Here is a 56,831-nt window from a genome sequence, read left to right as displayed (position 1 = left end):
GTCATCTTGGAGTGGGGGGAGGGTAGAAACGGGGAGAAAATTTGTAATTCAAACTCTTGTGAAAATCAATGCTGAAAACTAAATATGTTAAATAAATTTAAGAATGTCCAAAAAATAATAAATAAATGATAAAATGGTCAGGGAAAGCTTTGAAGCAAAGATGGGACTTGACCTTACCCCCTGAACGATGGATGGGATTTAGAACGGCAGAGTGAAGAGTTAGGGAGAAGAGAAAACTTGCCAAGTCTTGGACGCTTTTGAGGAGGATGAAATATGGGGTAAAGAGATAGGCTGGCAGCATCTTGCCTGTTTCCAGAAGGCCCAGAGAAGAGATATGTCTGACTTAAGGTCACACAATAAGTTGATAGCTAAAGCAGAATCAGACTTATGCCTCTTATACACTCTAGACCAGGGCTTCTTAAATTTTTTCCACTCGAGACGCCTTTTCTTTCCATTAAGGCTGTGTTAGTTGGCTGTTGTGTGATCTGAGGGCAGGTGCAGTACAAAGTGCTCATGCTTTGTGGTCAGAACCAAGGCTGCAGTGAACACAGGCAAGTGGGCAGGTACTGCCAGAAACACCTCAAATTCATTATGCATTTGACTTTAAATTAATTTTTGGTTGTTGTGCATTTAGAAACCTTTTACTGTTCCCAAATTTTTCATGACCCCATACGGAGTCATGACCCACAGTTTCAGAAGTGTTCATCTAGACCATGTAGGTGTAGTGTGGAAGCTGTACCAGGATATAGCCAGGGAACAGAGAATGGGGCTTCAGTGCCCTAGGGAACTACTATGGGCCATCCCATCTCCCTTCCTCCTTAGAAATAGGGGACTCCAATTTTCCCTTTTTCCCATAGTGAAAAGTCTTCCCTCTACTCCAGTTTCTTTTCCATAATACTCAAAACACCAAAATCAGAATTTGAGCAAGGAGGAAAACGGTCATGTTAATAACCTGCAACTAACTCCCCTCCCCCACCCATGTCCCCATTCTTGACATTTTCTAGGCAAGGTACACTGCCACGTGGCACCCACACCCATTCTGCCAAATTCTGGTTCTGAGCAGAAAAGTATTTCCTCTTTCTAGAGATTTCATGTGCCCACATAACTCGTGTCTTCCTAGGCTCCATGCCCCACATTCCTGGACCCCCTTTCCAACACGTGCTCCCAGAACTGGGCAAAGACCAGAAACCGCATGATCCATGGCACATCCCTACCTCTAAGAAGCAATGTTTGGCCCAGGGAAAAAAGTTTCAACAATAAACTTTTCTCAAATACCTACTATTCGCAAGGCATTGGGCATACAGATATGAGAACAGCAAAGTTCCTGCCCTAAAGGTGCTTATAATCTAATAGAGAGGAGAAGAGACATACACAATTAGGTAAAATATATTAGATACAAAAGGAAAAGCTAGATAATGTGCTATAGGAAAATCTAAGCCAAGTGATATTAAGACTAGGGAATGATGAATAACTTGCCCTCTTGCCTGCAGGCAGAAACCAGCTATCATAGAGCTACAGGAAATGTCAATATTGTTCCGATCAGGATACTTTCCTAGAGACTAAAAATGTGCATATGCTACATGTTCCTGAAATCCCAGGGCCCTGCTCTCCTGGATCCCTTTGCTTCACACATACCCTGAATAGTGAGACAGCCAAGGCACATTGGAAAAAATAACCTTGATGTCCAACACCTGTGTTCGATTTCCAGCTTGGCCACAGTGTCTGTAGGCATAAGTTTTCTCATCTGTAAAATGATGGAGTTAGACTAGATGACCTCTGAGGTCACTTCCAGCTTTTGACAATTTAGGGGTAGTACAAGACAGTCTTTAAGGGCTTAGCTACATGATTCAGACTTTCAATTCTTTAGGAAAGTGTGTGTGAGGGTGCGTCGATAGAGGAGTTTCAATGAAGGCTAAAATGATCAGAGAAGGCACCAGAGAGGAGACTTACTTATGCCCCTTGAAAGATGGGTTGGATTTGGAACGATGGAGAGTGTGTCAGGAAAGTCGGGGAGAGGGGGACCTGATGAGTCTTGGATGCTTCAAGATGTGTGACCATGGGAAAGTCACTTGGTCACTCTAAGTCTTGGTTTCTTCATCGGTAAAATGGGGAATAATAATATTAGCCCTATCTTGTTCATAAGATTGTTGGAAGGAAAGTGTTTTTTCCATATGATTATAGTGGTGTTTGTTGTGATTCTTCCCGACCTGGACACTCTCCTGGACTTCCTAATCTCCAGAAACTCATTGTTCTGCAAGATGAAGTCATCTCTGAAACTCTCATCTCCTCTGATCATTTACCTCCCTGGCTGCAAGACTTCATCTTGGTACCCTCCTCCCTTTTCAGCTTCATTTTATGCTTTGTTTTCCCTCATTAGAGGGCAAGGATTGTCTTTTGCCTTTCTTTGTATCTCCAGCACTTAGCACAGCTCCTGCCACATAGTAAATGCCAAATGAATGATATTCGATTCTAATTCTGATTAGTAACTGAGCAAAAGAGAGAAACCTCCTGGCAACCAAGTTTACTCCTGAGAAGTAGTGTTTTCTCTGCTTAAAGTATAATCCAACAACAAGCATTTATTAAGTGCTCACTCTGAATTTACTTCTATTCCACTGTATGCACGTATGTATGTGTATGTATGTATGTGTGTATGTATGTACATAATTGTTTGCATGTTGTCTCCCCGTTAGAATGCGAACTCCTTGAAGACAAGAACCATGTTCTTGCCTTTCTTTTTGTCTTTGGTGCTTAGCAGTGTCTGGCACATAGGAAGGGCTTAATAAGTTCTTACTGTCTACTGACTTATATGCATTAGGGATCCTTATGACTGGTGGCAAGCCCTTATTTGTTTTAGTATTTTGTCCCAATGCAAAATATGTTGCAATATCTCCTTTTGGACAACTGTCTTTTCTAATGCCCCCACTGCATAGCATCACAGTGCCAGGGTGTAGACAGAAAAAAAGTTGGACCCATAACAGATTCCATCCTATGCCCTCTAATAGGGGATAGCTTCCTTGTGCCTTCAGGCATAGTGAGAGCTAAAGGAGCCAACTCCTACAGTTGGCACTGCCTTACCCACTCTGATCTGCCTCTCCCCAGACTGGCACAGAAAGCCCACAGCTGGGGCCCCAACTGCCTGAGTCTCATGGTGGATAGGGAGTTTGCCTGAGTTAGCTACTGCAGTTGGCTCCTCAATAACAGGTCATTCAGCCAGACTCCTATGTCCTCCTGAAACCCACACCCCAGGGCCAGATTGTATTCTGTTGCCACAGGGCAGAGTGGCAGAGGCCACATTGTCTTCAGCCTGGGGGTGTTTGCCCAAGTCACCAGGCTGCTTAGTCTGAGACATGATATCTGCCCATGCCCACACCCTTGGCATGGGCCCCAGACAAAGGCACATGCAGGAAGCAAACAGGTAATGGTCAAGCCAGAAGGCCCCAGGGGAGCCAGACAAGTGGCAAGGTTAATCATCTTAGTGATATGTACCTTAGTTTTTTCAACTCTCTGCTTCGATTTCCCTATTGGTACTCAGTCTGTGAGCAGAAATGTGTCAGCCGGTTATCTAGAAATGACATGACTTCATCTCTGTAATCTGCAAAATCCTGAAACACATGGTCAGGATTGGCAAGAGGGTTTTGGGGGAGCATTAGACATTAGGGGCTTCAGAGATCAACCAGCTAGATCATTTTACATATGAAGAAACCCAGGCCATCTAACAACAACTGAAATTTATAGAGCCTTCAAAGTTTGCAAAGCATTAGAGACACATTATCTCATTTGATCCTAGAAACAACCCTGTGAGGTAGAGGCTGTGGGTTTTATTATCCTGATTTTACAGATGAAGAAACTGAGGCTCAGAGAAGGTATGTAACTTATCTATGGTTACACAAGCTAATAAGAAGCAGGGCTGAGATCTGAACCTCAGTCCTCTCACTCCAGATCCACCCACCACTTTTCCGTTATACCAAGCTGGAACTCTAAGCACAGTGAGTTCCTAAGTCCCCCTTTCACTTCTCTATATAGTCCTTTCCAAGTCTTTTGATGGTTGTCATATTCTCTGCAGATTTGTTTGGTGCAATAGAAAGAATGCTGGCTTTGGAGCCTGAGGACCTACATTCAAATCCCAGCTCTGTGTTTTATTTAAGACCTGTGTGATCTTGGGTAAGTCACTTACTTCACCTCCCTGACTCAGTTTCCCTCATTTGTAAAGCAGAGTTTTGATTAAATGATCTTCAAGGTCCCTTCCAGCCCTCAGTCTATAAACCTGTGATCCTGTGACTTCTAAGGTCCTTTTCTGACTCTATGGCTAGCTGGGCTACTCCCCACCCCATCCTCTTTAAAGGTGCTGTGAGGAATAAGCTTCATTACTTTTCCAAACTGATGTGAATTAACACTTTGGCTCCGATGCTCACTGTGATAAGCAGAGACAGTCTGTTTTGTGGACAGTCACTCTGCACTGTGACCACAAGGATCTCAGCTCAAATCCGAGTCATGGCAAGTCAGCTCTTCATTTTAGGAGGCAGTAAGGCATGGGGAGAAGGCTGTGTTTGGGATCTGAGGACCCGGCCTCTAGTCCCAGTTCCATTTCCTGACTGCATGACTTTGAGGGAAGTCTACCTGTTCGTCCCTTCATCTATAAAATGAGAGGCTTGGATTAGATCAGAGGTTTTAAATACTGGGCCAGTAGGCTGCGTAAAGCCCTCAACGTGAGTATGATTGGGAAATATTTAACAAGATAAATAAAAATACAATAAAACACAAATATTAATATGTGGTTTTCTAAGTCAACGTGTAGCCATCAGGGATCCTTATCTATGGTGCAGTAACTCCACCCCTTTTCTATTTGAGTTGGACACCATCAGACTGGATGACACCTTGAGTTCCTTCCACCTCTAAATCCGTAATCTTATAGATCCCTGTGGAGCATCTGAAACCACTGCTCTAAAGTCTGTCTCTACAAGTGTATAGTCACCCACCTCCCAAATGGAGTGAAGGGCATATGGCTGGATAGGTGGCAGAGAGTAATGAGAGATAAGAAAAAATCCAGAATGTAAAAGGAGCCCAGAGAAATCCTAGGAAGAGCCTAAACAGGGAAACCACCTGGAGTAATTCTGGAGGGTTAGATAGAAGCTTCGGGGGTTTATGGCTTGGAGCACACACTAGCCTTCCAGGCCCTTTTCTGACCTTGGGAGAAGGGAGATTACCAAAACAGGAACTTATCATGGCATGAGGCAGGGAAGGAGAACGCTGTCTGTTTCTTTGCCTGTGTGTGTGTCTGTGTCTGTGTGTGTCTGTGTGTGTGCATGTATGTATCACTCTGTCTCTGTCTCTGGTTGGCTGGCTGTCTCTGTATCTCTGTCTGTCTCTGTCTGTCTATCTCTGGGCAGATAATAATAATAATTAATAATAATAGCTGGCAATTAAACAACCCTTTATTTTTAGACCAAGGTCAGAACTACTGACATCATCGTCTCCATTTTGCTGATGATGAAACTGAGGCTGACTTAAGTTAAATGACTTGCCCATGGTCACCTAGGAAGTAAATAAATGTCTGAATCAGGATTGGACCCTCAGTCTTTAGGCTTTTAAGTTCAGAACTCTCTGGCATCTTTTTGGCCTGGACTGATAGTGAAAAATGAAGGATAAATCAGTTCTTTCATCCTATCTCTACTGAGCACCCACCATGCATGAGGAAACATGCTAATCTGAAGGGGGTACAAAGAAGTAAGAAAGCCCCTACCCTTGGAGATGGATGGCTATGTGGCACAGTGAATAGAGTGCCAGACCTGGAATCTGAAGGGATACAAAGAAAAGGAAGAAAGCTCCTACCCTCAGAGATGGGCGGCTAGGTGACACAGTGAATAGAGTGCCAGACCTGGAGTCAGGAAGACTCATCTTCCCAAGTTCAAATCTGGCTTCAGACACTTACTAGCTGTGTGACTCTGGGCAAGTCACTTAACCCTATTTGCCTCAGTTTCTCCATCTGTAAAATGAGCTGGAGAAGGAAATGGCAAACCACTCCGGTATCTTTGCCAAGAAAACCCAAATGGGTCATGAAGAGTCAGATGCGACTGAAACGACTGAACAAGAGTATTGCACTCAACGAGCTTTATCGTTCAGTAAAGGGGATAAGATACACACATAGAACCAAAAAAATGACTACAATTAAAAATTAAAGGGTGATAAGCTATAAGAAAGGAGCAAAGTGCTAGAACAGAGAGTCAGAGGCCTGAGGTTCAGACCTCCCCTCTGATGCTTACTGCCTGTATGACCTTGAGCAAGCCGCTTAACCTCCCCTTCCTCTACAATACAAGGGGGTTGAACTGGAGGGCTTCCATGGCCCCTTCCATGATCCTGTGAACCTAATGTGAGGATTGAGGTGTGGAGTTCAACATGACCAGGGTGTTTTCCCCATGGTTTCCATGACACAGCAGTCCCTTCCTTTTACTCTCCCTCATTCTCCTCCTCCCCCCACGCTGAATGGAGATTTTCTCTATCCTTGACCATCTTTTCTTTTCCTTCTAAAACCTGTCCTTTGGTGATCTAATTCATGCTCCATGGCTTTAAACATCAATTACACAGCCGTTGTCGTTCAGTCATTTCAGCCGTGTCTGACTTCATGACCCCATTTGGGGTTTTCTTGGCAGAGATACTGGAGTGGTTTGCCATTTCCTGCTCCAGCTCATTTTACACATGAGGAAACTAAGGTAAACAGGGTGAAGTGACTTGCTCACAGCTAGACTGTGTCTGAAGCCAAATTTGAACTCACGAAGATGTCTTTCTGACTCCCGGTGTGGCACTCTATCCACTGCGCCACCTAGCTGCCCCTCTATACATGGCGCCCAAATTGTTATTTTAAACTCTACTCACACCCCAGTCCCACATATTCAGCTCCTTGCTGGACAGGATTGGATGTCCCATCTGAATGTCCTGCCAAACTCAACATATTCTAAACCAATTATCTTCCCTTCAAAAAAAACCAAAGCAAAACCTTCCCCTCCTAACTTACCTGTGTATGTTCATGACCTTGTCATTCTCTCAGACACTCAGGTTAAGAAACTCTGACCTCTCCAATGCACCCAATCAAATTCTAATTAATTATTTGTATACATGTTTCTTCTCCCACCTACAGATTGTAAGTTCCTTGAGAGCAGTAAATGCATTCTTTTTTTCATCTTTGTATTTTCAGTGTCTAATTTATTGTTAGTCATTTCCAGTCATGCCTGACTTCATGACCCTTTTTGGGGTTTTCTTGGGAAAAATACAGGAGTGGTTTCCCATTTCCTTCTCCAGCTCATTTTACAATGAGGAAACTAAGGCAAAGAGGGTGAAGTGACTTGCCCAGGGTCACACAGCTAGTAAGTGTCTGAGGCCAGATTTGAACTCAGGAAAATAAGTCTTCCAGCCTCCAGGCTTGGAACTCTATCCACTGCACACCACCTAGCTGCCCCAGTGTGTAAGCCACAATGCTTAATAAATGTGTACTGAAACCAATTGAATTGAATAGGACCAAGGACAGAGCCCTTCAGACTCCCACCAAGTACCTCCTTCCAGATCCCTTGCTTTGAAGATTGTGTCATTCAAACCATTTAACACCTATCTAGTCTTGTTTTATTTACAAAGTTAGTAGCAATCAATAAGCAAGATTTATTAAGCATTTAATATGATTCAGGCTCTCAGCTTGTCTCTGGAAACAAAAAATACAAAACTGAAACCATCTTTGCCTTCAGGGAGTTTACATTCTACTGGGAGAAGACAACATGATCACAGATAAGTAAAAGACAAAGTGATTTCAAGGGATGAAGTACTAACAACTGGAATATTAGAGAAGGCCTCTGGGAAAAGATGGCACTTAAACTGGGTTCTGAAGGTGTTCTAAGAAGCAGAAGAAAGAAGATAGAGCCTTCTAGGCATGGGAGGCAATCTGTGGAAAGAAACTGAGATGGGAGGTGGAGAATTATATACCAGAAGAAGCAAGTTGATCTGTTTGGCTGGAAAGGTGAGTTCATGAAAGGGAGTAATGTATTATGAACCTGGGAAAGGTAGGCTGGAGTCAGATTGTGAAGCATTTTAAAGGCCAAATAAAAGATTTTTCACTTGATCCTAGATGTATCAGGGAGCCACCAGAGTTTATTGCATTGGTAGTGCAATGGCAGGACCTGGGCTTATTTCACTTTGACAGCTGCGTAGAGGATGTGCTAGAGAAGAGATAAGTTGGATCAGAGAGACTCTGTCAAGTGCCTTGTTGAATACAGATAGTCTACATCTTTTGGCATCTTCTTTATATTCCTGTTAAAAAAAAGAAAAAGAGAAAATCAGGTTAAGCCTGAGGTGTCTTTATCCACATCTATTTCTAGTGAATTTCCTCTCCCTCTTCAGTTTTTCCCCTCTACCACTCCCATTACCTGAATTTAGATTCCTACTGTAACTTTGTAGGAAGCAAACTCTATGCTGGGATCTTCCCAGGTGTCTGTTCTCCATCTACATCTCTTCAGTAATCAGACAGTGGGGTGAGGTCTAGAGGGTCCTCTGGTGTTCCATGATATCCATCAAGATTCTTACCCCTCCCATCAACAGCCCATCTACTTGTAAAAACAAGGTGGAACAAGAAAAGCACCTTGATCCTTCTGACAGGACAGGAGATGTGACTTGGGTCTGAGTGTCAATCTATGTGTCTCTCACCTAAGAAGCAGAGATGGTATCACCTGTACCCTCTCCTCCTCCCCCGACCTGAGCCCCTCAGTATATATGCCTTCCTCTAGTCTTCTAACACTTCGAATTAGGGATTTAATACTAATAATGATAACTCACAACTTGGTGGTATAATGGATAGGATACTGAATGGGGAAGCAGGAAGGTCTGAATTCAAATCCTCCCTCAATCCCTTACCAGGTATGTTATTCTGGGCAAATCAATTAATCTCTCTAGGCCTCAATTTTTGCATCTATAACATGAGGGGTCAGACTCAAAGGCTTCTGGGGTCCCTTCTAGAACTAAATCTATGATTCTATGTAGCATAGAGTAAGTTTACACAAAGCTTTCCTCGCAACTCTCTAAGCTAAGAAATGATAGGCAACTCTAGCTATGGTAGGGAAAATATTTCAAGGGAAGAATACATTCCCTGGCTAATATTGTGGCTCAGAGGGGCATTAATTCCTAACCCCCTTACAGGAACAGCAGAGTCCCCAGGCACCACTTTAGAAGGTTAGCTTACCTCGGGAACGTTCTATATATGATAATTGGCATTGCTTTAAATCTTCATATCCCAATTCCTTTCTCACTATAATTTCCATTTGAACTCTTCTGGAAAAATCAAGAGGGACAAGGATAATTCTATCCATTGTACCAATAGAAAAATTAAGAGCCAGATAATTTAAGAGACTAGAACCCAGGTCCCCAAACTCTTCAGCCCCGAGTTCTCAGCTTAGCTCCAAAGTCTCCCCAGGGCTCTCTTGGGGCCTCCTAGGGTTTTTTCTTTCCTTTTCTTCTTGATACTGGCAAACCCAGAGCAAACTCCCTTCCTCTCGGCTCCCCCATCTTCAAAGCAGACCAGCGGAGGGACCCCCCCTCCCTTACACACACGTACACCCGCTGGCCTCAATGGGCCCCATTGTCCAAGAGGCCCTTCTGGCCTGGTGACCCCAGCCCCAGGGCAGGAGGAGGGGGGCGCTCTCCAAGGAGCCTGCCTCAGTCACCCTCCCTCTCTTAGGCCCGCCGCCCTGGGGGAGCCTCCGGGGCGGGCCCCCCAGCTGAATGTGACCTATTGTCTCGGGGTGGATTTAGGAAGTGCCAGGCTCCCATCAAACAGGCCTTCTCTCCAGGTGAAACAACAACAGGGTTGTTCACTTGGGACCTTCTCTGCTTATCTCGTTTTCCTATCTCCTGGGGCTGAGCTGTGGTATTCTGTTCGTAACCACTTTCCCTCAGAGCCAATCAGGTGTTGAGGTTGGCCCTCCAGGCCGGGGGCGAGGTTATTTATAAATCGCCTCCCTGGAATATTTGAGCAGAGTCCTTTCACACACCTCCTGGAACACCTCTCTGCTGCCTGGAGCCCTGCCCCACTCTGCTCCCTCACTGGTAAGCTGCCCTCATCCCAACCCACCCCTCTTTGATGGGGGGAGGGGGCATCCTCCAAGGGCCAGTACAAAGGCCACTAGGGATGGGAGGGGGACAGGACACCAAAAATGGGGAGGGCAGGGGGCTGGGCTGGCAGACCTTGCCAACTTGAGCTCAGGTGGGAAAGATAGCAGTGGTTTGTAGTCACTGTCCCAGAGTCAGCTTCCCTATCCCCTCTCACCATTCTCAGGGGGTGCTGTGCCTTCCTCTGGCACTGCCCTCTATTATAATCAGCGCTAGGGTCACTCAGCATAGGCTGGCAAACGTATTTCATTGCTCTGGGCCAAGGACCCCTCTAGCTGGTGCTATGTCTCTGTTTATATTAGGTTATAGCCATTTGGGTAAAAGGGGGTAAGTCTCCTATGAATGAAGACAGTGAGTAGTAGACAGTAGGTGGTTAATAAATGCCTGTTGACTGAAGAGATTGGTTGATAAAAAGGATAATGGAAAGAACATCTGAGGAGGAACCAGGGTTTAGCTCTACCACCAACTAATTGAGTGATGCTGAATGAGGCATTTCCCTTCTGAGGGGAGAAGTTTCCTTTCTCAGTTTCCTTCCCTGTAAAATCATAGGATCACAGCTATATAGAACTGGAAAGGGCTTTAGAGGTCATCCAGTCCAACTCTTTCATTTTCCAGATAAAGGAACTGAAGACCAGACACAAAGTGACTCGCCCAAGGTCACACAGATAGTAAAGGGCAGAGCCAGGAAGCAAACACAGGTCCTGTGATTCTCAGGCTCAGTGTTCCAAGTTCCAATGATCTTCCACTACACCGTACTACAGGAGAATGGGCTGGATGACTTCTATGATTTCTTTCCAGTCCTGATACTCTATGAGTCTATGGTTCTAAGTGGGAAAGGAGGTGATGATTAAGGTAGAAGTGTGGGAGAGGCTTCACCCTCCAGGGAGAAAGGAACTTCCAGCTTACTTTCTGTGAGCTTCTTGGAGAGAAGGGAAAGGGAAGGGCAAAACTATGGGGTCGTTCTCAGGGATTTCTGCCTTGAGCCTAGACTTCATTTCTTCCCTTTTTCTTGGGAGCATTGGACTCAGAATCAGAAGATCCAAGTTCAAATCCAGCTGTAGACACTTACTAGCTGTATGGCCCTGAATGGGGATGATAATAGCCTCCACCTCTCAGGGTTGTTGTTAGGTATAAAATGAGACAATATTAGTCGTGTGGCTTGTGAGCCTCAAAGTGCTATGTAAATGCTAGCTAATATTATTATTATTAACCTCTGGCCAGCTGAAATGATCCCAGCATCTTTCCTCTCCAACCTCCTCCCCACCCCCAAAACCTTTCTCATTACAAGCAGATGTCCTCTACCTCATGCAGATGATTTCTGAGAAGTCAAGACAGACAAGGAAATACCAGGGGTCAAGACATCGGCCAATAGCCTACACAGTCAGGAGTAGAAGCCAAGGGTTCCGAATTCCAGTTGGGGGCCTCAGTAAGGCAGGATCTTCGGGAGGAACGATGGCTTGAGGGCTTCCAAGAGCCAGTGAAGCTTGTGTGGTAGAGAGCAGACGTAGGTAATTGTACTAGAGAAGACAACTGTCCTTTCTAGATTTTTGAACAGAGGTTGGCAGAGTAACTACTGTACTGGGCTGCTCTCAGCTGTTCCAGTGACCCGTTGATTAGAAGCTAGAGAGGCAAGCCCTTTGAGGTCAGGGGTTAACAGCCAGGAGCTTGCTAGAGTCAAACCTTTGAAGAATGGCATATCCAAATAAGCAAGGCTTTCTCCCTCCTGTGGACGCTTCCTTCGCTAAAGCCCTGGGCCCTGCTCCCCAAACCTATCCCTGAATTATACTGCTACCCCAATGGCATGGTCAGGAGTAGGGCTTCAGTGTTCCCTAAAATCAGGACTGGTGCTATTTGTTCCCATCCAATTCCTATTCCTCTTTTTTGAGATAAAGAGATCTCCAGCATCCAGTCCACATCCCAGGGAATGGGCAGTCTTTGTCCTTTGGCCTTTTGGTTTAGTTTTCTTGGCCTGGAAACTAATTCTGAGGTCATTCATACCTCTGACTTCAGGTATGAATAGCTTTAAACCATCAAAGACAGTTAAGACCCCTATTCACAAAATTCTTCAGAGAACAAGATACAGAGTGAGATATATTTTTTGGATGAGGTCAATGCAGAAATTTGTTTTCCTTGACTATTGAAATTTGTTACAAGGGGTTTTTTATCCTTTCTTTTTGACGGGAGGAGGGAGGGAATAGAAAGGAGAAAAAATTAGAGTTCTCTTCATGGAAAAAATTAATTTTAAGAGAAAGTCTTCAGGAAAAGATATTCTAATAGCATCTCCTTTGATCTCAGGTTGGAGAAGCTGGGGTGAGGTAGGGGTGAGAGAAAGATGGGAAAGAAGGAATAAATCTTAGAATTCCATAGGTATAAAGAATCAATCTCTAAAAGCTCAACAAGGGACAAAAGTCAGAAAGCCATGATGAGGACACAAAAGAAGGCAGGAGAAATCATTAGTAAAATTCTATGGGCAACCAGTTACCTCCGCTATCCCACTCACCTAGTAGTATGAGAACTTTATCTCAAACCAGCCCCTCACCCTAAATCTTATCCCTGATTAGCTGGATCTCCCACATCCCTCAGACTGTAGAGGAGTCCTCCAACAGCCAGGGCCAAGGGGAAACCTCTAAGTGACTTTTCCTCCTCCCAGAACATAGCGACTACCAGAGGAAGGGACCAGTGACAAAGGACAAAGATTGATAAAGAGAAACCCACCTGACTGGGTTATGGGGTGGGGAGGCTGTAGGGGCCCAGATTCCACAGTGAGTCTCAGATTTGGCCTCCATACCTGATTCTATATACTTCATAAGGGTGCCTGGTTCATTTCCCATTCTGCCTGCTTGCCTTATTACCTATTTCCTAAGCAGATCACATTCTTCCCTCACTTGTCCTGAGAAATTGGGGGAGAGGCTTGGATGAAATAAGGGGAGGTGGACAGCTTTTTCCAAGTTACACATAAGGTGGAAGGAGGGGAGGGGAGGGAGGTTGGGTAGCTTATCCAAGGTCACACAACAGTCAGAGAAGGAGCCAAGAAGAGAACCTGGGAGTCCTACCCCAGGTTCATACGCTACCCTGAACCCCAGAGCAAACCAGATAAGCCCATGGCTGCCTGAAGCTGCTAATGAAATTGACAGGCCGCTAAAAGGTTCATAACAAGAACAAGAAGCCAAGTAGGTTTTCTCTTCCACTAAAAACAACTCAGTATTTTTTTTAGTCCAGACATGACTTCATGGATGTAAGGAACTCCCAGTGCAAAAAGTCCCTCCACTGATAGAGATGACCAATTTACCTGTAATTTATAATCTTAGAGAGTTGCCCAGGGCACTATCTGGCTAAGTGATTTTCCCATGATCAAACTATAGTCTTGCCTCATTCCTACCAAACTGTGGTTTATAGAGGTTAAGTGACATGACCGTTGTCACACAGCTTATTAGTGTCAGGCTTCTTGCTTCTAAGAATGGCTTCCTATCCATGGTTACTTCTCCACAATGACCTTGGTTTCACAACCTCTCTGGATCTCAGTTTCCTTATCTGCAAGAGGTAGTGTTTGGACTAAATATACTCAAAGGACACTTGTAGTTCTAAACCAATGGTCCTATGAATGCTCTGGTTTGATCACCAGGGAAGTCAGAAGTCCAGGTGAGAAATCTGGGACTTTAAATAGTTAAAGGGGAGTCAATGAAGAGATATTTAGTGAGAAGAGGAGTAGATTCCACAGCCTCCCTCCACTCAGTAGTAGCATTTTCCCATTTACCTTTCTCCCTATACCCAACCCTCCACCTGGTATCCTAAAGAACCTGGAACAGTCTTGTCCCAATCCTAGGCTCCTTCCCCTACCAAGTTTTGCAAGACCATTCTGACGTCCTCTCCCTCCGAGTGAAGGAGGGGCTGAGGGTGTGGAGGACTCATGTTCCCAGAGGTTCCCACTTCCCTATCCATTGCTGCAAGTCCTTCTCCCTCCACTCTCCCAGCTGAATTCTCCCCCACATCCTTTGTCCTTTAACTCCCACAGCCCTTGGGGAGCTTTAGTTTCATTCCCCAGGGCATGGGTGGGTGAGGGGATCTCCCCTTTGTTCCTGGCAGTGTCACATGGCACCTGCTATTCACTCCTGGGTGCTGGGGGACCTTATAGGGACCTGAGACTGTTTGATCTGAGCCAGGATATACACCAATTATAATAGAGCACTTGACTTTTTTTCAGAGATCCTGACATCAGCCTTCCAGGCTGCATGTTTGTTTAACTAAGGATTGAGTCCTCACGTTCCCTACAGCTCTCTACCTCCCTTATTTCCTCCCTCCCAAGGTTCCCTGCCCACTTTTTAGGGACTGTATCCCAGAGGTCCATGCAGCAACCCAGCACCCACCCTGAAAGGACCCTTTCTGGGACCCATATCCCCCAAGAAACAATGCCTTTCCCTCCTATTGTAGCCTGAAATATCCTCCCCTCCTAAGCCCTGCCCCATTTCAAACACTGCTCTTGTGATTAGGAGGTATGACAGGCTCTCCCTCCACTCAATTCTTGGGGCAGGTCCCAGAACTGGGGGTTTGGGACTTTGTCAGTTATAGATCCAGAGAGCCATGATTGGAGCAATGGGGACAGAATCCATGCCCATGCTCACCCAGGACTAGCTCCAGAAGCCAGATCCAGGAAGTCTAACTCTTGTGCTGAGATAAAGGTATCACATGGTTCCTATGAAGCATAGAAATTCCTTCAGTCAGTCAAAAACAATTATTAAGCGCCTACGATGTGCCTTCCTACGAAGGCCACGCTGGACCTCTGTTTGCCAGCAGGAAGGATCATAGCATCATAGATCTGGAGTGGGAAAGGACCTTTTTTACTGTAGAATACAACCCCTTCACTTTGTAAATGAGAAAATGAAAGCCAAAGGGAGAGCAAGGAAGAAAGGAAGGAAACAAGTGTCTATTAAGCACCTACTATGTGCTAGGTACTATGCTAAATGCTTTAGAATGTTATCTCACTTGATCCTCACAATTCTGAGACACAAATGCCCCATTTTATACTTGAGAAAACTGAGGCAGAAAGAGGTTAAGTGACTTGCCCAGGGTCACACAGCCAGTAAGTGTCTGAGGTCAGATTTGAAGTCAGGTCTTCCTGACTCCAGGCCCAGCACTCCATACACTACACCACTAGCTGCCTCTAATTGTTAAATATTTTGCCCAAGATTATATGGCTAAGAAACACCAAAGCTGGGATTTGAACCCAGGTCTTGTGACCACCAATTAAGCATATTTTCCACCTTACCACACCATTCTCCACATCATCTTCCTACCACATCATCTTCTTTCACTTCCTGTTGTAAATTGGGTGTTATAAAAGGGCTCAGATCCTTCCCTCCTACACCAACCTGATTAAAGGGGCAGAATTCAGGCAAATTATATGCGGCAAGGCATGGAAGCATGTTTTCCAGTCCCTGTAAAGCTAGAAAAAACCCACCACTATTGCCCTTTGGGCATACACTTCCCCTGTGTCATGCCATCCATCCTCAAAGAGGCCCCATAGAAGGAGAATTCAACAGTGAGTCATACTTTTTTTAAATAGATTTATTTATTTTTAACATTCTTTTTTTATTTTGAATTCTGAATTCTCTGTCTCCCTCTTGCTCCACCCTCACCCACTGAGAAGGCAAGCAATATGATATAAATGATACACATAAAACTATGCACAACATATTTCCATATCTGCAATGTTACCCAAAAAAAAGTGAAAAAAATTTCTACTTCAATCTGTACTCAGAGTTCATCAGTTTTCTCTCCGGAGGTAGATAGCATTTTTCATCCTGGGTCCTTTGGAATTGTCTTAGATTATTACGTTAATCAGAGTAGCTGTCATTCACAGCTGACAATCATTACAATGTTGCTGTTATTGTGTACAATCTTCTCCTGGTCCTGCATCAGTTCATATGAGTCTTCCCACATTTTTCTGAAATCATCCTGCATCATTTCTTATAGCACAATGGCATTCCATCACAATCATATACCGCAACTTGAGTGAGTCATTCCACTGTTGCTCTCTTGAAGGTTTTTCCATCGCGACTCTCCTCACCCTTCGCTGTCCTCCTTTCCACATCCCTAAAACCCACCCAGGAACCAGAGTGGTAATCAGAGAAGGCCAAGGCCAAGGCAGCAACAGCCCAGGTTGGAACATGATCCTGAGAAGCCTAATGGCTGAGGAATGGGGCAGAGCTTTGTCTGATTCACCAAACTGAGCTAATAACACTAATATCAACAGCTAGCATTTATATTGCAAGACAATTTCTTCAGGTCAACCCCAGTGAACTTAGAAATACAGCTGTTGTCCCCATTTTACAGATGAGAGGGACTGAGATCATAGACTTTTGAGCTGGAAAGAACTTTAGAGACCAGTTCCACCACTTTACATGAGGAAACTGAGGCCCAGAAATGACTTTCCTGGGGACACACAAGTGGTAAGTGGTAGAACCAGGCCTCGAACCCAAGTGCTTCTGACTCTCAAGTCTAGTGTTCATGCCTCTATTACCATCCTGCCTCTGGACTGAAACCAAGCTGTTTACCCATGGGGAAAACAGCCAAAGGAACAGCTAATTGCTCAATCAACAAGTACATATTAAGCATCTTCTTAGGGAAGCAGGATGGTATTGGGGAAAGAGTTCTAGATTAGAATCCAAGCTCTGCTACTTATTACCAATGTGACATTAGGACAGTCCTTTACAACCATATTAGGTAGGCAGGATGGTATTGGGGAGAGAGTTCTAGATTAGAATCCGAGCTCTGCTACTTTTACCAATGTGACATTAGGACAGTCCTTTATAATCTCTGAGCCTCAGTTTATGCATCTGTAAAGTGAGGGGTTTGGAGATGGCCTCTAGGTTCCCTTTCAGCTCTAAATCTTATGATTCTTTGTGCAGGGTAGTGGGAATTGAGGTGTCAAATGATTATATGGATTTAGAATTGGAAGGCACCACAAGGGTCATCTGGTCCAACCCCCTACTTTACAGATGAGGAAAATGACTTTCCCAGGGCCATACATCAAGGAAGAACTTGAACTCAGGTCTTCATGATGCCAAGTCTAGTACTCTCACTGCCTTTCGATATAAAGTATAGTGCAATCTCTACATTTAAGGAACTTAAAGTCTAGTCAGGGAGATGAGATATGTACAGATAAAAAGAAAACAATGCAACCTAACATAAGTTAAAAACCAAATGAATGATACAGGCAGAAAGGCCTCTATATGTCACTGCAGAAGAAAGGAGATCACTACAGTCTGGGGAAGTCAGAGGAGGCTTCAAAGAAGAGGCTGAATCTGAGCTGGGCTTTGAAAGAAGGGCAAGGCCCAAATAGGTAGAGAAGAAGAAGAGGATGACCACTCCATGAGTGAGAGTTGGGAGGAAGGAATGCATTTACAAGCTATTTGAGGGCAATATTGAGTGTGGTTGGACTGGAAAGCTCCAGATAGGGAACAGATAAGGCTGAGAAGGTGGGCTGGCACTAGACCACAGAGGATTTTGCCAAACTAAAGAGTCCAGACTTGATCCTGTAGGCAATAAGAAGGCAATGAGGATATTTTGAGGGGGTGAGTTATGTGTACAAAGTGGTATTTTATGATTGATCTGGCAGCAATGAGATGAACCCAGAGAGACTGCAGGCAGACAGGTCGGTTAAGAGGAGATTGTAGTAATCTAGGTGAGAGGTGATGAGGTCCCGGATGAGGGTGGTAGTGCTTATGGAAAGGAAGGGACAGATGCATGAAAGGTATTACGAAGGAACTATTGACAGGTCTTGGTGATTGTTTGGATGTGGGGGTGAGGACAGGGTGGGGTCAGTGATGACTCTGAGGTTTCGAGGCTGAATGACAGGGAGGATGATGGTGTCGTCATTGGAATAAATAGGAACTCTGGTGGAGGAGTTTGATTGGGGAGGAGGATGAGGTTAATTTTAATGATGACTAGAACTTCTAGTTTTTAAATAAAGGCTAGTTTTTATTGCAAGGAAAGAAAACCCAGTTTTCTTGTCTTTCAATAAAGACTAGGAAGGTTTCTTCCAAGAGATAGCCACCTGCTGTGTGTCACTGAAGCAGGTAAATCCAAACTCTTCTTAATTTTTATATAGCAGTTTAAAGTTGATAAAGATACCCTGTCTTGGATGAACTTCACAGCAACCCTGTGAGCTAGGGGCTACAGGGACAACTGCCCCTGCCCCCATTTAATAGAAAACAGCCACAGAAAGGTCAAGGGACTTTCCCAGTCACATCAGGATTGAAGCCAAAGTCTTTCTGACTCCAACTCCAGCCTTAACATTATGTCACACAGCTAAGCTATTTTCAATTCATCGTCACTGGGGCTGTCACCATGAAGGGGCCCGGTTAGAACCACAGGAGTAGGTCTCATATAGGTCAACCTATTCTCAATAGCATGGGAGTGGGTTCAAAGACCAGTAAGTTGTTCTGGGGTCTCTGGGAAACGAGCTTTACTTCTTGTAAACTATACCATTCCTCTTGGCTCTTTAGGAATTCAGTACATTCTGAGATCTGGAAGGATAGGAAGAAGAGGCTGAGTGGGGAAACTACCCCCATGTTTTCTCAGAAGGATCTCAAACTGCTCTGCTAATAGCTTTTCAGGTCACCACTACCCATCATTCAACCAGCCTCCCCTTAAAGGACAAAGCCTATGAAGTCACTCTCCTACCTCTTCATGTCTCTCAAGTGAATGGGCACATATGACACCTCATTTCCATTCTCCCCCTCTCACTTCGATTTCTGCCCCTACCCCTACCCTGAAGGAAGTCTGAAGGCAATGAGAGTAGCCAACTCTGCACCTTACTACGTGGCCTTGAGCAAATAATTTCCCCTCTCTGGGCCTCACTTTCAAGCTCCATAAAAAAAGAGGGTTGGACCAGAATGTCCTCCAAGGTCTATTACAGTTCTAAATCTATGATCTTGGGTGGTTTAGTGGATAGAGTGCTGGACTTTGGATCAGGAAGACCTTAGCCTTAATCCCACCTCATATATTTATTAGCTTTTGGACCTCTGCCAGCCTTGGTTTCCTCATCTGTAAAATGGAAATAACAACAGAACCTACCTCCCAGGGTTTTTGTGAGGATAAAATGAGATATTTGTAAAGTACTTTGCAAACCCTAAAGTGCTCTATGAAGGTATGTCATTGAGGTTCTGTTGTTTCAGTTGTGTCTGACTCTTTGTGACCCCATTTGGGGTCTTCTTGGAAGAGATACCGAAGTGGCTTGCCTTTTTCTTTTCCAGATCATTTTACAGATGTGGAAACTGAGGCAAACAAAGTTAAATGACTTGCCCAGGGTCACATAGCTAGTATCTGAGGCCAGATTTTAACTCAGGTCTTCCTGACTCCAGGCCTGACACTCTGTCCACTGTACCACCTTGCTGCTCTCTATGATGGCTAGCTATTATTATTAATGGTATGGTCTGGGTTATCACCCTCTTGCTTCCCCTTGCCCCCCAAAAACTTTGGTATGAATTCTTTTACCCAATCTGTGGAGACCACTCTGATTACCAGATCCCTGGTGGTGAGGGAGTATGGTACAAATTAAAGACCACTGGACTTGGAGTCCAGGTTCAAACTCTGGTATTTACTACCTGTGTGCCCTTGGGCCAGTGATTTCCCTTCTCTAGGATCCATTTCCTCATCCACAAAATAGTGGGGTTGGAGCAGCCGACCTTTAAGGCCCTTTCCAGCTTGGACTTCTGTGATCCACAGTGTGGATGCCAGGGATGAAAGAAGAAACATGTGGCTTTGGGGTCTGGAGATTATGTGCTTTGCAATCAGCAGCCATCCTTGGCATCAGAGAAAATTAGACCTGAAAAGGACCTTAGAAACCTTTGGGTTTCACAACCCAAAATACCATGGCCTGGCAAAGTAATTAATTCTCCATCATCAACTGGTACTTTCTTTCACCATCCGAAGCTTCAATCAGTAGTTGAAAAAACGAAGGGAGGTAGGGGCAAGGAGATGGGTCTACTTTTTTTTCTGAAGTCCCAAGGTTGTTAAAAGTGGAGATGTTTGGCAGTAATAAATTTGAAGAGTGGGTAAAAAAATATGATATAGATCAGCAACTAGAAAACATTGATCTAATTCGATCACCTCACCATAAATACAAGGAAACTGAGTCCCAGAAAAGTAAAATGCCTTGGCTGGAGTTACATAATGAGCTGGCACTACAGCTAAGGCTAGAGTCCAGGTTTTTTGGACTTACAGTTCAGTGCTAACCATGCAACCCCAACCAACTTATCCACATTTGACAATCATCACCACCTCCGAACTGAGAACTGGTCATGAACAAGAAAAAAAAACAAAACAAAACAAAACAAAAACAAAAAACCAGTCTCACCTGGCGTTACTTCAATATTCACCATGGGTAAATGGACAACTGGCTCTTAGCCAAGGAGGGAGAGGCAACTCCCTCCTTCTATGTAGCTACTCGGTTTCAGGCCCAAATCAAATGATTTTCCAAACCAGCCACTCCTACTTCCAACCTCCTCACCCCCCCTCCCCAACACCCAACTTATCTCCTCATGGCTTCCTCATAGCATTAACCCACACCCTGCCCTTACCCCTTTCCCCCCACTCCCCCCCCATCTTGCTCATCTCCTGTTCAAGTCTCCAACACCCCCACCACCAGCCGCATAGCCATCTGGTCAGTTCCCTGGTCAGGAACTAAGGAGGGGAAGCTCCCCCAAAAGGCACCTCCTCTAGCATGTACCCATGGAGTGTCAAAAGGCCAAGGTAACAGAGAGGTGGTACAGAAGGGAGGGGAAAGGGTTAGGCTCGGGAAGCTGTAGGAGTGAGAACTGGTGGCATGCCCATCCAGATTTCCCCAAACAAGCTATTGTCCCAGGAAAACCTGTTGGTAGAGTCCTAGATGCCTAGTTCTGACACCTCGCTCTGACACCTCAGTCTGGTAGGGTCCTCCTGAGGTCACATAGGAAGGCATATTAGAAACTGCCTCCAGGCAGTTTATTTGCACAATTTCTTCTCCACTTAGTGACCAAGTATGATCCTTCTCTCATAGATGAGAAAGGAAACAAGATTCAGAGAGAGGTAGTAACTTGGGAGTTGGTAGGGAGGCGGGGTGAATTGGAAATCAGAGATTGAGGAACTTGAACTCACTTCTGTCCTGGCTCCTACCCTTCTTCCCTTATCCTTACTGAAGGCTATGATTTCACAACCGTGGAGTGCCAGATATCTACTAGGCTCCGTGTTTCCTTCATCAGTCACTGGGAGGGAAGGCCAAGCCAAAGAAATGAGTCCTATGGAAGGGCTCGAAAGAGAAGAGGGAGGCACCTTCCTGAATGGGAGGTAGTCCCAGGTTCAGGGGGTGGGGGAAAACCAGAAGACAAATCTGCAGCTAAAAAGCAAGAGGAGAGACGGCCACAGCTGGCACTGAGGGGAGATGCCTGCTCATCATCTCTTCCTCTGTCTCCACCAGGGCTTATAGAGGTCCCAGACATGAACCAGCCCAGGCCCCGATACGTGATAGACCGAGCTGCGTACTCCCTCCCCCTTTTCGATGAGGAATTTGAGAAGAAGGACAGAACTTACCCAGTGGGCAAAAAGCTTCGTGATACTTTCAGGTAAGATGCCAGGCTCTGAACCTGTGTTTCTCTAATCATCTCGTGCCAGCCGTCTTGCCATCAGAAATCCATAGCCCGCTGGCCAACATTCTTAGGAATGGGAGCAAAGAGGGGGCAAAGACAAAAAGGTCTGGGCAGGTGAGGGTCTCAACCTTGATTCAGGATCCAGAAACCATGTGAAGGGTCATCCCCTCACTAGTTATTGGGTCAAAATTCCAGAGAGCTGCCTGGAGGAAGAACACGAAGAGTTGGGACACTCTGCTGCCTTGGGATTCAGTATCTCCAAACTCGCTTTATGGAGTTCTCATTCCACCTTAGCTTTCCTAGGCTCTTCTCAACTATTCCCTTGGGGAATGCTATCAGGCATGTCTTGACTTGGGGTTTGCAGAAGCAGTAATGGGGGATCTCACCTCAATCCTACAACTTCCTCTAACCCAGGGAAGCCTTCACCCTCTGAGCTCCCCTACATATGCTCTCCTCCCCAAAAAAACAGATATCAAGCAATGCCCAGGAGGGTTGGGTAAAAAGGTGACAGAAAGGATCATACTGCTCCCCATCCACTTTTTTCTCCTCACTGCCCCATCCCCATCCTTCCTTTCCCTAACCTGTGGCTGTCAATAAGCAGAAGTGGTTGCTAGAGGCAAAGAACTGGAAGAAATAGCCTTATATAATCAGCCCCAGGAGTCTCATCTTGGAAGTATTCTAAAGTGCTAGGAACTCAAGTCCCTGTTCTCTCCCCACCCAGATGGTGGACAGTCCTCAATACATGTCATGGGTTGGCTCTCTCTACTCCCCCCCCCATAGAAAACAGCTGATTCAGTTTCTTGGATTGAGGTCACTGGCAATGACTGGGGCTGTGATGCAGGTGGAACTGGTTCAGGCTGGGAGGATCATCCACTTGAATCTTTGCCTAAAATCCCTGGCCCAACCCTGCTCTTCAAGGGAGGCTCAGACAGTGTGGTTCTAGGCTTTGACATCAGTGCTGTGATTGGCTCCTTGTTCTGAGTTCCTTCAGCCTGATGAGGACTGCCAGCTAATGTATCCAAAGAATATAGGAAATCCTATACCCGGTTCTGTTCTGGTCCTGGGCAGAAGGAACAAAGGGAAGGCTATTGTCCTGAGAGATGGGAAGAAAGGTGGGGGAATAAAGAAAAGAGGGCTGATGAATCCATTCCCACTCCTCACCCTTTCCCATATGGATGCAGTGAATGGACTTTAGAGAGCACTCCTTCTACCTCTGCTCTAACCACTACCCTCTTTCCTCACTCTGTCAATCCTCAGAAGGATCTAGTAAATTTCTACCTTCAATATTTAATATCAGTTTCTAGCTCTTTTCAGCATTCAGAGAGATTTGCCTGCAGACTTGCAAATAAGACTAGCCATTTACCAGCCCTGACCTATAGCTTTAGCATATGTTCACTTGCTTGTTAAAATTTCAGCATGAATATTTATACCTCAGAAATCAGCAAACACAACAAATGAGGGCTTGATTTATTGGTTTGTTAATTATCTAGGCTTAAGAAAGTGACGGAGAAAACGTCAGTAATGCAGATTCAACTTTAAAATGTGTCCATTTTTTTTTTTGGAGAGCCGGTTATTAAACATCTACCAGCATACCGCTGGCTTTAGTTCTTCCCAGGAGAAGTCATAAAAATAGTACCTTCTGACAGCTGGCACAAGCCTATTGACACCATAGCTGGGCTGAGTTTCCAGAGAAGCTTCAAAGTTTGTTCTGCATTAATTGACCCATTTCTTTGTCTTCTCACAGTAGGTAGAAGTCAATGGGCCTATCTGCTCCAAGAGAGGCAGGAGGTCCAGGAAGGACTTTTCTGTTAACCAAAGATACCATTGGTCTTCCACGCTTCCCTACTTCTGTCAAGGGCACTATCATCTTTCCAGTCTCCAAGGTTTACAACTTTGGCATTGTCTTTAACTTTTTAACTCTCCCTCCCTCCACCATTTCTACCCCACATAATATGCCTTGTGTTTATCTTCTCCTCATTAATCACATCACCACCATCTTAGTTCAGTCCCTCATTACCTCTTGTCCGGATTATTGTTCTCTTTAGTTTGTGTCTCCATTCTAATCCATTTTCCTCACAGCTACCAAAATGATTTTCCTTAAGCACGAGTCTGACCATATCACTCCTTTATTCAATAAACTCCAGTGGCTCCCTATTTAAAATTTAAGCTCATCTAATTGGCTTTTAGAGGCCTTCCAAACCTGGCCCCAACCTACCTTTCTAGCTTCATTATTTAATAATCTCCTTACTATGATGTATGGTCCAACCAAACTGGCCTTCTTTCTCATGTCTCCCTGGCTTTTCATTGGCTATCCTGAAGCCTTACAATGCATTCTTTCCTCCTCTCTGGCTCAGAGAATCCCTTAATTACTTCAGAAGTACACTGTGATGTGAAGTTTTTCCTACTCCCTCTAATTTTCTGCTACCATTCCTTCCATCCCTAAACTACCTTGTATTTATTCTGTATAAACTAAAAAATGTACCTACTCTCTCCCTCCAGAGAGGGAGCTTTAATATCTAAGGAATGATCAGGCTAATCTAGTTTTAGGTTGTTTCAAATACAATCCTGCCTAGAAATATGTGCAAGGAGAAAAAGAGGACTATGTGTCAGCCTACAACAAAACTCAACATTTTAAACCCAAATACTGCAAAAAATGTTGGTATAGGTTTAAGCTTTATTGTGTCCCTTTGTATCCCTAGCACCTAGCACACAGCTTGGCACATAATAACCACTTAATAGAGATATATTATTGTGTACTGGATAGAGTCCCAGACTTAGAGTCAGGAAAACTTGGATTCAAATCCCACGTCTAATATGTGCTTGTTAACTGTATGAAACCCTGAGAAAGTCCCTTAAACTCTCTGGGCCTCGATTTCTTCATCTGTAAAATGAGGGGTTGGGATTAGATGATCTCTAGGGCCTCAATTCTAAGCTCTTATGAATCAATGCCTGTCAACTGACTGATTGATTACTACATGGGAGAGTCAAGTTATAAAAACCAATTTCTCCTAGTTTCTGGGGCTTTAAGAGACTTCCCAGATTTAGCAAGATACAAAACATTTGCTGTGTTGGTTTAGGTTTTGGGTGACATCCAGGGGACCTAATATCAGGGAAACTATTGTTAAGCAAGACCAAAGAGTCAGAGTCAGTGATGGTAAAGAAAGAAGGCCTAATCAAAGCAGGTGGATGAGTCACCGGAACGGGCCTTGATTCCATCCCCAAGTACGTGATTGCATTGAACTTGAACTTTGAAAGCAAATTGTAACCCCCCAAATACACATACCTCCACCCCCACCCATCAATCCACCTTCTGTCCGCCTCCATTCTCAAATCCTTGTTCCCCAGCCAGGGAAGTTCCTGTGAAAAGTTCTCAAGACTTTGGACAAACAGGGAAGGGATCAACTCTCCCTACCCTGTGCTAATCAATGAAAAGTTCCCCACCCACCCACCCCCCCAATGTAATTTAGTGTATTAACTAGGGAAAGGACCCAGGGGTGCGTGCGTGCGTGTGTGTGTGTGTGTGTGTGTGTGTGTGTGTGTGTGTACGCACACAAGTTTTCACAACTTATAAGGTTGTATAAGTCAGCAAGGGCACAACACTGGGGAGGCAGTGGAGTCTCCTCCAGTGTTGATATCTAAAGAATGATCAGGCGACTCTAGTTTTAGGTTGGTTCAAATACAATCCTGCCCAGAAATATGTGCCAGGAGAAAAAGAGGACTATGTGTCAGGCTACAACAAAACTCAAAGTTTTAAACCCAAATACTGCAGAAATGTTGGTATAGGTTTAAGAATTTCCCTTCTGTTCACCATGAATCAATTATTTACAGACTCAGTGCCTATGGATGAGCAGGGACAGTAGTGTGCTAGACTTCCCCGCCCAGCATGTCCAATCCTTGAAGATGTTCCTGATGGACAAGGGGAACGCTATTCCCTACTGGTCCTTCCTATGACATACTCTTCTCTTTCCTTTCAGATGTTCCTCTGCCAGGGTCAAAACTGTGGTATTTGGGCTTCTCCCTATCCTCTCCTGGCTCCCCAAATACAAGATCAAGAACTATATCGTGCCTGATCTGCTTGGGGGATTGAGTGGGGGGTGCATCCAGGTCCCACAAGGTGAGAGACTCCCTCATGCTAGATATGATATGCCACATTCCCTGTCTAAAAAAAAATTTTAAAAGCCTTTCATGATCCTGAACCTTAAGGTGTTCCTTCCTTAGACTTCAGGGGCCCAAACTGGGGAGCATTGGTTTGGATTCCCCTCAGAGTTGAGGTAAACAGTTGTTACTTCCTATACTGTATGTTCCCTGGCTGGAATCAGTAATCCTTTTGAAGTAACGAGACTGTTCTTCATTGTCAAAAATCATCATAGTGCAACAGGTCTAAGTCTAGCCTTAGAGCCAGAGCCCCAGACTTCAAATCCTGGATTTTCCACTGACTTCTTGTGTGACTTTGTTCCCTTCTCTGGCCTCATGATCCTCAATTGTAAAGTGAGGAGACTGGATAAGACAATTCCTGAGGTCCTTTCCAGCTTTAAACTTATGATCGCATAACTTCCTTCAGGCATGGCTTTTGCACTGTTGGCCAACCTTCCTGCAGTCAATGGCCTCTACTCATCCTTCTTCCCCCTCCTGACCTACTTCTTCTTGGGAGGCGTGCATCAGATGGTGCCAGGTAAAAGGCCTCCTGACCCACTATTCCCCCTCCCCACCCTCCTTGTTGGTGAGTACAAGGATCTAAAATATGGTGGTATGTCCCATGTCATCCAAAAGAGGGAAACTCACTAGGTTGGTGAAAAGATTGGAAACTGTTGTTTGAGGACTGGTCCAAAGAACTGGGATAGCTGAGCCTGGAAAAGATATTGTTATGATCTGGAATTAGCTTAAGGGCTCTCATGGGGAATGAAATGACTTCTGAAGTTCCTTCTAACTCTAGCTCTCTATACTCCCATGATCCCATGAGGGGAATTCTGTATCTTCTGCTTGGCCTGAGAGGGCAGAACTGGGAACAACAGGTAGACGTTACCGGGAGAGAGATATAGGGGAGAATTCACGGCAGTGAGAGAAATCTGGAAATGAAATTGGCTATTTTCCTCACTGATGAGTGATGAGTTAATGGGGAATGAGTTCTCCCTCACTCGAGTAGGGATGGGGGTGAGGAAGTCTTCAGGTTGATGCCCATGTTTTGATTGGGGTAAAACTAAATGATCTCTGAAGTCCCTTCCAGTCCTGCCAGGTTTGAGTTCAATCAATCTGACTCATTTATTGCATGACCCTAAAGGCTTCTCACTTAGCCTTTCTGTCTGATTCTCATTTTCTATAAAACGAAGAATATAATGAATGGCATGGCCAACTTCATGAGGTTGTTCCAAGGCTAACATGATATAGTATATGTGGAAGTACTTGGCAAAGCATGAAGGGTTTTACAAATGTGAAGGAATTTTCTTTATTAACTGGAAAGGAAACTGAAGCCTGGTGAGGTAGAGGGAGAGAAGAATGTGGAATCATTGGGATCTGAAGCTCTATCCAGGACTACCTTTCCCAGTAGAATTATTCAACTGTTCCATTAGCCCCCTGAGGGTTGGGGAGCTATCCTGGGGCCACTGGTGGTTATAGTGGGTATTGGTCCAAACCTCTGTCTTTTGCTGGGCTGGGTGGGGCTCCACAGGTACCTTTGCTGTTATCAGCATCCTGGTGGGTAACGTCTGTCTGCAGCTGGCTCCGGAGTCAAAATTCCAAGTCTTTAACAATGTAACCAACACAAGCCATGTGGACATAGCAGCCATGGAAGAGGAGAGACTGCATGTGTCAGCAACATTGGCTTGTCTAACAGCCATCATTCAGGTGAGCAGGCAGGGCAGAAGTGCCTCAGTAAGACCTTGCTGCTCCTGGGTCTAGGAAGTGAGGACCCAAGGAGACTGCTGACAAATATCCAGGGTGTTCAGCACCTCAGGGGAGGCAGAACAAGTTGCCTCTTAAATCCAAAAATCTTTAAGCTCTCTATAGACTATTTCTACCCTCCTTCTGCAGCAAACCCAATTATAGATGGGTGAGTGGCGGGGGTGGGGGGTGGCATAAAAAGGCAGATTTAGCAATTTGCCTTTTCCCATGGGGCTGGAAGGTACCTTGAGAAATCATCTTATTCATATCCTGCTAAATGAGATTGGAGGTTGAGAATTCCAGTTCCAAGAACCTTAGAAGTTACCTAGCCCAACCTGCTATCCATAGCATGATTCTCCTCCAACATTCGTCACAAGGGGTTGTCCAGACACCTCTGGAAAAGGTCACCAAATCTCAACCTGTCACTTAACCCAGTGTCTGATTACCCCCTCTGCCAAGATATTAAAGTCTTACAGAAATCCTTTCTAATTCTTTAGACACTTAGAGGCTGCTAGGAAAAGTCCCTCCTCTACTCCCAATCCCCTCCCAATTCCTATCATCTATACCATCAGTATTGAGGGTGTACCTGAGCCAGAAAGCCTCAAGGAACACTTTTTTTATATACCTTTTTTTCTAAATGCATATTTTTATTATAGAAAGTTCCACTTCTCATAAATATATAAGTGCCTATGTGTGATAAGTGACAATCTAGGATCATAGGATTTTAGAACTAGAAACCTTAGAGGTTCATAGATTTTAGAGTTGAAAGTAACTTTGGACATTACCTAGATGGCCTCTCCCATATATCAGATAAGAAAACCAAGGCTCAAGAGGAAGAGTGACTGGCCCAAAGGTTATACAGGTGATAGCAGAGCTGACATTCAAAACCAAGTTTTCTAAATCCAAATCAAACGTACATTCAACTAAACTCTACTGGGTCCCAGTATAAGGATTACAGGGAAGGCCCAAAGCTTCTTATAGACAATGACTCATAGGATGGGGGTGGGGATGGGGTGGGGGAGGGCAGGTGAAATCTTCAAATCTTACTTAGGATGTACAAAATGCCTCATCCCGGTTCCATGTCTATTCTGTACAAGGCACTGTGCTAGAAACCATAAGATATCCAAGACAATCTCTGCCCTCAAGGTGCTTACAGTCTAGTTGGGGAGATTAGATATGTGCATTAAAAGATCACTAACCACTCAAGGATGTATCTGTGACATTCTGGGTGAGCTACTGTTGTCCTTGGCAGTGGGGCTGTGACAGGGAGCTGCTGGTCTAGGCACAGACCCAAGCAGGCATCTGCCTTTCTTTCCCTTTCCCCTTTGCCCCATCCCAGATGGGCCTAGGCTTTGTGCAGTTTGGCTTTGTGGCCATCTACCTGTCTGAGTCCTTCATCAGAGGCTTCATGACTGCTGCTGGGCTGCAGATCCTGATCTCCGTGCTCAAGTACGTCTTCGGGCTGACCATCCCATCCTATGCTGGCCCTGGGGCCATTGTCTTGGTGAGTCTGGACACATAACCCAGAGGGCTGGGGGACATACCTGAGAATCTTTCCTGATCTTTCAGATTCATTCTTTTTAAAAAGTGATGAGTTCCCTTCATGCATTCATTCAATAAGCATTCATTAAATGCCCACAATACACAAGGCACTTTGCTAGAAGCTAGGATTACAGGATTCAACAATCCTTATCCCTAAAAGCATATGCACCAGGGGTGGAGAACCTGCTGCCTCGAGGCCACATGTGGCCTTCTAGGTCCTCAGGTGCAGCCTTTTTGACTGAGTCCAAGTTTTACGGAACAAATCCTTTTATTAAGAGGATTTATTCTGTGAAGTTTGGATTTGGTCAAAGGACTGCACTTAAGGACCTAGAGGGCCACATGTGACCTCGAAGATGCAGGTTCCTCACCCTGGTCTGAACCAAGGCTGGTTGATCACTTTTCAAGAATTCTTGTGCTAGAAGGGTCTTATGCTCAGTGGGAAGCTGTGCTGGAAGACATCTAAGATCCCTTCCATATCTACAGGGGGTCCCTAAAGTCTGGACACATAAGCATAATATTTGGAATATTAACAGACCTTAGCCCCCTTGACTTCTTTTTCTGGGGTGTGCTAAAAGGAGAAGGTGTACTCAATGAAAATCACAGATGCAACACACTTGATTGAATGCATAAAGAGTGAATGTGCTAAGATTGACGGCAATGTGGAGTTATTGCACTGAGTTCACATGAATCTTGCAAAGCACATCAACCTTTGCATCACAAATGATGGAAATCATATTGAAGATGTTATTTGTTAATATTCCAATTAAGTAAAATGTTGTTGAAATTTTCATTCATTTCATTTCTTGAAAATATGCATTTTTACCTATGTGTCCAGACTTCAGGAACACCCTGTATAATTCTAATTCTTGGTGCCTTCCTTGTTTCCTCATTTCTGTGCCTGTCAAAGAAGTTCTTCCTTAAAGCTAATCTTGTTTCCTCTAGCTGTAACTTAAAATCTGTTTCCTCTTGTTCCACTCAGGGACAGAGAAAGAAAATTGATCTCCTATTCCAGATAGTCTCTCCAATCTGGGTTAAGGAGGGAGGTGGGTATGAGAGGACAAATTTTGTTTCACTTGGGCCTCTCTCAACATTGTGGTGACCCCAAGACCCTAGCCTGGGTGCCCAGAAGTGGACATATAGAAGGAAGAGGGAGGGAGCCTGAGATTGTTCAACTCTGATATCCCTGCTCTCCCTCTAGACCTTCATCGACATCTGCAAAAACCTGCCCCATACAAACATTGCTTCACTTGTCTTTGCCCTGATCAGTGCTGTCTTCCTGGTACTGGTGAAAGAGCTCAATGTCCGGTACATGCACAAGATCCGTTTCCCCATCCCCACAGAGCTGATTGTGGTGAGGACTTCCATCGGAAATTGGGTTTGGGGTTGGGAGACTGGACTAATCACCAAGGGTGCAAAAGGGCAAGGTGACTTGTGAGCAAAGGCCTGGATCCGCTATTTCCTATGGGACCTGGGAAAAGCCATTCTACCCCTCTGGGCCTCAGCTTCCTTATGTGTAAAATGAGAGAATTAGACTAAATTAGCTCTAAGATCTCTTACAGCTTTAAATTGTGTGATCCTAAGAGACCCCCATGAGGTGAGAGCATTAGGTTCAGACTGAAGGTGCCTGAATTCAAACCCTGGCCTTCTCACTTACATTATCCTGTTGTCCTGGGGAAATGCCTTCCCTTTTCTGGGCTTCAACTATAAAATAAGGGGGTTTAGCTAGATCAGCAATATCAGATATGTGGCCCAAAGGCAAAATATGGCCCACCACCCTCCTGAGTGTGCCTGACCCAGATTAAAACATAACTGGGAAATGTTTAACAAAATAAATAAAAATACAACAAAACAGATAATATTACATTTTAAAACTGAATCAACTTATGGCCCACAAGGATCCTCATGTACGGTTTACTGGGCCCCTTTTCTATTTAGATGATCTTTAAGGTTCCTTCTGAATCTAATTCTATGACCTATCATTTTTTTTGGAATTATTCTTTTTTTAACTTTATTTGTTTTTAGTTTTCAACATTCACATCTATAAGATTTTGAGTTCTAAATTTTTTCCCACTCTCTCTGCTTCCCCTATCCACAAGACAGCATGCAATCTGATATAGGTTGTATATGATACATGTACAATATAAGCTGTCATCTTAAGATCTCCTAGTATAAGGACATTAAAGCTGTCTCCCCTGCAGTAAGTGAGAAAGGAAATCAGTCAATGAAAGTCAATCTTGGTCCATGTCTAGCCCTCCCAGGGGAGTCTCTGTCAGGCAGTTGGGAATGTAAGGGCCTGAGTTCCTTTTATGAGAGAGGGAAAGCTGGTAGAGACCCAATGTGCTAGCCTTGACTCTGGTCCCATCTTTCCCTTCCTCAATAGGTGGTGGTGGCAACGGCTATCTCTGGGGGTTGTAAGATGCCCAAGAAGTACCACATGCAGATTGTGGGAGAGATCCAACAGGGGTGAGTGGAAGCTGGCTGGGATTTTGACTCTCCCTCCCAGGCCCAGGCCCAGGCCCAATGTAGAACCTTGGTTCTGCACCATGGGACGGTGCTGGATCCATGAGTCAATTCCAGTGGGATCCTCTTTAGGACATTCAAACCCCGAACCTAGCCCAGCTCAGCTCAGCCCTCAGTCTGCATCTCTAGATGACAATTGACACTATTTTAGTAGACAGAAAATCAGATAAAGGCTAGTCTGTTCAGAGGAAACATGTCTGCTTTGCCTCTATCCCAGGATAATACCTTTTTAATCACTCAGCACATATGCTGAATGCCTACTACAGGCAAGGCTGTGCAGAATTAAAAGTTCACCAGTTACGTTCCCGTAGTCCTGGGAGACCAAGTGAGAGAGGAGGACACAGGAAACATTTGAATCAAAAGCCAAGAATCAAAGGCTCCAGCTCGTCATCCCACCTCTGCTACTTAGTGACAGTGTGACTTTGAACAACCCTCTGAAGACTCTCTGATCCCCCAGCTTTCTCATCTTTAAATGAGAACAATAATACTGGCACCACATGTACCTCAAATGAGATGACAGATGTAAAGGAGTTAGCATTATCTTCCCCAAAATGGTGGTTTTGGCCCAAATAATCTCTAAAGTCCCCATAATTTCTCAAATTCTATGATTCTAATTTGACCGTACCCTATCCCACTCCTGATTCCCACACTCCTGCTTCCTTCCCCTCCCATACACAAGTACACACTGGATTCTGATTCTTCTTTCCCTCCGACTCCATGACAGATTCCCCACCCCAGTGTCCCCCGTGGTCTCCCAGTGGAAGGACATGATTGGCACAGCCTTCTCCCTGGCCATCGTGGGTTATGTCATCAACCTGGCCGTTGGTAGGACCCTGGGAACCAAACATGGTTATAATGTGGATTCTAACCAGGTAATACAAGGAGCGGTGTGGAAATGGAACATGTGTTGGGAGCAGGGAAGGAAGAAGAGGGCATGGGCAACATATTGGAGATGCTATACAAAGGCAGCTGCTGGTGATGAGGGTCCCCCAGCAACTGGCTGTTACTGTGTAGATGCCAGGACTACAAATCGAAATATAGGCTTAACACCATCATTGTTTGTAGAAACACTGAGATTCGTAAGACTTAGTGATAAAAGGGACCCTAGAGATCCAGACTGAGCCTCTCATATTACAAATCATAGGATAAGAGACTTAAAGCTGAAAAGGGCCTTAGAGGTCAAGGCCAATTCTCTTCGCTTTACAGATTAGGAAACTGAAGCCCACAATCAGTAAGTGTCTGAGGCAGGGTTGGAGCCTAGGTCTTTCTGACTCCAAGTCCAACCTTCTACCTATCACACCATGTTGCCTCTAAGGAAACTGATGCTCAAATAAGTAATAGAACTTAACCAAGGTGACCCTAGTGGTATGCCTCTGAGGCATAGAACCTAGGGAACAGGATATAGTAGAAAAAGACCACTGGGCTAAGAATCAAGGGACCTGGGTTCTGATTCTGATTCTGGCACATTACATCTGGCACATTTCTTTTTTTTTTAATTAATTTATTTATTTTTAGTTTACAACATTCAGTTCCATAAGCTTTTGAGTTCCAAATTTTCTCCTTCTCCCTCCCCTCCCCCCTCCCCAAGACGGCATGCAATCTGATATTGGTTCTACATATACCTCCATATTAAACATATTTTTACATTAGTCATGTTGTATAGAAGAAGTATAACCAATGGAATGAACCATGAAAAAGAAGAAACAAAACAAAAGAGACAGAGAGAGAGAGAGCAAGCCAATAGTGTGCTTCAATCTGCATTCAGACTCTGTAGTTCTTTCTCTGGGTGTGGATAACTTTTCCATCATGAGTCTTTTGGAGTTGTTGGACAAATCTCTTAACCTCTCCATGCCTCAGTTTCTTCATATATAAAATGAGAGCATTGGACTAGATCAGGGGTTCTTAGCCTTTTTGTGTCATGGACCCCTTGGGCAGTCTGATGAAGCCTATGGACCCCTTCTCACATTAATTTTGCTTTAAACTCACAATTGAAGGAAATGTTAAATTTCAGTTAGTGAAATTTAGTTAGAAATTAATGGAAAAAAGATGTAATTTTTTCCCATCCAAGTTCTCAGACCCCCTAAAATCTATCCACAGATCCTTGGGGGTCCACATACCTCAGGTTAAGAACCCATAAACTAAATGATTTCTAGGGTCCCTTCCAGCTTTGAGTTCTCTGTGGTTTGTGTATTCAGAGAGCTCCTCAAAAGCCCTAGTTCAGCTCATATTCTGGCTCTTTGCATTTGGCAAAAGTCCCCCTTGAAGCCCCGAGATATCTGAGGTCCAATCACCTCTAGTGATCTTGTCCCTAATGACTCTTATGGAAAGTAGGTGGCACAGCAGATAGAGTGTTGAACTTGGGGTCAGGAAATCATTTACTAGCATTGTGACCCTGGCCAAGTCACTTAATTTCTGTCTGCCTCAGTTTCCTCATCCATAAAACGGGGATAATAATTGCTTCTATTCAGCAGGGCTGTTGTGAGGATAAAATTAGATAACATAAATGAAGTGCCTTAGAGCAATATATAAATGCTAGTTATTATTAGCTGTATTATTGGTGTCCCTGTGTTGTGATTTGCCATCCCATATTCTCTAGCTTATCCTCTTGGTGCTGGGATCATGAAATCATTGTGCTAGTGCTAAAAGGGATCTCAGGAGCCATCTAGTCCAAACCCATAATTTTACAGGTGAGGAGAATGAGGCCCAAAGTTAAGTGACTTGTCCAAAGTCACAGAGATATTAAATATCTGAGTCAAGCTTTGAACCCAAAGTCTTCTGAGTCCATTGTCTATGTTCTTTCCGGCATCAAGATCAGGGCTGCCATCAAGTAGCCAGATCTCAGAGTTGGCAATTGAGTCTCTCTTCCTTTAGGTTCTCATGCTTCCTTACCCCAACTCATGCTCTAACTCTACCCAGACTGACTCCCATCTGCAGAGTAGATGGGCTCCCAAGTTCCTAAGCACTCCTTCTCTCCCCACAGGAAATGATTGCTCTGGGCTGCAGCAATTTTTTTGGCTCTTTCTTTAAAATTCACGTCATTTGCTGTGCTCTCTCAGTCACCCTGGCTGTGGATGGAGCAGGGGGCAAATCCCAGGTGAGCTGGGGGGATGGTGGACAGTACGTCTCTCTGAAGTCAATTGGGAAGACCCCTAAAAGGACCAGGTGCCAAGTTGAACTCCAAGAAGCTCACCATACTACCTCCCACCCAGATCCCTTCCCCTAGCCTAGAAAAGTGGAAACAAGTTGGGTCCCTAGATACTTTCTCCATTGCTGCCCATAGGAATTACCCACTGCCGCCCCCTCCACCACATCTGGCTGAGGCACTGAGGGGCAGGGACAAATTCACATGGGACTCAGTTATCCCCTAGAGAGAAAACCTTTACCCTCACCTCACCCTCAACACATATACCCTGACTTCCCCCACACTCAGTCTTCAGAATTTTTTTTATTCTTCACAGGTATCAAGTCTGTGTGTGTCTCTGGTGGTGATGATCACAATGCTGGCATTGGGGGTCTATCTATACCCCTTACCCAAAGTAAGAGCACAATTGGGGCAGGATGAGGTAAAGGAGAGAAGAATCACACAATCATAAAGTATTAGAGATAGAAAGGACCATAGAAATGACCCAGCCCAAAACCTGTCTGAAGCATGAATCAAAGAGATTAATTTCTTGGAGAAAGAGAAAGGCACACAAAACCAAGAGGGGGATGGGCATGGAACTATCCAGGGGGCAGGTGCTAGCAGACAATCTGAGGCACCTCTAGGCCTACAACACCCATGGTAGCCTTGTCCTCAAAGGGACAAAGCTACAGGGCATTTGTCTTTCCTAGGATCATAGAGCTAAAAGGAAGCTTAGGGGTTGACCCTCCTCATCTTACAAAGATAGTAACACATTTACACAGATAGGGTTTGCATCCATCTCTCTGTCTCTGTCTCTGTCTCTGTCTCTCTCTCTCTCTCTCTGTCTGTCTCTCTCTCTCTCTCTCTCTCTCTCTCTCTCTCTCTCTCTCTCTCCATCTTATTCTTGACCAGAGGGTTAGAAGACAGGGAGAGACCCTTTCTTACTGACCTGAGTCCTTGTTTGCTCTCCTTACAGTCTGTGCTAGGGGCCCTAATTGCTGTCAACCTCAAGAATTCTCTTAAGCAACTCACTGACCCCTATTACTTGTGGAAGAAAAGCAAATTGGATTGTGTAAGTGTGTCCTCCTACCCCCTCCTTGGCCTTCTCAGCCATCAAAGGCCCATTTCTTCCTGGTCATCCTGTTCCTGATTCCACTTTTTGGCCAAAGTCCAAATCTGCCGTCTCCAGAATGTTTCATCCTCCAGTGTCCCATGGGAAACCCCACTGTTCAAAGAGGGAGTTTTAAGGCCCAAAAACAGCAAGACAAAGTGAAGGCAGGAAAATCAGGAGTCCCAACAAACTCCCCACCTCCCCTGTAATAGTTATAGCCCACATTTATAGAGCATTTTACATTCCCCATCTCATTCAACCTTTGAAACAACTCTGAAAAACAGATTATATGAGTATTATTATTCCCATTTTACAAATGAGAAGATGCATTGAGGTTCAGTGATTTGCTGAAGGTAACACTACTAGTAAGTAAATGGCAAAGATGGGACCCAGAAGCAGGCCTTTTGTCTCCAAATCCAATGCCCTTTCCACCATGCTGCTTTTCATTATTATTTCTGGGCTCATCCTGACCCTTTAAATTTGTCTACCACATTATGCTTTTCAAAATCACAGTCTTGTGGAATTTATACAAGTCTCCCCATAAGAGAAATAGGGCAGGTGGTAATACAATGAGCTTCAAGAACTCTAAAGACTAGTCAGCAAGGAACCATAGGAAACCATATCCCAACAGCTCTCCTTGGTAGCCAGTCCTTTGATTTGACAAGCATTGACTAGGCACCATCAAGGACACATATAGCCTGTAGAACTTAGGATGCATGCTTCAAATACACATTCTTGGTCCCTGGAGGGTTTCTATCTAGTCTAATAGGAGGAGAAATTAATAATAGTTGTCACTATAAAATTGTATCAATTTATTGAAGGAAAGGGGTAGGTTTGATCCTAGGAAATCTCCCTAAAAGAAGAGTCTTCTCCCCAGACTGGCCTCAGAATGCTAGCCTTAGAGCAACTTTCTTCTCTCTCCTCACAGTGCGTCTGGGTTGTGAGTTTCCTCTCCTCCTTTTTCCTCGGATTGCCCTATGGTGTGGCAGTGGGTGTCTCCTTCTCCGTTCTAGTGGTTGTCTTCCAGACCCAATTGTGAGTACTACCAGCCCTGAGCTATACCTTAAACTCCCCTCCTCTTAAGGTCAGCCTTAGGGTAATTGGTGTCAAACCTCTATGGTGTCCATCACTAATGCCTGTATTGGACATAGCCAATTCCTTTTCTCTTACCAAGAACAGGTGCCTCCACGGCTTAAGACTGGAGGAGTTACCCAGGGCCATTGCAAGACCTGATCCAGCATATGTTAGCAAAAGGCATTAACATAGGGTGTGTGAGGAGCCCTATCTAAACTCATCTCTCAGGGAAAATGTGTTACCACTGACCATCCCAGAGGACATAGTTAATAGCCCTTGGATTCTAAAGAGAATTGAGAATAAAGGGTTAGAAAGGTAGAGAAAATCTGGCAAGGATTAGAGGTAAGAAGAGGAGTCTGACAAATATGATAACCTCTCCAACACAGCCCAGACATACCCTGAGGAGGCCAAAACATTGATTGTAGTGCCCAGGGGTTCAGGCTTCTTTCCTACCCCTAGAAAAGTTACAAGCACTTGACTTACCCCGCACCCAAGCAATGTTGTACCAGCTAGCACCAGCTCCAGAGGCTGGGTAGGGAAGAGAAGATACTAAGCCTCAAGAAAACCTTCCCCTCTTTAACAACTCAGAACCAGAAAGTCCTGGTGCTGGTACCACAGACATATTATGAACTTGTACATGTCCCCATATCTTCAACCTCTCTTTGGGAAACCTGTCTGGAGTAAGCAGCTCCCTGCCCCTCCCCCTAGTTACTCTCTTCTCCTAGACTATACATCACCATGTAATTCTGCCTAGACAGAACCCCCAGCTCGAGACCAGGAAGGAGGTAGTTTCCTCTCTTGCCCTCCTCCTGGTCTTAGCAGCATCCTTTGAATTCTATATTGAGTGATTGCTCTGGTTTGTTTTTCTTTTTTCCTTCCTTATCCAGTCGTAACGGCTCTGCCCTGGCCCAGGTCATGGCCACAGATATCTATGTGAACCCTAAGACCTACAATGGGGTAAGTAGCAGTCTCCTCCTCCCATTCCTTAACACTCCCTCTCCCTGGCCTCCTCTCCTCCTAAGTCAAAGAGGTTAAAAAAAATAATACAAAGACACTTCTGCCTCCTAAGCCCAGTCTCCTTGTGGCAGGTCCAGGAAGTAGAAGGAATTAAAATCCTGACTTACTGCTCTCCACTGTACTTTGCCAACTCAGAAATCTTCAGACAGAAGGTCATTTCCAAGGTACAGTGCAGTCTCCTTAAACTTGGAGGGAAGAAGTTCTCTGGAATGGCACTGGGCTGGGGCAGGCAATGAGAGAGATAAAGAAGGTAGAGTTCAATGTAGCTACTGATCGTTTCTACATAGATAGGTGTCGATCCCCAGAAAGTGTTCCTGGCCAAGCAGAAATACCTAAAGAACCAGGAGAAGGGGTCCAAGATGCCCACAAAACAGAGGAAATCCCTGTTCTTGAAAAAAAAGGTGAGCTGAACCCAAGACAACACCCTACTCACACACACACATATACCTCATCATCACCATCATCATCATCATCATCATCATCTCTCTCTCTCTCTCTCTCTCTCTCTCTCTCTCTCTCTCTCTCTCTCTCTCTCTCCTTCCCTTTCTTTCTCCCTCCCTCCCCCACCCCCCTCTGTCTCTCTGCAATATTATATCAATAATCCAACCATGTGGAGCTAAAGCTGGAGTTCTTAACCTTGGGGGTTTTATATTATGATAAATTTATTTAATATAATTTGTTTCCTTGGTAATCCTATGTCTTTTATTTTATGCATTTAAACACGTGATTCTGAGAAGGGGTCCATAAACTTCACCAGACTTCCAAAAAGACACAAAAAAAAGGCTAAGAAAGAACCCTGATCTAGAGAAATGGATTTCTCTAGCTGGGTTGTCTAAGACAGGTTAGACCCTGTAAGGGTCCACTCTGAACCATCCCCCTGTCCTTGCCCCCAGACTGTCTCCCTGCAGGAACTCCAGCAAGACTTTGAAGTTGTTTCCCCCACTGATACCAACAACAATCAAACAGCTGCCAATGGGACTGGGGTCTCCTATATCACCTTCAGCCCAGAGACCCCCACACCCTCCGAAGATGAGCCACCAGCCCCCTTCACACCATCCGGTAAAGCTGAGGACTCCCTAGCCAGTGTCCCACCCTTCATCTCCTTCCACACCATCATCCTGGACATGAGTGGGGTCAGCTTCGTTGACCTTATGGGCATCAAAGCATTGACAAAGGTAAAGCCTAAATGGAAAGAGAAGAAAGAGACCCCCCCAAGCCCCTTTTTCTTCCCAACACCTTTCCTAAGTTCCCTAGTTTGGAGAAACTGAACCAATGTTAAAAGTTCCCCTAGGGAAAGGAGAAAAGCAGAACAGTCCTTCATTTCTTTAAATCTGCTCAAGGTGGGCAATCTCCCTAGAAAAAACTCCATAGAACACTTCTTCAGAGGCCTCACCTCTTGGCAAGGAACTCAGATCTCTGTACCTGCCTTCTAGAAAAGGGCAAGTGGTGTCCTGTTTCCCCCACTTCACCCCTCTCAGGCTCTATCAGAGAGAATTTGGCCATACCTGCTGACTGCTGCCCCCATCCATCCCTAGACTGACAAGTGGAGTAGTGGGCAGATTCTGGTCATTAAACTGAGAAACCAAGGAATATAGTCACTCAGCTCCCCTTTCCACAATCCCAATAGGCAGGTCAGAGGAGAATTGCCAGTAAGCTTATCTTCCTCTGATAGCATGCCTGACTGCTTCTTAAAGATCCAAGTCAGTGGTAAACTATAGAGGTGCCTGGGGGGAGGAGAGGGTCTATGGAGAAGCTTGGCTGGGGTGGGGGAAGGGAGGAAAAGGAGAAATGGCCACATAACCAAAGGTTTCCTGCAATATATTGGTCCCTTAAGCATCTTGTTATAGGGAAAGCTTCCCTGCCTATCTCAGGCCATAGGATCAGAGTATTGAGAACTGGAAAGGCCTTTAGAGATAACCGGATCCACAGGCCCCCTCTACACCCTCCAGTGAGCCTGAGGACCTCCTGACCAATGCCCCACCTATCAATCTCGCTCACAACATCATCCAGAACATGGAGAGGTCTAGAAAGAGACTCTAAAGGCCTAATCCCCTCATTTTACAGATGAGGAGGCTCTTAGTCACTAGGTAGTAAGCAACAGAGTCAGGACTCAAACCTAGGTCCTTTGACTCCAAATCCAGTGTTCTTTTCACTGAACCACACCCCCTCATCCTGCCCTCTAAGTAGAGTGAGAGAATCAAGGTAACCAAGGCCCTCCTGATCCCTGTCCCCGTATAGCCTTGGGGACAAAGCTTGCCTCCTCTGAGTCTTTCCTTCAGTGAGAGAGGGAGAATGGCTGCTTCCATGCTCTCCAAGGGTCAGTGAGGGGAAAGACCCAAGGGGTTATAATTATCCTCAAGTGCCCATCTAATGGTCAGAGCCAAGATTCCACCCTGCTTTCCAAAGCTCTCAGTCAGCTCTCCAAGGAGGAGTGTGTGCCTGCTGCTATTTTTATCCTTGGCTACACCCAGCCCTAGGTGTGACTGACTTGTTCAGCTCTACTTGAAGTATGGTTTGTGGGTCACCTGCAGGACACACTCAGAACATTCTTCTCCTTTTGTCTCTCTCTCTCTCTCTCTCTCTCTCTCTCTCTCTCTCTCTCTCTCTCTCTCTCTGTCTCCCTCTCCCTCCCTCCCTCTCTCTCTCTCTCTCTCTCTCTCTCTCTCTCTCTCTCTCTCTCTCTCTCCCCTTTGCTCCCCACCTCCTTCTCCTGATCCAACACTTCCGGCCCCAGCTGTCCTCCACCTATGAGAAGATTGGTGTGAAGGTCTTCTTGGTGAATATTCAAGGTAAGAGGAGGGTGACCTTCAGGGGCAGTTACAAGGGGATAGGCAGGGAGAGCAGAGCCGACAAGTTGTCTTTAGCTTATCACCTACCTGGAAGGCATCAAGGAAAAATGAGAATGAGAACAGATTATAGAAACATCTCAGGAACAGTAATGTCAGAGTAAGGGCTGGGTTTGGAACAATGCCAAAAGTGATCATAGAAACATTTCCCATCAGCAAAGAGGAAGAGAGAGAGAAGAGGGTAGAGGGAGGGCAAGAGAGAGAGAGACAATCTGTCAACAAGCATGTATCAATCACTACGTGCCAGGTATTCTACAAAACACTGGAGATACAAAGGAAAAAGCAAAACAGGAACTTACATTTTAATGGGAGAAACACCATGTACAAAAAAAGAGATATATTCAAGATATATATATAAAGTAGTTACAAGTTGTTGTTTGTCCTTTGTTCTCGAAGAGGACCATGACATCAGGAAGGTGATGACTTGCAAGCGAATTGGATTTAAGTGAGGCAGAGTTGTGCAAAGTCACCAGCCTCACTCCTCCTGAGCCATCTGAGTGCAGTGGCAAGATATAGATGAGGAGAACAGAAATGGCCCAGGATGCAGTGGGAGATCTTGGTCTTTTTTAGCTAAGGTCTCAGTTTGTCTGAGGCAACACCCATTCAATGATTAAGGCTAGGTAAGAAATGAGGCCAAAAAAAAAGACCTCTTTTATCTAATCAAAAAAAAATCAATATGGGAGAGGAAGACCTTCGGGGTTTCTGGCCAAAATAGAAATAATTGCTATTTACATTCACTCTGAGCCATTAGAACCTAAATGATGACCAAGTGGGGCTTGGCCCCGATTGCTGACCAATCGGTGAGAGTCAGAGTGATTTAGGTTTAAGGCATGGTCCTTAAAAAAGAAATCTAGCCAGTAAATCCCAAGATATCTTGCAAAGTTTCAGCAATCAAAATTTATATTCCTTTGGGTAGAGTACCCACAGGTAAGGGTATGATTCCCTATATGGACGAAGGGAGGAGAGGAAGGAAGGAAGGAAGGAAGGAAGGAAGGAGCTGTGTTGCCTGACTGGAACTGGCCAGTTGGGTCCCCAGTAGGGCAGCTATGTTCTTGAAGAGGACCATGATGTCAAGAAAGTGATACTATGGCTTGCAAATGAATTGGATTTAAGTGAAGAAAGGCTGTTCCAGGGTAAGCTTAGCATAGAAGACTAGTATGTGGGAGGGCCCAAGAAAGACCCCTGTATATGCTGGTCCTTGAGAGGAGTCCAAAAGGAAGCAAGGGTATCTCAAAGGTAGTAGTAAGAAAGGAGAGCATTCCAGGTATGAGGGACAATAGTCCACCAATCGATCAACATTTATTAACACCTACTTTGTGCCAGGAACTGTGCTAAGCTCTGGGGATACAAAAAGGGGCAAAAGACAGATCCTCCCCTCAAGGAGCTTACAATCTAATGGATACCATAAGCATAAGCACAGGACTACCTCCCCCGCCGCCCCCAACAAGAAGGTTTTAACATCTTCGGGCATAACCACCAAAGGTGAAGATTTCTCAGTGTTAAACTGTTTTCTTTTGCCCGAGTCTCAAGCTGGAGGTTTTCCATATGTTCATAACGCCCTCTGCTGCTCAAACTAGCATTGCAACATTACATGTGGGAAGTTTGATTCCCAAGACTTAAGATAATAATGACTCTCATTTATAGAGTGCCTTACATTTTGCAAAGCCCTCTCTCTCTTCACAACAAGGTTCTGAGGTAGGCGACCCAAGCGTTACATCACAGATAAGGCAAGAGTGACTTTTAAGCATAACTTTTCTCTCCTCTCTCTCTCCATCTACTTCTCCCTTAACCCCTTCTCCTTGCCCCAGCTCCCAGGGGCAGGTATCTTCTTGACAGATGATGTTTTTCCCCTTTCCAGCCCAAGTGTACAATGACATTAATCTTGGAGGTGTCTTTGAGGACGGGACCCTAGAACGAAACCACATCTTTCCCAGCATCCACGACGCTGTCCTTTTCGCCCAGACCAGCAGCAGAGCAGTGGTCACAGGACAAGACTTAAGAGCGGTATGGTCCCAGACATTGAGTACCCCATGTGGGAGTGGTGGGGAAAAAAGCGGGGTACACTGAATTAGTGAACAATAATAAAAGGGTTGCCTTCTCTGTCCTCACCAGTAACCAAAGTAGGATCATAGAATATTAGAGCTAGAAAGGAACCCTGGAAGCTGTGCAGTCCAACTCATTTTACAGATAAAAAAACTGAGGCCTGGAGAGGAAATGTGCCTTTTCCTCTCTTCCACTATCCCCAGGAGGACCTCCACCTCCAGAAAAAGGTGTTGAAGAAAAGGGTAGAAAGAAGAGTCATAGAACTTAAGATCGAGGCAATAGCCTTGGAAACATTCTTAGGCAGAGAACCCAATCAGTTGCTTTCTTTTTCTCTTTATATTTTAATTAAATTGTTTTTCAGTCAACAAAAATCTACCTTCCCTCTTTCCTACCTCCACCTGCCACCTTGATGAGAAAAAGAAAGAAAAACAAAAGCCCCGTTATAAACATGTATCAAGCAAAACAAATTCCCTCATTTGACCATGTCAAAAAAAAGTTCTATCTCAATCAGCACCGAGTACATCTCCTCTCTGTTGGGAGGTAGGCAGCATATTTCATCATGAGTCCTCCGGAATTATGCCAATTAGTCGCTTTGCCAAGTTGCACCAGACAGCTCTGAGATAATAATAGCATCTAGCCCTGTAGCCAGTCAATAAATATTAAGTGCCTACTAGTACTAGTACAATGCCAAGCACGGGGCTAAGTGCCAGGGGTATAAAGGCAAAGAACGATCCCTGTTTTCATGGAGTTCACAGTCTAATGGAGGAGACAACATGAAAAGAACTATGTCTGAGCAAGACATTTGCAGGATAAAAGTGGAGATAATCAGCAGAGGCTGTGCCAGCACTTAAAGGTGTATAAAGGGCTTTTCTTACAGGAGCTCATGAAGTAGTTAGTATCAGGATTGATTTCTCCATTTCCCAGAAGAGGAAACTGAAGTTCAGAGAAGGTTAAATAAATGGCTTGCCCAGAGTCACACAGCACCAGAATTTAAATTCAAATCTTCGCCAAGATCTTTTTACTTGCTGTCACACGGGACCAGGACCCTTGGGTGAAGTCATTGTTGTTTCGTCATTTTTTCAGTTATGTCCAACTCTTCATGACCTCTTTTTGGGGGGTTTTCTTGGCAAAGAAACTGGACTGGTTTGCCATTTCCTTCTCCAACTCATTTTATAAATGAGGAAACTGAGGCAAACAGTGTTAAATGACTTGCTTGGGGTCACACAGCTAGTAAGTGTCTGAGGTTGGATTTGAAGCCAGGTCTTCCTGACTCCAGGCACAATGTTTTATCTACTGCATCACCTAGCTGCCCGTTGGATCAAGAAAAACATTCTTTTTCTTGGGTGAAGAAAAGCATTCAAATAATTACAGATTAACTTGTTGGTGCTCTATAGAGAAGAAAAATTCCACAAGAGGGGAGAAGGAGAAGCCACGTTGGTCCAGACAGGGGACAAGATTTCTTCTCTGGAATTTTGACTTCACACAGGTCACTCAGTGAATGGCATGCATATGATAATGAGAGAATGCATACATATGAAAATCAACACCACTCCAAAATCCAGAATGTTGGGGAGATTGGTGTGGCAGGGCTAGCCTTTCTCAGTATAGGAGTCCATGCCTAAGGCTTTCTTCAAGCTGTTCTCTGCTGCCTCCCCCCCCAACCCCCCACCCTCAACCTTGCCCTCAGTCCCTGGGCCTTACTTTTACTTCAAATGTCAATACAACTGCCCCTGCCATCTTCAGATCTAAGAAAAGACTAATCTGGCCTTAGAGCAACTATTTGCTCTTTGCCTTGAGAGATGCGGCAAGGTGAAACTATTTGTGATCACATCAAAAAGCTGCCTAGGAAAATAAATAGGGCTTTTGGCTCCTACCCTAAAGATATCAAAGGGAAGGTGCAGAAACAGGGCTAGCAAGAGTTAGGCTGGCTGTGCTAAGGCAGCCTGCTATCTTCAGCCTGGTGAGCTTTTGTCCCAGGTCAGAGGGAGGTGAATTTTCTCCCTAAAATAAAACTCCCTTCTGAGCAATGAGGTGGGATCAATTGTGTTAGTGGAAAGAGTGCTGAATTTTGGGTCAGAAAGCCTAGGTTTAAATCTCTACTCTGCAACTTACTACAGGTATTTGCTAGGAAAAGGGAAAGGGAAATAGGCATATATATACAGTGCCTACTACGTGCCAAGGACTATGCTAAGCACTTTATAAATATCTCACTTGATCCTCACACCTACTCTGGGAGGTAGGCGCTATGGTAACCCCCATTTTATAGTGGAAGAAATTGAGGCAAAGAAAGATGAAATGTCTTGTCCAAGATCATCCAACTAGTTAGTGGCTGAGGAAAGACTTGAATTCAGGTCTTCCCAACTCTAGGCCCAAGGTTCTTTCCACTGTACCAGGTACCCCGTGAGCAAATTATAACCACTCTGGGTCTCAATTTCCTTGTCCACAACATAAGGAGTTGCTCCTAGATGCATTCATTCATTTAACAAACATTTATCAAACATGTGAGATGTGCATGTAGAATGCTGGGCATTTCCTGGTAAAGTGCAATAGAGAATTGCAAAACAGTGGCATGAGAGGGCTGAGGGGGAAGGTCATTGCTGACAGAAGGGATCGGAGATTTAAGTTCTAAATCCGTTGAGCCTCATGATCATTTCATGCCAGTAACACAGCCCATAGAGGAAGGCAGGGATGTTGGAGGGCAAGGAAGGGTGTGTGTTACTCTATATTCTGGGGGGAAGTAAAAGGAAGATTCTATTGAGAGAAAAAGTGGCTATGTGGGAGGGGGCATATCAGAAGTGGCCAGAGAATAGACAGGACTCTGGCTTCGGTCAGTACACCGTCCTGCCTTGAGGCTCCATTTAAATGGCACCCATCCCACACTAGCTTCCTTCCTTCTTCATAGGCTCCAGTGAACACTGAACTTTCTATGTATGATTCAGACGATGGTGGATCTAGCTACCGTGATCTGGAACAGGTGAGCTGGGATTGGGGGAGGGAAGAGGATTATACAGAGGCTCCTCAGAAATAAGACTCCCAATCTGCACAGCCATGGCAGGGACTGGGCAGGGGGAGGGGTTTTGATCACGGAGAAGAATTCTCATTCTCATCTTTTAATAATGGATCTTCTTTTTACCCATCCCTGCTTTCCATATTAAACCATCAATATTTATTAGGCACTAACTATATGCCAGGCACTGGGAAGCAAGGACAAACAACACAGTACCTGCCCTCAAAGAGCTTCCACTCTATTAGGAGAGACAACAGGCATTTTTTTAAAAAAGCATACTACATGCCAGGCACTGTGCTAAGTGATGGGGATACAAAGAAAGTTCAAAAAAAAAAGGCCCTCTTCAGGGAGTGCATACTCTAATGATAGAGACAATATGTAAATAACTAGGTGTGTCACAGCTATATAGAGAGTATATGAAGGTGATTTGCAAGGGTTAGGTGTTAGCAGCTTGGGGGACCAGGAAGGACCTGGCAGAAAGCGGGACTGAAGCCAAGCCTAGAAAGAAGCTAGGGGTATTAAGATGCCAGAGTAAAAGAGGACAGCATTTTAGGCAGGGGGAATGAGCAGGGCAAAGTCATGAAGATGGGAAATGGAGGTAGAGGGTCAGGTGTACAAATTGGCATATATGTATCTGGGGAGAGAAAAGAGAGAGGCGAGAAAAAGAAAAAGAGAGATGAGAGAGAAAGAGAAAGAGAGAGAATAAACAGTAATCTTGAGAGAAATGCAGTTCAGGGGTTAGGGAAATTTCATGTCTACCATAACTGGGTACTTTTAAGTCAGTTTCTTGAAAGAAAACACTCACACAAAAGTCCAAGTAGAAAAACAAATCATGGTGATGGGCCTAAAGGAAATCAAATAGTGTATTTAGAAGAAATCACATTTCTTCTTACTCCTATTTCCCTCGCCTTTGTGCCTGTTTTCTCTGGGCTTTTTGTGGCTAGACAGGGCTTATGAGTGCAAACTCTGAGCTTAGAAATGGAGGAGGAAAGAAATCAAGCTGACAGAAAAGGTGGTCTAATCTCCCAGAATTCCTCAAAGGTCAGTATTGTGCAGAGATAATGCTCCTCATTTTATAAATGAAGAAAACTGAGATGCAGAGGTATGCTCATATCAAAGTCAGTAGCCCTAAACTTGTGGAAGAAGACAGAGCATGCTGCTGCTGCCTTCTCAGTTTGTCTCTCTGCCTGTTGCTTCTCAACTGTTATGACTGACCTTAACCATCAGGGTCCATTGTCAGCCTCAACCCACTCTCCATACCAACAAGCCTAATGCCCTCTTCTTTCTGCCTCCCCTACAGGAGATATTTGGGAGCATGTTCCACTCTGAGACACTAACAGCTCTGTGAGGCTTCAGCGGGAGCCCTTGACATCTCCAGCATCTCCCATTCCCCAGGAGCTTCTATGAAGGAGAGTCTAACCCTTTGAGCCTAGGATTGTGTCAGAAACCGACCTCCAGAGGCATGGCTGGGTGCAGGAAAGCACATACACCAAGATTCCTGTCTTCACCTTCTCCATCCTCTTCCTCTTTCTTCTGCTTGGACCCTCCAGAAGGACACAACCATTGCAGCACAGAGTTCTCAGGCCTGGCAGGAGCAAAGACTTGGAGAGTCAGCCTTCTCAGCCATCCCTCAGCTCCTCAGAGTTCTGACTGTTACTAAAGAGACATCTACTGCCCAAGGCAGTTGGAAAGGCCTCTCATCTTCCTAGACTTTAGGGTAAGCCAAGACAGAAGGAAAAAGGTAAAATTCTGACATAAAGCCAAAAACTGAAAACCTTGAAACAACCATATACCACCACACTTGGATGCCAGCAGGTTCCAGGCTGCTCAAGAGCACTGGGCCTCAGACCATGGAAGGTGGGAATTTTCTACATTGAGTTTGACTAATATTTTGTGGCCTCACCTCCTTCTGGGACCAACTGCATTGTTGGCAATTTCTGTGCCTCCATTCCCTCCTCTGAGGCCACATTTACTGTCTTTCCTGAATCCAACAGTCCATTTTCAGGGACTACATTCATTCCCTCCATTGCCCCACATTTGCCAAGGTCACTGTGCCTAAGCAGTACACCACTGCCTGCGCATGGGGAATGACCAGGGGCCAAAAACACTTTCTCTTCCACCTTACACATGCCCCCTTAGAACTGGCCCTCTAGAGGTCAGAGTGCCCTTGTTGAGTCCCATCCTGGATGCTGGGTGCCAAGAATGTAAAGTACTGAGCAGCAAAAACTCCAACAACAAATACACGCAAAGTACAGAGATCTGAATCTATACATGAGACTGAGGGAGGCTGGTACCAACCTAGCACAACCTGGTATCAGGCTGGATTCCAGCAATGGCACCTGATGGTCCTCCAGATCCCATGGGCAAGGTGCCTTCTCTGCCTAAAGGAGCTGCAGTCTCCCTGAGGTAACAGGGAGGAGCTTATCATTTTTACCCTTTTCATGTTTTCCCCAGCAAAACCAGAGCCTGTTCCCTTCTAGGAAGCAAGCCAAGCAGCCCACCTAGGGGCCTGGAGCCAAGAGGCCACATTCATCCCTCCCTGAGGGAGAAAATGCCCTCCAAGAACAGGGCACCCTTGCTGTGTGGCCCTGGACAAACCACTTACCTGTCTGGGCCTCAGGCAACTCCCCAGGATTATAAATTAGAGAGCAAGGACTGATCTTCATGGCTAGAAGGAATTTCCCATGACAAAGAAACAAACTCTTCCTCTCCCCCTCCCCTACCCACATTGAACTGTGAACATGCAAGCACTATCACAACCCTGTGTAGGACTAGGGATAGGGCTGAGTGTGGTGATGCAAGTCTGTACTCCCTGCTGCTGGGGAGTCACTTGAACTTGGGAGTTCTGAGCTATAGTAGGCCAAGCAGATTGATGTCAACACTATCATGCACCAACAGGGGGAGCTCTTGGAAGCAGGAACCCAAGGATGGGCGAACTGACCCAGGTTAGAAATATAGCACACCAAAACTTCCATGTAGCTCAGTAGTGGGATCAATGATCAGGCCTATCTGTGGTCACTGTACTTCTGGCCTGGGTAGGATAGGTATATCCAGAGTCTCAAAAAAAATGCAGCAGAGATAGGGACATAGCCATACTAGAACATCTGGGGTCATTGCCTCATTTGGAGACAAACACTTCTAGCCAGAAGCCCCCTGTCCCTCATTGTGCCCCATTAATACAGCATTCCTGAGCAAAGGATATTGTTGACAAGAGGGCCTATACCACTTTCTCAGACATGAAGAGGTCCCCATTGCTATTAGCCACTTTTATAAAGTTTCCATTGATGCCATCCAATCAATACTATGCAGAAGTCCCTCTGACTCTTCCTCTTGCCCCTCACTACCACCCCCCAACACTCCACAAATTTCCATTCATAGCTGTTTTGCTTCAGTGAACCCTGCTCCAAAAAGGTTGGGCTGGCCCAGCCTGAAAAAAGAAAAAACCTGGTTGGACTTGACTGAAGCCTTCCCTCACCACCAACCTTAACCACATGTGTCTCTACCATTGATCCACTGAAGTGGGAGTGTATGTGTCCATCTGTATCTAGTGAGCCAACGACCTAGAAAATCTACTGTTAGAGGAAAGAATGCTAGGATATACCCAGCACAAACTTGGGCCAGAGAGACTTGGTAGGAATCAGCTATACCATCGTGCTGTCCAAAAAATTTAAACTCAGAAGGCAAAGAACACTATTGTCTGAGAATTCACCATACCTCACACTCAAAGTGCCAAATTCTCTGGATAGCACCTACTCATGCCACCTCCCTGTAAGATTGATTAAGGTAAGATTAGGATGAGCTTCTTCATTCCTAATCCAGAAACATCCTAGAGACCTAGAGGATTTATCTAGAAATGAAGGTCCAGGACCACAACAAAGTAAATGAAAACTTCAAGAACCAAAATGGTGATTGATCCAGAATGATCTAGGGACAAATAAGGAGGGAACAGGCCTTCCAGACTTCTGGAGAGGGCTGGGCAACCTGCACCCTCAGATATATCTTATGGTGCTCAGCCAAGCCTCTCCAGCCACCTACCACCTTCGGTCAATGGTAAATGAAGCCAACGAAAAGCCTGCCTGCTCCTGAGAAGAGAGCTATGCAGACAATTGTGAAGATTCCCTGAGTTGGAACATTAGTGGCAAGAATGTAACCAAGCTTCCACTGACAGCCCTTCCGGGAATGATTCAGAAAGAGAGAAAAGGGAAAGAAAAGGGAATAATCCAGAATTTCAATGTTTTTGAATGTTTCTATTGATACTGACCTGTGAGATGCTGCCCTTTTCCCTCCTCAGGCCAGGGGTCTTGAGATCATAGATGTTTGTATAATTTATTTAATTTAATCACCATTCTTCTTTTGTTCTTTTTGGTAATAAATTTTTTAAAAATGTGAACTAATGGACATAAATTAGATTGGTTTCCTTGGGAAGGTGGGATGCATGGACCTTACTCAAATGACATATGCTTTGCAAACCTTAAAGTGTTTTATAAATGGTAGAGGGGGTTAAAAAAAAAAGAGAGAGAAGCAAAGAGTCCTAATTAGGAATTCTGTTACTTGGAGCAAATTCCTTTGAGTATGGGCAGGAGAAAAGAAGAGACCACAGGACACCCTCAAGGCAATTTATTCCTGGGGAGACCTGCTCTTGCCATCATTGCTGTTGATCTATGGTGTCCTATATGGTGTGGGTCTGCCCCAGTTATGTGTCATCATATCAGCATAGCAATAAGGAAAGCAAACCCTGGGAGAGGACTGTGACAGCAAGGAAAACTTGGTGGATGATGGCCCCAAAGTGGTTACCGATAATGCCAAAGATCATAGAGGACCACCATGGGGAAAAAGTATGCAACTCATTTGTCTGTGCCCTGAGAATAAAGCCCAATGACCTTGTGCTAGTAACAGCTCAGCCCAGAAGAGATGAACTTTCTTCTGATCTTCCTCTTAAACAGTAATGGATGGAACACTGAGCCAAATCAAAATGCCTGATCCTGGTTCCAACCCACCTTATATGTGTGGCCCTAAGTCCCACCATCTCTCTGGGCTTCAAGGAGGATTGTGATAAATGCTAATTTTTTACATTTATATAATGTTTAGGAAATAATGAAGTGTTTTACATGGATTATTTCATTTGGTCTTTATAACTCTGAGATACATAGAACAATTGCTGCTCTTGACATTTCACAGATGGGCAATACAGACTCGAAGAGGTTAAGAGACAGGTCCATCACCTGCCAAGTCAGTGGCAGATCCAGATCTTGTTCTGAGTAAGTATTGAGGGTTGAGGGAGTCCAGGTCCAGGAACCCCAAAACTGGAGTTCCCACATGGGGTCATTGAGGGGGAGTGCCCCTCAAGGACCCAAGTACTGGAGAGGGTTGGGGTCATCTGGAATGAATTCACAATCTCAAATATTCTTTAAGTCAAGGTGGCAAAGATATATTATGCTTTAGAGTGGACAAGAGTTCTTAGGGAAACTGCAACCTTACAAGGGCACAGGGAAAGTTTAAATACGAGATTTGGGGGTGAAACATGTCAATTAGGTGTTTTGGGATGGGATTACGGAGTGGTTAAGGGGTGGTCAGTTCTTAAAGGAACATGCACTTTTTGTATCTACTGTACAGGCATATTACCCAGAGTTCACTGGGAAATAGCCCAAGGTCGGGGGGGGGCTACCTGGGGGTGTGGTTTTGACCATAAAATGTCACTAAGTCAACTATGGGTCAGGGCTGGCTGAAGATATCCAGGTTGCTTTCATCAAATGTCTTGTTAGACAAGATGAATGTAAGGGAGTATACATTTGACTATGTCTAGGATACGTATCAGGAAGGTCAGTAAGTAGTAAATATTGTTATGTCCCAGTGCACAGCCAATTAGCAATATACAAGGAGTCCAAACTGATAAATTCTATAGGTGCAGCTGGCCACAGGATCAGGAGGAGAGATAAGTGTTTTGCTAAGACATACTGCCCTTGAACTAGAGAGAAACTGCTAAGGCCAATGCTTTGAAGCTAGGGAGAGATGTGATTTTAGAACTGGGATCCAGGCACAGGCACTCAAGCAAAGACTAAGGAGAAATGTTAGAATTAAGGTCCAAGCACAAGCACCAAGCACCCCCATCATAAGAACTAAGAGGAATATCTTAGAGTCACAGTCTTCACTCTTCCTTCCACCCTTGCTTCTTCTCTCATGGGTTGGTGAGAGTGAGTGAATGAGGAACAAAGAAAGTGGAGTGTGGGAGTGGAAAATCTTGGTTCTGTCATGTAGATATAGACAAACTATTGATTTCAGTCCTATTCTGTGTCAAACTCCTGAATTTGGTCTAAAAAAGACAAGCAGGATTTAGGTTGTATCCATGTTTTTATTTCTCTCAAAGCTGGCAGTGTTGAGGTTTAAGGATGCTGGGACCCTGAGATAGCCACATGTGGGTCCTGCCCAACTGAATTTGACTCAAGCCTTCTTTCAGCCAAAGAAAAACAAAGTTTATTAAAGATCTGCCACATCGGGTAGACTCTTAAGGAATCTGTACATTTGTAATGCTAATATAAACAGACCAGGTTGAATCCCACAGAAAGACTGTGGGAGGGATCTAGGGTTGGCCAAGTAGTCTGGGGTGATTAGAAGAGGGATCTAGGGAGGATTCTGATGGGAGTGGCCAGTAGGATGGGGTGACTAGAAGTCAGAGGCCAGGAACCAAGAGAATGGGATTAAGGGTGGGAAGTAGCCGAAGGCTATCTGGAGATAACAGACAATGGAAGGCTAGGCTAGACTAAGGGTAACAGAGAATTAGGCATAGCAATAATGAAGGCTTATAGCCTCAGTGGAACAGTTCAGGGAGAGTTCAAGGGGATTTCCAGAGCCTGTACACCATCAGTGGCACACATTCATGGGAGCTGCCGTCCAGAACTAGGGAGCCAATCTGGAACTGGGCCCATTTTGGGGTTCAGGTGTACAGTTCATATACTTTTTCAACAGGGGCTGAAGTCACCTCGTTATTTTAACTCTGAACAGAGGAAATACCTCTTTCATCAGACCACCTCCAGGATTTGGGCTATCTAGACAAAACAATCTGTCTCCACCAAATCTTCCCTCTCTTTGATTAGGAGTAAAATTTACAAGGAGGCAGATTTCAGCTCCTAATAATCCTTCCTAACAATTTGAAAGTGTAAAATTAGAACAGGCTTTTGCCAGAGTGGGGTGCTTCCCTGTCATTGGAAATGTTCCAGCAGAGGATGGGTAATACCAGCCCTTTGCAGGGATTTTTGTTCAAGGACTCCCTGGACTGGATCAAAGGGGTCAAACACATGGCCAGAGGCAAATGCAGCCTACAATGCTCTCCAGTGCTGCCAGAACCAGATGTAATTGGGAAATATTTAACTTAGTAAATAAAAATATGAATGGGATGGATAATTTTGAAGACTTCACAGAGTATGTCTAATGGAGTAGGAGAGGATTTGGGATTTGGCCTTGTGATTTTGGAAGGTCAGGGCCTAGAACTGTGGGCAAGCCCTTCCCCCTCTCTCTCAGATGTTAGAAGATAATGAACTTCCTGTGAGCTATTTGTTCTCTGCTCCAGGAAGGTCTCTCCTTCCCCCCCCCCACCCCATTTCTTCTCCTAGACTTTCAGACGCCACCCTGGCAGTTGAGTTCCAATAGGGAAAACCTGAATGGACCGGATCAACCTTGGTCCTCTGTGTAGTTTTTGCGCCTAGACTGTAAGCCCACCTCCCAACCAATGGTGAGAAGGGATAGAGGTGGGTGGGTATCTTTTCATTAAAGAGTATAAATTAAGGCAGGTTCCCTTTTACCTCACCTCCTCCATTATGTAAGTGTGCCCAAATCTTGCAAGTTTTGTGAAATAAACTTACTTTGTTTCTCCTAAGGATGTCTCTCCTATTATTTGAAAATCCTGTCCCATACAAATATAATAAAGGATCAGTAATAGTATATTTTAAAATTAAGTTAATAAGCAGCCAGCAGGAATCCCTATGTACAGATTAGTAGCCCTCCTTTTCTACTAGAGTTTGATACCACTGAACTAGATGATCCCTAAGGTCCCTTGATCCTGGATTCTACCGGAAGATCAATTTTTTAAAACCTGCCTGACCGATGGCCCTGTCCGAGTACTGTCTTGGGCCCTTACGAGGTATTGATGTTGTCTCCTTATCCCAGCACAAAATTCCCTTGACAAAATTAACCCCTGTCACTACCTGTGTGACCTTGGAGAAGACATTTCACAGTCTCTGGAGGTAATGGTTTTCTTCATCCATAAAATGAGGGGGCTGGATTAGATGAACTCTAAAGTGTCTTCTAGGCATAGATTTATGATCCTATGAGGTGATACTCTCCTAGGAAACCTAATCCCAACCTCTTCAGTTCCTCAGCAGCCTGCCAGGCTCTAGTTTCAATAGTCTCTAGCTTCCTTTTGAAATTCCATGCTCCAAGGAGATTTATATTCACGTGTATGAACTACTAAGGATCTTTATCAATTTGGTATCAATGGATCCGCTAAGGAAAGGAATTTATAAGCTATAAACAAATTAATCCTGTCAATGAAATTTCACACTTGGTTGAGGAACTGTCAGCCCATACCTAAACAAAGGACAATGTAGAGAGCTGCACATAGAAAGGCAAGAACCGATGAGGCAATAATTCAATTCCAATTAGCATTAAATTGCAAAGACAGCAAAATTGCCCTCAAGCAATTTAGATTCTATGTCTGAGATTCAAATTTAAACAAATGCATTCAAACAATGTCATTTAAGGAAGAGAGAGTTAACAACTGGAAAAGATCAGGAAAGTCTTCTCATGAGAGCTGCCACGTAAGTTGAACTTTAAATAAAGCTAATGAAGACAAATTTTATTCTAGGCATGTGTCACAGACTGTGCCAAGGTTCAGAGGCAAGAGATGGAATCCAAAGGTGAGGATGCAAAAAGTAGGTCAGCTCTGCTGGAATGGAAAGTTTTTTAAGGAGATTAAATAAATCTGAAAAAGTGAGCTAGAGCTAGTCTGAGAAAGTCTTGAGAAACTGAGGAACTTGTATTTTTTCATAAAGGCAATTGAGATATTTAGAGAAGTGGAACAGTTAGACCTTTGCTTTAGGAAAATTATTTTAGCAGACACATGGAGACCATCCTCCAACTCATATTGGAGAAGTGATAGACTGAAAACCAGAAGTTAAATTAGGAAGTGTTAGAAATACACTTGACACTGAAATTCAGGTATCAAGGGCAATTTATTGTTATTGAGAAATCCAAAGGAATTGGTAAATGTTCCTGGCCAAGAGCAGACTCCACCCTTCTTTAGGAAGGGGGAGTGAGGAATACAGGAATGAGACCAACTTTACTCTGTTAGACTGACATAGATTGATACACTGTCAGCTCAGTACCTCCCTTCAGAGAACAGATTGGTCCACTCCTTTCTGGGTTACAATCTTCCCTACACACCCCCCACATGCAACTCCTTGATATGTTCCCCCACTCTGAACATACATCCCATGTTAAAAAATGACAGAAAACTCCTCCCCGTGGGAGTGTAAGGCAATATTCAGTTAGCCAATTAAGCATGAGTGGTAGCCATTTGACCCAGTTTTCTCTTCAACCCTGACCATCATCTGGCCTGTTTAGGCCAGTTTTCTTAACATCCTGAATCTGTGGCTTTCAGAAAGCCACTAGCTATTCTTTCATTGACTGGGTCTATCTACCTTAGTTAATTTTTATTCCTTCTTTGTTCAAGCTGACAATTCATTAATTATTCTGTGAAACTTAATTAGCTCCTTTGTGGAAACCTAACTTTCCCTAACTTTTACCAATCTCTCACAGAAGCCATTGCAATAGTCCAGGCAAGAAGTGATGTGGGCCTGAAACAGAGTGGTGGTCATGGGAATAGAGAAAAGGGTGTAAGTTTCATTGTAAAGAAAGAATCATGTTGTTCTTTGACAACATGACTAATGTGGAAATATGTTTAATATATATATACAATATATATTATTACAATACAATATAATATACAATATATATATACAATCATAAATATGATTGTACATGTATAACTGGTATCAGATTGCTTGATGTTTTGGGGAGCGGGGAGGAGAAGGAGGGAGAAAAAATTGGAACTCAAAATTTTACAAAAATGAATGTTGAAAATTATCTTTACATGTGTCAACTGTTTACCAAAGGTTTGGTCCAAAGAAACAAACAGAACCAGTTTCTCCCTTTACCAAAGGCTTGCTCAATAAACAAACAGAATGGGATTCACCTTAAACAAAGGTTTAATCAAGGAACAAACAGAATCAGGCTGTACCCATGCTTGTATGAGCTTATTTATTCTCAAGCCAGAGAAACATGCATGCATGGGAGTCAGAAAATAATTCCGAACTCAGAGGTAAGTAAGCTGAAGGAGACCCTTTATACACTCAAAGCAATCCCAATTCAGGATGCCTGTGTCAACCAAAATTATAGTCTCCATATGTGTTAATCATAATATGGGAAAGGGATTTTCTTTCTTTTTAAATAATTTGTTTATTTTTAGTTTTTAACATTCACTTCCACAAGATTTTGAGTTTTAACTTTTACCTCCCTCCCTCTCCTCTCCCTCCCCAAGACAGCATGCAATATGATATAGGTTCTACTTATACATTCATATTAAACATATTTGCACATTAGTCATGATGTAAAGAAGAGTTAGAACTAATGGGAGGAACCACAGCAAAAAAGAAACAAAATAAAACAACAAAAGAAAAGGAGAGAAAATAGTATGCTTTCATCTGCATTCAGACTCCAAAGTTCTTTCTCTGGATGTAGATAGTGTTTTCCACTGTGAGTCTTTTGGAATTGTCTTAGATCCTTGCATTGCTAAGAAAAGCTAAGTCTATCAAAGTCAGTCATCACACAATGTAGCTGTTACTATGTACAATGATCT

At 44.4% G+C, this 56,831-nt stretch overlaps 1 protein-coding gene across 1 annotated transcript; it reads left to right on the top strand.

Moving 5' to 3' along the window:
• The first annotated feature begins 21,615 nt into the window (after nt 1-21,615).
• On the top strand, nt 21,616-50,222 carry SLC26A9 (solute carrier family 26 member 9). The gene is made up of 20 exons (XM_036756326.1): nt 21,616-21,740; nt 25,739-25,878; nt 26,326-26,436; nt 27,430-27,605; nt 28,981-29,145; nt 30,382-30,534; nt 31,564-31,646; nt 32,428-32,575; nt 34,684-34,797; nt 35,162-35,239; nt 35,801-35,896; nt 36,864-36,970; nt 37,897-37,966; nt 38,098-38,190; nt 38,314-38,427; nt 38,920-39,201; nt 40,761-40,815; nt 42,731-42,876; nt 45,818-45,889; nt 47,223-50,222. Exons 1-20 carry the CDS (start codon nt 21,616-21,618, stop codon nt 47,268-47,270), a joined length of 2,376 nt encoding a protein of 791 aa, XP_036612221.1. The 3' UTR covers nt 47,271-50,222.
• Nucleotides 50,223-56,831: the final 6,609 nt, after the last annotated feature.

This window comes from Trichosurus vulpecula, chromosome 4 (genome assembly GCF_011100635.1).
Source record: "Trichosurus vulpecula isolate mTriVul1 chromosome 4, mTriVul1.pri, whole genome shotgun sequence".
Taxonomy (NCBI): Eukaryota; Metazoa; Chordata; class Mammalia; order Diprotodontia; family Phalangeridae; genus Trichosurus; species Trichosurus vulpecula.
The sequence above is the reverse complement of the archived record's forward strand: the minus strand, read 5'-3'. Positions and strand labels throughout refer to the sequence as shown.

Bases quoted from the DNA above. Each gene is read 5' to 3' on its own strand.
- SLC26A9 (XM_036756326.1), top strand. From the start codon at position 21,616: ATGAACCAGCCCAGGCCCCGATACGTGATAGACCGAGCTGCGTACTCC. The intron at 27,606-28,980 runs GTGAGCAGGCAG...GCCCCATCCCAG, and splicing joins GTCTAACAGCCATCATTCAG to ATGGGCCTAGGCTTTGTGCA. The intron at 45,890-47,222 runs GTGAGCTGGGAT...CCTCCCCTACAG, and splicing joins GCTACCGTGATCTGGAACAG to GAGATATTTGGGAGCATGTT.